This window comes from Enhydra lutris, unplaced genomic scaffold (genome assembly GCF_002288905.1).
Source record: "Enhydra lutris kenyoni isolate GAN:26980312 unplaced genomic scaffold, ASM228890v2 scaffoldscaffold11, whole genome shotgun sequence".
In the NCBI taxonomy this organism is placed as follows: Eukaryota; Metazoa; Chordata; class Mammalia; order Carnivora; family Mustelidae; genus Enhydra; species Enhydra lutris.
Genome location: NW_019154095.1, coordinates 10,896,626 through 10,968,714, shown reverse-complemented (window position 1 = coordinate 10,968,714; position 72,089 = coordinate 10,896,626).

Below are 72,089 nucleotides of genomic sequence, written 5' to 3'. Positions count from 1 at the left end.
AAAATGGCAGTTTAGAAATAGCTAAGAACAAATCAGTGATATTTAATATATACTTAAACATATTAACCAGATTGCAACACAAAATGACACATATATAGAAAACATGTGAGTTGATTTTCTGCTCAAGGATTTACAGAGGGGGTGGGGATATGCATCTGACCATATAAAAGTCAAGCAAACTGTAAATTCATAACCAGTCATGAATCCACAGGGAACTATAAGACAACCAAATCATCTCCTATGCCTGAGGAGAGAGAGGTACACTGTGCAGAGATGGGATCTGAGCCCTTGCTTTCCTTGAGCAGACACAGTGAAATGCAAGTACAAAGAACTAGTTGGAATGGGTGACCCATTGCTGGAGGCTGAGTCGATGAGAGCAGAATGCCGAGAACGGAAAGATTCTGAGGACCACAGACACCAGGAGAGTAGTTTATAGACTTTTGAAGAATTGTTTCCCACTAATCCTACCTAACACACATACAGACTCCTGGGAAGAGTATCTGGAAAGCTTTGCTGGTGGCACAAGTCTTGGGCAGGGTAGGCATAGCCACAGTGGGAGGCTCACAAAACTCCAAGCTATGTTTTCTGTCTTCATGTATTAGTTCACTCAGGCTGCAATAACAAAATACCCTTGGCTGGGTGGCTTCAGCGATGTACATGGACTTTCTCACAGTTCTGGAGGCTGGAGTCCAGGACTAAGCTGTGGTTGACACAACAGTATTCATTCTGAAGCCTTCCTCCTAGACTTGCAGATGGCCGACTTCTCGCTGTCCTCACATGGCCACTCCTCTGAGCAAGCATACAGAATTCACTGGTATTTCTTCCTCCTATAAAGACATCAGTCCTGTAGGATTAAGGCTTCACTCTTGCAACCCTGTGGTCCTCATTCCAAACACAGTAACCCTGGGGCTTAGGGCTTCAAGCTGGGGATAGACTCAAGACACAATTTAGTCTGTAAAACTCTCCTGTGAAACAAAAGTCTTAATGGGTGGGAGAAGAGGCAAGAAACACTGCCACTTTTAGGGCACAGTGAAAGCTGATCATGGCTAAGTGAAGTGAACAGAATAAAACTGTCCATCACTAGAGGTAGGGCTGGATCCCTGCTGGGGATCCATGCTGGGACCAGAACTACCATGTGGAGGAAGGGAGGAACACCTGAGAAGGTCATATCCCTAGGATGAGGGGCCTGTCTTAATCAGGCTTAACCAGTGGCTTAATCAGAGCAACACCTAATACTTTCCAAACCTCCACTACTGAGTTAATAGACTTTCAGTAAATGGAACAATGGAATAGTGCTGTGATATCTGTGAGGGGCTGACTCTCCCTGAGGTTCAGTGCAGAAGGAGGACCAAAATGTGAGCTTACAGGAACACGAAGAAACAACATTTAGTAACCCAGCCTTCACACTAAATACATAGTATCACTAAAGGGGTTTGAAAACTGTAGTATACTGGGGGTGATCCTAGTGACAACAAACCTGGCGCCAAGTTCATCTGTTGACTAGATTAACACAAACCACCATATTGCAAGCCTCGCAGGAAGAAAGGCGTGCCAATTTCTAAGAATAAAAATTGGGTGTTTCAGTCTGTGTTGTCTTACAGGACAGAATCAGCTTTCAGAAAACATTATGAAGCACAAGAAAAGACGATCAAAGGCAGTGCACCTCCAAAAGAGAAAACAACCGATGGAATCAAGTGGAAATATGACACAGATGTTGGCACCATAGGATAGGAAATTTAAGATGCTATAATTAATGTGTAAAGACCTTAATGGAAAAAAGCATGCGAAATCATTTGAGTCATTTCAACAGAGGTGCAAACTACAAGAATGAAATGGAACATTAGAAATGATAACATAGTGAAAGGGATAAAGGAGTCACAGTAAAATAAAGACAGATGATATAAAGGAGGGAAGAATCAGTGAACTTGAAAATAAGTTGTAGAAATTATCTTGACACCTAATAGAAACAAGTAATGAAAAAGGCAGAACAACCAAGTATATGAGACAAATAATCTAATAAATGATCTAATTACACATTATGGGAATTCAAGAAGCAGAAGACAGAATGGGGAAAAACAAAACAAAACAAAAACCCTGAAAAAATCGCTAGAAAATAGCAAAAAGATTGAAGATTTCAATCCAAACCTTTCAATAATAACCTTAAATGTGAATGATCTAAATGCAAATTCACACCTGAGACTGTTCAGTGAGATTAAAAAAAGCAAGACCCAAGTATCTGTTGTTTATAAGAAACTCACTTTAAGGGGTGCCTGGGTGGCTCACTGGGTTAAGCCTCTGCCTTCAGCTCAGGTCATGATCCCAGAGTCCCGGGATCGAGCCCCACATCAGGCTCTCTGCTCAGCAGGGAGCCTGCTTCCTCCTCTTTCTGTGCCTGCCTCTCTGCCTACTTGTGATCTCTGTCTGTCAAATAAATAAATAAAAACAAAACAAAACAAAAAAGAAAATCACTGTAAGTATAAAGACAAACGTTAGTTCAAAGTGAAAGGATGGAAAAGGATCCATGACACAAATATTAATAAAAAGAAAATTTGGCTATTTAGTATTGGATAAGTGAAATTTCAAAATAAGGGATATTATCACTGATAAAGAAGGACATTACATAATGAGATGCAGATCAATTCTCCAATAAAACATAAACATTCTAAATTTGTATTCATCTAACAACAAAGCTTCAAAATATATGAGACAAAGACTAACAGCACTGAAAGGATAAACAGACAACTCCATAATTACGATGAGAGAATTCAGACTCCTCTCTCAATCATTGATAAAACAAGGAGGCAGAAACTTAGTATGGATATTAGAAGACCTGAACAACACTGTTAACAAATTGTCCTAATTGATATTTATAGAACACTCATTAATGGTAGAAAATACATATTTTTCAAACACATGGAACATTCAACAAGTGTGACTGTATTCTAGTCCATAAAGTAAACTCTATAAACTATAAACTATACATATGTGTGTGTGTGTGTGTACATAAAAATAAAACTATATTATTGGATCATAAAGGAAATACACTAGTAATGAATAGAAAGATAATGGAAACTTCCAAATAATTTGGAAAAAATAAAACATTCTAAATAACCCATGTGTTAAAGATAAAGGAAAAATTAATTTAAAATATTTTTACTAAATTAAAATTAAAATATAATATACCAATTTATCAGATAAAGTTAAAGCAGTGCTTGGAAAGAAGTTTTTTAGCATTCACCACTAAAATTAAAAAATGAAAAAGATCTTTCTTAAATCAGTGTTCTAAGCTTGCACCTTAAGAAACTAAAAAAAAAAGAACAAATTAAAAGAGAAAATAAAAACACTAATGAAATGAAAAATAGAAAGCAATAGAAAAAAATTGCAACGGAATGTTGACACTGAAAATATCAATTAATTCAACCTCTAGTCAGACTTACCAGGAAAATGATAGAAGAAACATCATGAATGAAGGAGAAGACATCAGCATATATTCTTCAGATACTAATTGAATGATGAAGGAATCCACAAACAATTCTAAGTCCATACATTCAAAACTTTAGTTGAAAAAGACTAGTTCATTGAACCACACAAACCACCAAAACTTCCACAAGAAGATTTATGTGAAAAGTTCCAAACCTATTGAAGAAACAGAACTCTTACTCAAATACCTTCCAAAAAAGAAAACTCCAGATGTGTTCTCTCATAAATTCTACCAAACATTTAAGAAGAAAAATACCAATTCTACAAAATGTTTTCAAGAGGAGAAAACACTTTCAACTTAGTTCATGAGGCGAGTATTGCATTAACAAAATCAGACATTAAAAAAAATTTAATAGTAGACTAATATCCCTCATGAATTAGATGAAAAATTGTCATCAGATGGCGGAGAAGTAGCAGCTGAGACTACTTCGGGTAGCGGGAGATCAGCTAGATAGCTTATCTAAAGATTGCAAACACCTACAAATCCAACGGGAGATCGAAGAGAAGAAGAACAGCGACTCTAGAAACAGAAAATCAACCACTTTCTGAAAGGTAGGACGCGCGGAGAAGTGAATCCAAAGCGACGGGAAGATAGACTGCGGGGGGAGGGGCCGGCTCCCGGCAAGCGGCGGAGCAATGGAGCACAAAATCGGGACTTTTAAAAGTCAGTTCCGCTGAGGGACATCGCTCCAGAGGCTTAACCAGGGTGAAGCCCACGCAGGGTCAGCGCGGCCTCAGGGCCCGCAGGGTCACAGAAGGATCGGGGGTGTCTGAGTGTCGCAGAGCTTACAGGTATTAGAACAGGGAAGCCGGCTACAGAGACAGAGCCGAGGAGTGAGCTCTCAGCTCGGGGTTACCTTGAACCGGTCTCAGGCTCGGTCAGCTCGGAGCGCGGCCGGAGGCAGGGTGACGGGAGTAATTGGGCGCTGTTCTCTGAGGGCGCACTGAGGAGTGGGGCCCCGGGCTCTCGGCTCCTCCGGGCTGGACACCGGGAGGCCGCCATCTTCATTCCCGCCCTCCGGAACTCTACAGAAAGCGCTCAGGGAACAAAAGCTCCCGAAAGCAAACCCGAGCGGATTAGTCAGCCCGGCCCCGGGGAAGGGCGGTGCAACTCCGCCTGGGGCAAAGACACTTGAGAATCACTACAACAGGCCCCTCCCCCAGAAGATCAACAAGAAGCCCAGCCAGGACCAAGTTCACCTACCAAGGAGTGCAGGTTCAATACCAAGGAGAGCAGCGGAATTCCAGAGGAGGAGAAAGCAAAGCACGGAACTCATGGCTTTCTCCCCATGGTTCTTTAGCCTTGCAGTTAATTTAATTTTTTTTCTTTTTCATTTTTTTTTCTCTTCTTCTGCTAAATTTTTTTAACTTTTACCCTTTTCTTTTTTAACGTTTTATAACTAGTTTATCTAATATATATGCATTTTTTTCCTTTTTATATTTTTTTCTTTATTGGTTTTCTTTTTTAAATTGTTTCTTTTTTTTTTTTTTTTTTCTTTCTGAGCCTCTTTTACCCCCTTTCTCCCCCCTCACGATTTGGGATCTCTTCTGATTTGGCTAAAGCATATTTTCCTGGGGTTGTTGCCACCCTTCTAGTATTTTACTTGCTCCTTCATACACTCTTATCTGGACAAAATGACAAGGCGGAAAATTCACCACAAAAAAAAGAACAAGAGGCAGTACCAAAGGCTAGGGACCTAATCAATACAGACATTGGTAATATGTCAGATCTAGAGTTCAGAATGACGATTCTCAAGGTTCTAGCTGGGCTCGAAAAAGACATGGAAGATATTAGAGAAACCCTCTCGGGAGAGATAAAAGCCCTTTCTGGAGAAATAAAAGAATTAAAATCTAACCAAGTTGAAATCAAAAAAGCTATTAATGAGGTACATTCAAAAATGGATGCTCTCACTGCTAGGATAAATGAGGCAGAAGAAAGAATTAGCGATATAGAAGACCAAATGACAGAGAATAAAGAAGCTGAGCAAAAGAGGGACAAACAGCTACTGGACCACGAGGGGAGAATTCGAGAGATAAGTGACACCATAAGACGAAACAACATTAGAATAATTGGGATTCCAGAAAAAGAGGAAACGGAGAGGGGAGCAGAAGGTATATTGGAGAGAATTATTGGAGAGAATTTCCCCAATACGGCAAAGGGAACAAGCATCAAAATCCAGGAGTTTCAGAGAACCCCCCTCAAAATCAATAAGAATAGATCCACACCCCATCACCTAATAGTAAAATTTACAAGTCTTAGTGACAAAGAGAAGATCCTGAAAGCAGCCCGGGAAAAGAAATCTGTAACATACAATGGTAAAAATATTAGATTGGCAGCAGACTTATCCACAGAGACCTGGCAGGCCAGAAAGAGCTGGCATGATATATTCAGAGTACTAAAAGAGAAAAACATGCAGCCAAGAATACTATATCCAGCTAGGCTATCATTGAAAATAGAAGGAGAGATTAAAAGCTTCCAGGACAAACAAAAACTGAAAGAATTTGCAAATACCAAACCAGCTCTACAGGAAATATTGAAAGGGGTCCTCTAAGCAAAGAGAGACCCTAAAAGTAGTAGATCAGAAAGGAACAGAGACAATATACAAGAACAGTCACCTTACAGGCAATACAATGGCACTAAATTCCTATCTCTCAATACTTACCCTGAATGTTAATGGGCTAAATGCCCCAATCAAAAGACACACGGTATCAGAATGGATAAAAAAACAAAACCCATCTATGTGTTGCCTATGAGAAACTCATTTTAGACCCGAAGACACCTCCAGATTTAAAGTGAGGGGGTGGAAAAGAATTTACCATGCTAATGGACATCAGAAGAAAGCAGGAGTGGCAATCCTTATATCAGATCAATTAGATTTTAAGCCAAAGACTATAATAAGAGATGAGGAAGGACACTATATCATACTCAAAGGAACTGTCCAACAAGAAGATCTAACAATTTTAAATATCTATGCCCCTAACGTGGGAGCAGCCAACTATATGAACCAATTAATAACAAAATCAAAGAAACACATCGACAATAATACAATAATAGTAGGGGACTTTAACACTCCCCTCACTGAAATGGACAGATCATCCAAGCAAAAGATCAACAAGGAAATCAAGGCCTTAAATGACACACTGGACCAGATGGACATCACAGATATATTCAGAACATTTCATCCCAAAGCAACAGAATACACATTCTTCTCTAGTGCACATGGAACATTCTCCAGAATAGATCACATTCTTGGTCCTAAATCAGGTCTCAACCGTTATCAAAAGATTGGAATCATTCGCTGCATATTTTTAGACCACAATGCTCTGAAGCTAGAACTCAATCACAAGAGGAAATTTGGAAAGAACCGAAATACATGGAGACTAAACAGCATCCTTCTAAAGAATGAATGGGTCAACCAGGAAATTAAAGAAGAATTGAGAAAATTCATGGAAACAAATGATAATGAAAACACAATGGTTCAGAATCTGTGGGACACGACAAAGGCAGTCCTGAGAGGAAAATATATAGTGGTACAAGCCTTTCTCAAGAAACAAGAAAGGTCTCAGGTACACAACCTAACCCTACACCTAAAGGAGCTGGAGAAAGAACAAGAAAGAAAGCCTAAACCCAGCAGGAGAAGAGAAATCATAAAGATCAGAGCAGAAATCAATGAAATAGAAACCAAAAAACAATAGAACAAATCAACGAAACTAGGAGCTGTTTCTTTGAAAGAATTAATAAGATCGATAAACCCCTGGCCAGACTACTCAAAAAGAAAAGAGAAAGGACCCAAATAAATAAAATCATGAATGAAAGAGGAGAGATCACAACTAACACCAAAGAAATACAGACAATTATAAGAATGTACTATGAGCAACTCTACGCCAACAAATTTGACAATTTGGAAGAAATGGATGCATTCCTAGAGACATATAAACTACCACAACTGAACCAGGAAGAAATAGAAAGCCTCAACAGACCCATAACCAGTAAGGAGATTGAAACAGTCATCAAAAATCTCCAAACAAACAGAAGCCCAGGGCCAGATGGCTTCCCGGGGGAATTCTACCAAACATTTAAAGAAGAACTAATTCCTATTCTCCTGAAACTGTTCCAAAAAATAGAAATGGAAGGAAAACTTCCAAACTCATTTTCTGAGGCCAGCATCACCTTGATCCCAAAACCAGACAAGGATCCCATCAAAAAAGAGAAATACAGACCAATATCCTTGATGAACACAGATGCAAAAATTCTCGCCAAAATACTAGCCAATAGGATTCAACAGTACATTAAAAGGATTATTCACCACGACCAAGTGGGATTTATTCCAGGGCTGCAAGGTTGGTTCAACATCCGCAAATCAATCAATGTGATACAACACATTAATAAAAGAAAGAACAAGAACCATATGATACTCTCCATAGATGCTGAAAAAGCATTTGACAAAGTAGAGCATCCCTTCCTCATCAAAACTCTTCAAAGCGTAGGGATAGAGGGCACATACCTCAATATTATCAAAGCCATCTATGAAAAACCCACCGCAAATATCATTCTCAATGGAGAAAAATTGAAAGCTTTTCCGCTAAGGTCAGGAACACGGCAGGGATGTCCGTTATCACCACTGCTATTCAACATAGTACTAGAAGTCCTAGCCTCAGCAATCAGACAACAAAAGGAAATTAAAGGCATCCAAATCAGAAAGAAGAAGTCAAACTATCACTCTTCACAGATGATATGATACTATATGTGGAAAACCCAAAAGACTCCACTCCAAAACTGCTAGAACTTGTACAGGAATTCAGTAAAGTGTCAGGATATAAAATCAATGCACAGAAATCAGTTGCATTTCTCTACATCAACAACAAGACAGAAGAAAGAGAAATTAAGGAGTCAATCCCATTTACAATTGCACCCAAAACTATAAGATACCTAGGAATAAACCTAACCAAGAGACTAAGAATCTATACACAGAAAACTATAAAGTACTCATGAAAGAAATTGAGGAAGACACAAAGAAATGGAAAAATGTTCCATGCTCCTGGATTGGAAGAATAAATATTGTGAAAATGTCTATGCTACCTAAAGCAATCTACACATTTAATGCAATTCCTATCAAAGTACCATCCATTTTTTTCAAAGAAATGGAGCAAATAATCCTAAAATTTATACGGAACCAGAAAAGACCTCAAATAGCCAAAGGAATATTGAAAAAGAAAGCCAAAGTTGGTGGCATCACAATTCCGGGCTTCAAGCTCTATTACAAAGCTGTCATCATCAAGACAGCATGGTACTGGCACAAAAACAGACACATAGATCAATGGAACAGAATAGAGAGCCCAGAAATAGACCCTCAACTCTATGGTCAACTAATCTTCGACAAAGCAGGAAAGAATGTCCAATGGAAAAAAGACAGCCTCTTCAATAAATGGTGTTGGGAAAATTGGACAGCCACATGCAGAAAATGAAATTGGATCATTTCCTTACACCACACACGAAAATAGACTCAAAATGGAGGAAGGACCTCAATGTGAGAAAGGAATCCATCAAAATCCTTGAGGAGAACACAGGCAGCAACCTCTTCGACCTCAGCCACAGCAACAACTTCCTAGGAACATCGCCAAAGGCAAGGGAAGCAAGGGCAAAAATGAACTATTGGGATTTCATCAAGATCAAAAGCTTTGCACAGCAAAGGAAACAGTTAACAAAACCAAAAGACAACTGACAGAATGGGAGAAGATATTTGCAAATGACATATCAGATAAAGGGCTAGTGTCCAAAATCTATAAAGAACTTAGCAAACTCAACACCCAAAGAACAAATAATCCAATCAAAAACTGGGCAGAGGACATGAACAGACATTTCTGCAAAGAAGACATCCAGATGGCCAACAGACACATGAAAAAGTGCTCCATATCACTCGGCATCAGGGAAATACAAATGAAAACCACAATGAGATATCACCGCACACCAGTCAGAATGGCTAAAATTAACAAGTCAGGAAATGACAGATGCTGGCGAGGATGCAGAGAAAGGGGAACCCTCCTACACTGTTGGTGGGAATGCAAGCTGGTGCAACCACTCTGGAAAACAGCATGGAGGTTCCTCAAAATGTTGAAAATAGAACTACCCTATGACCCAGCAATTGCACTGCTGGGTATTTACCCTAAAAATACAAACGTAGTGATCCGAAGGGGCACGTGCACCCGAATGTTTATAGCAGCAATGTCTACAATAGCCAAACTATGGAAAGAACCTAGATGTCCATCAACAGACGAATGGATAAAGAAGATGTGGTATATATACACAATGGAATACTATGCAGCCATCAAAAGAAATGAAATCTTGCCATTTGCGACGACGTGGATGGAACTAGAGGGTATCATGCTTAGCGAAATAAGTCAATCGGAGAAAGACAACTATCATATGATCTCCCTGATATGAGGGAGAGGAGATGCAACATGGGGGGTTAAGGGGGTAGGAGAAGAGTAAATGAAACAAGATGGGATTGGGAGGGAGACAAACTATAAGTGACTCTTAATCTCACAAAACAAACTGAGGGTTGATGGGGAGGGGGGTTGGGGGGTGTGGGTTATGGACATTGGGGAGGGTATGTGCTATGGTGAGTGCTGTGAAGTGTGTAAACCTGGCGATTCACAGACCTGTACCCCTGGGGATAAAAATATATTATATGTTTATAAAAAATAAAATTAAAATAAAAAATAAATAAAAAAAATTGTCATCAAAATGTTAGCAAATTGAATCCAGCGATACATACAAAGAATGATTCATCGCAGTCTAATGGGTTCGTCCCAGGAAAGCAAGGTTGGTTCAACATGGAATATCAAATAATGTAATTTACCATAGTAATAGATGAATAAAAAAAAGTAACATATGATACTGCCAAGAACACAGAAAAATCATCTGAGAAAATTCAGCATCCATTCAGGCAACCAGCAATAGAAATCAATCTCCATCATTTGAAAAAAAAACATCTATCAAAAGCTTACTTAAATATTCCCTGCAGTATGCAGACTCTGATAGCTCTGCTCAAATAGTTTTTCCTTCATTTTATCTTTGAAGTTGACTTCCTAGGAACCACTCTTGGATCAAGGTCATTTAGTGGTCAGCTACTGATAGGTTAGAGATTGTGTTTAAACTCTCTGAACCAGAAAGGTATTCACTAATTATGCTGCATCTGAGTGTGCCTTAGAGATTACATTTCCTGTTCAAGCTCTCAGCTTCCTTTAATTGCTCTATTGTTTCTATAGTCTCTGGGACATATATTGATCCACAGTCTGACCCAGATATAGTCAGTCCTCTTCACAGGGGCAAAATGGTCTTAAGATTCCCCTGAACAGGCTTTCTCCACTATAGAACAGAAACCAATGTGTTTTGTGGGGCGGGACAGGAAAGTTACTCTCCACTGGCTGCTCTATCCAGATCCTCCTATGGAACAGGCACTTGTGTTGTAGAGGGATGCCTCAGTCTGCCACAAACTGTAATAATTAGGAGTAATAATTAGGGTTTAAGGACAAAGTAGTAGAGTGATGTCAGAGAAAGTGTCAGAGTAAAAAACAGTTTAAGGCCACCCTCTGTAAAAATAGTGACAAATGTAACAAAAAACTACCCCCCAAATTTTTTTGTTGGGGAGGAGGCTGGTAAACCTAGAACCCAACCAAAAGCTTGTAGCCATCTGGTAAATCATTCATTTAAAAAACTAATAAGCAAGCAAACAAACCATTCCCTCCCCCTGCCAAATCTCAGCTGATTTTCTGTGAGAGCAAAAATTGTGGTGTCTTAATTTACCCTATTCCTGTCCTCTGTTCTCCATTTCAGTAGAAGACTTAAAAATAATAATTTGCATTTCTCTGGTCCCTGCCCCTGAGGGAGCAGGACAGACTTTATTGATGAAGAATTTTTATGTGATTTGTCTGGAGACTCCCTGGAAGAACAGCTCAAATTGTGTGTCTTTAACTCTCCTGATTGGGAAATCACAGAGTGCTTAAAGCCACTGTTCTGGGGAACATTGTCAAAATATTTACAGAAAATGTTCTGGTGTCACCTGGCTAAAGCAACAGATAACAACAGGGGCAAAGAATAGACCAACTAAATGTCTGGGAAGAAAGGGCTTTGAAAAAACTCTGACTTATACCTGGGCATCAGGGAGGTCATGTGTTCTCAGTGTTTACCCACGTTGTGATATATTGCTCTCTTTTTTTTGTTTTTAAGGTAGACTAGAGTTCCGTCATATGTGTCTACCACATTTTTCTTTATGCACAAAGAAATAATTCAGTTTGTTTCTACATCTTGGCTGTTATGAATCATGCTGAAATAAATATAAGAATGCTTGTATCTCTTCAAGATCATGATATCAGTTCATTAGGATAAATACCCAGAAGTGGGATTGCTGGATCATATGGTGGCTCTATTTTAAATTTTTGGATGAATTTCTAAGCTATTTTCAATAGTAGTTATACCCTTTGCATCTCTACCAATAGTATACAGGGTCCCAATTTCTCCACATCCTTGCTAACTGTTGATATTTTTTTAAAAATTTTTATTTTTTAAAAAATTACTATCCTGACAGGTGTGAGGTCATCTCTCATTGTGGTCTTGATTTGCATTTCCTTGATTATTATTGATGTCCCCTTTCCTCACCTCAATTTAACATTGCAGGGGAACTTCTACCCAGTGCACCTGGTAAAGAAAAAAATACATAAAAGACATGAAGATTGTAAAGGAATCACTAAAACTAAAAAAATATTAGCAGAAAACATGGCTTTATACATAAAACCCCCAAAGAATACACATGCATGTATACATGATTAAAGCTGATAAGTGAGTTCAGCCAACTTGCAGGATACACAACGAAGATTGAAAAATCAGTTGTATTTGCACACAGTGACCAATCTGAAAAATGATATTAAGAATACAATTCTCTCTGGAATAGCATTTTATTTTATTTTATTTTTTATAAAGATTTTATTTATTTATTTGACAGAGATCACAAGTAGTTAGAGAGGCAGGCAGAGAGAGAGGAAGGGAAGCACGCTCCCCACTGAACAGATAGCCCGACACGGGGCTCGATCCCAGGACCCCGGAATCATGACCCGAGCTGAAAGCAGAGGCTTTAACCCACTGAGCCACCCAGGTGCCCCTGTAATAGCATTTTAAAAACTAAAATACTTAGGTATAAATTTAACTAAGCAAATGAAGACTTCTAGATTCAGAACTACAAAACATTGTGGAAAGAAACTGAAGGGCAAAATAAATGGAAAGAGATCTTGTGGTCATGGATTTGAAGACTCAGTACTGCTAATATTCCCTAAAGTGATCTGCAGATCCAATACAATCTCTATGAAAATTTTGACTTTTATTTTACAAAAATGGAAAAGCTGATTCTAAAATTCAAATAAAAATGCCAAAGATGTGAATAGCCAATATAATCTTGCAAAAGGAGAACAAAATTGGAGGACTCACACTTCCTAAATTCAAAGCTTACTGTAAAAGTACAGTGATCCAAATGGTGTGGTATTGACATAGGATAAACATACAGATCAATGGTATATAATTGTGAGTTCCAAATTAAATCCGTAAATTATGAAATTTGATTTTCAACAAGCATGCTATCACCATGTAGACAGGGAAAATCATCTTTTCCACAAATGGTGCTAGAACAACTGGTTCTCTACGTGCAAAAGAATGAATTTTGATCCCTACCAAACATGAAAGTTAAATCAAAACGGGTCAAAGAAGGTGCCTGTCTGGCTCAGTTGGAAGAGCATGTGACTCCTGATCTCAGGGTCATGAGTTTGAGCCCCATGTTGGGGTGTAGAGATTGTTTAAATAAACATTTTTTTTAAATGGGTCAAAGAACTAAATGTAAGAGAGTTAATATTACAAAAGTTCTAGAAACAAACATAGGTGGACATCTTTGTGACCTTGGATTTGGTAATACTTCATTCTACATAACACCAAAAGCACAAACAACAAAAGGAAAAAATGATAAATTAAACTTCACAGAAAGTAAGAACTTGAAAATTTGATAAGCTTCATAAAAAGTAAAAGTTTTGTGCATCAAAGAACACTATCAAGAAAACGAATGAAAACCCCAAATGGGAGAAAATATTTGCATATCCTATATATGATAAAGGGTTAGGATCCGCAATATAGGAAGAACTCTCTTAGCTGGAGAATAAAAAGATAAATAAGCCAATTTAAAAATAGGTGAAGTAGTGGCTCCTGGGTGGCTCAGTGGGTTAAAGCCTCTGCCTTTGGCTCAGGTCATGATCCCAGGGTCCTGGAAATGAGCCCCGCATCGGACTCGGGCTCTCTGCTCAGCGGGGAGCCTGCTTCCTCCTCTCTCTCTGCCTGCCTCTCTGCCTACTTGTGATCTCTGTCTGTCAAATAAATAAATAAAATCTTTAAAATAAATAAAAAAATAAAAATAAGTGAAGTATTTGAATAAACATTCCTTCAAAGATGATGTATGAACGGCCAATAAGTACATGAAAGATACTCAACATACTCATTCATTATGGAAATGTAAAAATCAAGCCACAGTGAGATACAATCATGTACTCACTAGGCTGGCTATAATTACATATATGTAATTATATATATATTTTCTACATCCTATAGAACTTGTTTTATATATATTTAATTTATATACTTATATAAAGTTTATATTTATATATATTATATAATAGTATGTATTTATTTCACTGCTTGTGAAAATGTAAAGTGCTACAATCTGTGCAGAACAGGTTGGCAGTTCTTCAAATTATTAAGCATAGAGATTTCATATGACCCCATCATCGTACTTCTATGTATATACCCAAGAGAAATGAAAATATATAGACATTTCAAACGTACACAAATGGATATAGCAGCATTATTCATAATAACCAAAAAGTGGGAATAGCTCAAATGTCCATCAATTGATGGAGAGATAAACAGAGGTGGTATAGTCATATAATGGAACATTAATCAGCAAAAAAAAAAAAAAAAAAAAGTTTTGATACATGCTACAACATGGATGGGTATTGAAAACAGGACGCTAACTAAAGAAGCCAGAAACAAAAGACCATTTATTGCATGATTCCATTTATATGAAATGTCCAGAATAAGCAAAACTGGGATAGAAAGTAGATTTTAAAAAATTAAATTAAAAGTAGATTAAATGTTGAAGGAGGAATTAGGTTTGACTACTAGCAGGAATTCCTTTTAGGGGTTAATTAAATGTTCTAGAATTAAGTAGTGATGATGGTTGCAAAATACTGTGAATACACTAAAAACCACTGAATCACTCAACAATGATTAAAATGAATTTTACAATATGTGAATTTTGTCTTAATAAATAAAATAGGAAATAAACAATGTAGTACATTTGCCTCAAACATTAGAACTCATAAAGGATATGTAGTTCCAAACATACTGTTTCATGCCTCTGTGCCTTTACATAATCTATTCTTTCTTCCCATAATTTGTTCCCTTAAATTTTGTTTAATTACTGAATCACCAATTAATTTTCAAGATTGAGTTCCAAAAAATATGTTATTTGAGACACAGTTATCATTGGTCATTTTTTTTAAAGCTATGACTCAACCTTGTACAAATTTCTTTACTACAACTGCCCACATTATTTGTGTGTTTTTCAATGTGTCTGTCTGTCTTTAACTTTTTAAGGGCACATAAACCATTAAGCAAGCTTTATGTCTTCAGAAATTTTGTAGTCATGTAATATTCTTACATACCAATCAATCAATCAGTATTGATTACTTTTGTAAGTACAATTTTAAAATTATTTTAGAAATTACTGAAAAACATTGTCCCAAATTAATTTAAATATAAATAATTTTTAAATTTAGAACTTATACCTTAAATTGCAGCAATTTTCTGCGTTGTTTTTCCTCTTTCTATATCTGTAAAATATAAGATAATGTGCTTAAAGATGTTTGACTCAGGAAGGCATTCTTTGACCTCAATGGTAAATACAAATCACTCTTTTTTTTTTTTTTCAGCCTAATTCTCCTCAAAAGATCTCCAAAAAAGTAAAAATGTAAGAAAACTAAACCCAAGCACACAAACTGTGGAATGTCTCTCTTCATCAGACAATAAGAATTAGCCGAGAGAAAAAGCCTGGAGAACAAATGACAGGTACCCAGCAAATATGCAAATAAAAGTGGCTGCAGTGGGGACATATTCTAAGTGCTTGCTAAAGTGGCCTATGTATTTTCTATGTAGAGGGAGTTTAATATACATTGATTTTTTTTTTTCTTGAAAGGTTCTTAATGAGTCATTGACTCCTATTGTTGCAGAATGGTTTTGTTTGAAGGTTGACAGCACAGGGTTAAGGACAGATTTGAAGGCACTACTTTTCATTGCTGATTTCATCACGTAAATGATTTTCTTGAAGTTCTTAATTAAACAAAAGTTTATTTTCTGGCATTTAATATTGCAACAATTGTTATTTTCTATTTTCCTATCACCTTTCCATGGTTCTTATGAAAGCAATTTGCGTGATGATTCTCAAACACTGAAGATGAAGGTTAAAGCTACTTTTCAAATCTCAAAGTCTATTCTGAAACCTTCATCCTTTCAAATATGCGAAACTTATTTTTCACGTTCAATGATGACATTGTTTAATAACTTCTTCATATTGTTTCATTATGGAAGAAGCTTAATTAGTAAGTTCTGTTTTCAGGCAGTGATGTTACAAAACTTCACATACAAGTTTGTTGTTTGGAACTTAGAACGCATTCTTTCATTTGATTAAAATAAGTTGTATGGAATCATAATTAGATCCTTGGGTTAATTTCTCCAAAGTTTATTTATGTTTGTATGAAATTAGATCCTTAACTTGGCTAATTTTTTTTACAATACTGGTAGCAAAATAAATACATATCGTGAAATTAAATAAAAATGAAAATTTCTTATCTTGGCTTTGTGTATTACTGGGGAAAAGAATAGAATATTTATGGAGTATAAGAGAGATTTCTAAGAAATTCATAGTTTATAATAAAAAAAACTGACAATGGTGATGACATCAGTTCTTGTGCCGGATTTAACAACACCAAAGAAATCATTTTCACCAAGATACATTTTGTCTTGTTTATTATTTTTACTTATTATTTTCCATGCAGATTGACAAGTTACAAAAATAAAAATATTCCTTTTCTTCTGGACAAGTTTTAAAGTCAGGAAGAGCGGATTACATATTAAAACTTATATTTTATATAAATAAAGTATTTGATGAAGAAATCTGGGGTCTTACTCATTTCTTCGTGTTACGAGAAGCCGTTACATTCTGATCCTTTTTCATTCCCTGTGCCTCCTCGTCAGTTTTTAAATTCAAATTGAAATATTGGATTATTTGTTGTTGCCATTGAACAGAGTCTGATTGAGTTGATATATCAATCATTGTTCTTTGTTGCCGGTGACACAGAAAAGTAGTCTAATAAGTAATGACAGATAGCCCACGTAATCTCTGGGAAGGCCCACAGCAGGTCTGAATGCTGTACCACCTGGAGTAAGACCCCAGAGCACACTGGCTGCAGAACCCATGTGACTCACACAGCCCAATTTGCCACCGTGAGAACTAAATGTCCCCATTCCCATAGCTAGTGCCACATCCCTGCTGTATAGCCCAGAGAATGGATTGGGTTCATCTTATTGCTGAAGCACAAAGTCACTCCCCATACCCTAACAACAAAGGAGACTGGAACAAGGAGCGTCTGGCATTTACGATCTGTGGCAGAGACTAATGATAAGGGAAATTCTCCCAAACATAGGAAGAATGTATAAAGTGGAGTGTCACCAAAAGAAATGACACATGGCCTATTTGAGGTACCAAATTTATTTGAATAAATGTTCATTTAAATATCCTTTTTATCAAGGAAAGACATTTTCTGATCATTTAATTGCTCTTACTCTTAAAATGTTTTAATTTGCGCACACAACTTATATTCAAATGATATATATGAAGTAGGTAATTGGAACCATCACAAATCAGAATGTTTATATTAATAGGACTAATAACTAATATGCACTTAGAATTATGCTATAATTGATATGTAATTGTAGATACCAGAACACAGTTATACAGATAATACAAGAGGTAAAAGTTTGCCTTCGATAATCTCACTTTAGGGTAAGGGGGATGACAGCAGTAAAGGAAAGCTTTTAGCTCAAATTTAATCCTCCATGGGTCTAATGAGCTAAAAATGTGTACTCAAAAATACATGTGAAGTCAGAACCTCCTACCTGTGTATGTAAAGTTATATGTAGAGATAACAAAGTTAAGGGTCTTGGGATGAGATCATCCATTTAGTTTGAGTCTTAAATCCTGTCCTTGTAAGAGAAAGGAGAGGGAGAACTGACAGGAACACGGAAGAAAGCCATGTGAAGATGGAGGCCCAGTTTGGAGGCACACTACCAGAAACTGGCACAGCCAAGCCTTCTCCCTTACAACCATTCAGGGACTGTGGCTATGCCAACACCTGGATTTCAAACTTCTGGTCTCCAGAATTATGAGAAAATGAATTTCTGTAGTTTCAAGTCACCAAGTTGTGTCAGTTTGTTGTGGCAGGACTGGGGAATTAATCCAAGGGGATAAAATAGATTTCCTACTGGCCTTTGTGTGGATGTAAGAAGAAAACTTTTCTTACTGGCTACTCACATAAACACATGATTAATAGTTTAGGTTACTCAGGATGGGCCAGTAATTTGAGTTGTTCTTGCAAGTTTATCATTTTACATTTATATACAATTCTACTTTCTATAAATCTTTAAAAGTTTTGTGTAGTTTCATAATAGTAAATACCCCATTTTAAAAAATTATTTTTATTAACACATAATATATATTAACATATAATGTATATTAACATATAATGTATTATTTGACCCAGGGGTACAGGTCTGTGATTCATCAGGCTTACACATATCACAGCACTCACCATAGCACATACCCTCCCCAATGCGCATAACCCAGCCATCCTGTCCCTCCCACCTCCCCTTCCCTCCAGCAACCCTCAGTTTGTTTCCTGAGATTAAGAGTCTCTTATGGTTTGTCTGCCTCCCCAGTCCCATCTTGTTTCATTTTTTCCCTCCCTCCCCTCCCATGACCTCTTGCCCTGCCTCTCAAATTTCTCATATCAGAGAGATCATGTGATAATTGTCTTTCTCTGATTGACTTATTTTGCTCAGCATAATACCCTCTAGTTCCAACCATGTCATTGCAAATGGCAAGATTTCAGGGTTTTTGATGGCTGCATAGTATTCCATTGTGTATATATACACAATGGAATACTTTATATATATATATATGTATATATATATACACACACACACACACATATATCTTCTTTATATATATATATTTATATATATACTTTATATATATAAAGTATTTTATCATACATATTATATTTTACATATAATATATAATATACACATCTTCTTTATCTATTCATCTGTTGATGGACATCTAGGTTCTTTCCATAGTTTGGCTATTGTGGACATTGTTGCTATAAACATTCGGGGGCACATGCCCCTGTGGATCATTGCATTTGTATCTTTAGGGTAAATACCCAGTAGTGCAATTTCTGGGTTGTAGGGTAGCTCTATTTTCAACTTTTTGAGAAACCTCCATGCTGTTTTCCAGAGTGGCTGCACCAGCTTGCTTTCCCACCAATAGTTTAGGAGGATTTCCCTTTCTCTGCATCCTCACCAACATCTGTCATTACCTGACTTGTTAATTTAGCCATTCTGACTGGTGTGAGGTGGTATCTCACTATGGTTTTGATTTATATTTCTGGGATGCTGAGTGATATTGAGCACTTTTTCATGTGTCTGTTGGCCATTTGGATGTCTTCTTTGCAGAAACATCTGTTCATGTCTTCTGCCCAGTTTTTGATTGGATTATTTGTTCTTTGGGTGTTGAGTTTGATAAATTCTTTAGATTTTGGATACTAGCCCTTTATCTGATATATCATTTGCAAATATCTTCTCCCATTCTGTTGGCTGTCTTTTGATTTTGTTGACTGTTTCTTTTGCTGTGCAGAAGCTTTTGATTTTGATGAAGTCCCAATAGTTCATTTTTGCCCTTGCTTTCCTTGCTTTTGGTGATGTTTCTAAGAAGAAGTTGCTGTGGCTGAGGTCAAAGAGGTTGCTGCCTGTGTCCTCCTCAAGGATTTTGATGGATTCTTGTCTAACATTGAGGTCTTTCATCCATTTTGAGTCCACTTTTGTGTGTGGTGTAAGGAAATAGTCCAATTTCATTCTTCTGCATGTGGCTGTCCAATTTTCCTAACACCATTTGTTGAAGAGACTGTCTTTTTTCTATTGGACATTCTTTCCAGCTTTGTCGAAGATTAGTTGACCATAGAGATGAAGATCCATTTCTGGGCCCTCTATTCTGTTCCATTGACCTAAGTGTCTGTTTTTGTGCCAGTACCATACTGCTTGATGATTACAGCTTTGCAATATAGCTTGAAGTCTGGAATTGTGATGCCACCAACTTTGATTTTCTTTTTCAACGTTATTCTGACTATTCAGGGTCTTTTCTGGTTCCATATAAATTTTAGGATTATGTGTTCCATTTCTTTGAAAAAAGTTGATGGTATTTTGATAGGGATTGCATTAAATGTGTAGATTGCTTTAGGTAGCATAGACATTTTCACAATATTTGTTCTTCCAATCCATGAGCATGGAACAGTTTTCCATTTCTTTGTGTATGCCTCAATTACTTTCATGAGTACTTTATAGTTTTCTGAGTACAGATTCTTTGCCTCTTTGGTTAGGTTTATTCCTAGGTATCTTATGGTTTTGGGTGCAATTGTAAATGGGATGGACTCCTTAATTTCTCCTTCTGTCTTCCTGTTGGTGTGTAGAAATGCAATTGATTTCTATGCATTGATTTTATATCCTGACATTTTACTGAATTTCTGTATGAGTTCTAGCAGTTTTGTAGTGGAGTCTTTTGGGTTTTCCACTTAAAGTATCATATCACCTGCAAAGAGTGAGAGTTTGACCTCTTTGCTGATTTGGATGCCTTTTACTTCTTTGCGTTGTCTGATTGCTGAGGCTAGGACTTCTAGTAATATGTTGAATAGCAGTGGTGATAGTGGACAGCCCTGCTGTGTTCCTGACCTTAAGGGAAAAGCTCTCAGTTTTCCCCCATTGAGAATGATATTCACTGTGGGTTTTTCACAGATGGCTTTTATTACATTAAGGTATGTAGCCTCTATTCTTATACTGTGAAGAGTTTTCATCAAGAAAGGATGCTGTACTTTGTCAAATGCTTTTTCAGCATCTATTGAGAGTATCATATGGTTCTTGTTCTTTTTTTCATTAATGTATTGTATCACATTGATTGATTTGCAGATGTTGAACCAACCTTGCAGCCCAGTTCTATCTCTGGTGCATGGCCCCATTTGGAGTCTCCAAACCCAGCAAATTCCTGCCGCATTCTCCCGTGCCACTCCTCCCGGAGGAGGAAGGAAGGGGTCTCCCTGGATCTGCCACTTGTGGAGTCCCTGCTTGAAAAGCAGTGGCCTGATTGAGCCTCAGATCATGGTTTAAGGTAACCCAGAGCTGAGAGCTCACTCCTCGGCTCCGTCTCTGCAGCTGGCTTCCCTGTTCTGATACCTGGGAGCTCTGCCACACGCAGACACCCCTGGTCTTTCTGTGACCCCAAGTGTCCTGAGACCACACTGTCCCCACGAGGGCTCCACCGCTTAGCCTCTAGAGTGATGTCCCTCAGTGGAGTCGACTTCTGAAAGTTCTGATTTTGTGCTCTGCTGCTCTACCACTTGCCAGTAAGTGGCTGACAGAGGTTTCCTCCCACCCCCCCATGATATGGTCTCTCTTCCCATATGTTACCTCAGATTCACTTCTCCACACATCCTGCCTTCAAGAAACTGGTTGCTTTTCTGTTCCTAGAATTGCTGCTATTCTTCTCGTCAATCTTCTGTTGAGTTTGTAAGTGTTCAGAATGGTATGATAACTATTGAGCTGAGCTCCCAGGACCAATGATATTTAGGTCTCCTGCTCCTCTCCCATCTTGCTCCTCCCCTTCAATACATTTATTTCTATGAAAAATCACGTTGTAATTTTATAAACATACAACATTTTTCATTTAACATTGAAAAGTAAATATGGAACGTAAAGAATTTATATGTGTCAATTTGTAATTACACATATAGCAAACAAAAATAAGGATGAGTAAAAGTAACAATAAGAGAGAAACCCATGATCATGATAGCATAGAAACGGTCTTAAACCCTTTGACTTTTAGATTCAGTGACATTAAAGTTACATTCCCTCTGTTGGTCGGGTTGTATTTTTAGGTTAGCCTGGGGGAGAGAGACCAAAGATTTAAATGCACTCAGGACATACATATTCTTTCAACTGTGTTAAATGCTGTCCTGAGTAGGAATATCAGAAACAAAAGGGATTAGAACAACCCTAAGAAATATTGTAAGGAAAGCACCAGAAGGACATGAAAATTACACAATGGAGTAAGAAAAGAAAATTGTGAAAGACTAATACTCACATTCCTAGCTTGGCTGATTGGAAGAATGACAAGGTGATTGGCAGGAATGGTAATATAAAGAAACTGAGAAAGACCATTTGAACTCTTACTGAATGACTCCTTTTGACAGACCCTACTATGGAATAGCAAAGCATTAAGCAAGTTTAAATGTCTCTCCCCCTGGCTGGTATGATAGCATGCCTAAAATGAGTCAGTAATGCCAGTTCTCATTCAAATTGATGATACAGGTATCTGGATGAAATGATTTATGAGATATCCAGAGACAGCATCTCTGCCAGCACCACCACCCCCACACCTCCCCCAAAATACTCCCTTTTCATCTTAGGAGGTGCAGAGACTCTTGTAGAGTGAGAGGAGATATTCTTTCTTATTTTGGACTTTAATTTCAATCGCTTATAAAAGGGGAAGACTGGAAGATTTGGAAGTACACATTATGTGACAAAACTATTTTCCCCTTGCCTCCCACATTATATTTTTCATTGCCAAGATAAAATTCTTTAAGTTTTGTTTTGAGAAGAGTAGGGTCTGTAGAGAAAGCTAGATTTTCAGCATGGTTGGATGGGGGTGGGGTTGCCATATTTTTATAGTTGGAGAGAGAATATAGTTTTTGGAATATTGTGAGAACACGACAGCCAAGAACACTTATTATCTAGTTCTTGTTGGGTCCTGGGAGGTAAGGCAAAAATAGTGTGCCTGTTCAAGCAGCTAGGGGACAAAGAGGAGACTAATGTACCTACCCCAAAAATTCTCCACCTACCAACAGGTGAGAGAACACCCAAAGCTTTCTTTACCCCAAGAAAGCAGAAATTAGATGAAAGAGTTGAAGATGGTTAACTATAGGAAATCCCAGAGTTGATGAATTCTCCCTAATTCAAGATTCTGTTTTAATTTCATTTTCTCTAAGCAAACGTCTTTAACCAGAAATGAGACTAGGGTGTACTAAGTCCTCTGAGCTCTTGTGGTTCCTTGTACATTGTATTATAGATATTCCATATTATTTACCTTATGACAATGAAAATCTCTGAGAAGTAGAGTTTGAGTTCTTCAGCAAAATAATCCTAATATATGCAATTCATCAAATAATCAGTACAGATCATGGTATTCTACATTGTCTGAAGTAGTAAATATTCATTTCTGAGATAAACCAGTGATAACCTCTTTTTATGTGCCTCTATCTCCCTTCCTACAATCCACAACCTTTCCATTTGGTTTTCATTGCCATGTCTCCCTTAACACAAATAAGGCCTATTATAATAGCTTTGGATTTTTTTTCCCCTTGTTTCTAGCCTTTTCTGCTTCAGTATTTGCTTACAAGTTAAACATATAAACTTTCCAAAATCATAATAGTCTTAAATTTCTCCATGTTAACTAAGTAATCACTCTCTCAAGCACAGCCCAGGATATTTGCACCAACAAGCCCACTTCACTCTATTACTCCATGGCTGCCTTCACAATCCATGGATGAAAAACAAGGTTCCTTCCAGAAACTTCACTATCACTCAATCTTCCTCCCCATCTAAGAATATTTCCTCTCTCTTCAATATGTAACCATTCTTTAAGATGTAGTATCCTTTACATTTCACTTATGAGTCACTTCCTAAATGCTCTCAAACAGGGTTTCCCAACCTTGGCAGAATGGCTCGTTGGGCTGGAAATTTCTATGCTGGGTGAAGGGGCTGTTCTGTTCATTGTAGGATATTTCACATCATTCTTGGTCTCTACTCACTAAATACCAGTCGCTTCTCCACATCTCACGTTCTGATGACCAAAATTGTTTCCAGACATTGCTAAATGTTCTCTGTGGGATAAAACTGTCCCAAGTAGGGAATCACTGCTTGAATAACAAATATAACAATAATTTTTTGAAACTAAAAAAAAAAAAAAAAAATCCTACCTTTGTATAGCTCTGAACATTTTACAATGTACCTTTTATTATAGACACAAGTTAGAATAATACAAGATATTATTTATCGTATAGGTAATCTCATTTGTCGCTTACCACAGTACCACAGTATCATGCATTATGAGGTCCTTACAGATGAGGAACTCAAGGACATGAAATCAGTAGATGGTTATTTTACTGCTCTTTCTTCCATTCAATGGTATATGATGTCTATATGAATCACTTCTGAATTAATCACAGCCTACTTTGGGAGAGATCTTGTTAGTAAAGTCTTAGATTATAATTTTGTTCTTGGTGGTTTTTGCTTCCTTGTTTCAATAGATTGCTAGCAACTTGAAGGAACTAATCATTCTATTCATTGCATAGAAACTATTGGATGTCTCAGCAAAATCGTTATCTACTCCACTTACCTAATATTAAAGAAAGAAATCGTTTTCTGTCAACACCTACCACAGTCCCTCACATACATTAACTGCCCTGTCAACATTTAATGAAATATATAAAAAGTACTAATGAGCATCCTTAGGCACACATGTAAATTAAACATCTTTCTTTATTGACAGCTGTTTTTTAGTTATTCTGTCATGGAGAACATTCTCTCCTGCTTCTCTGTCCTCAGTGCCTTCTTGATCAATCTGTGAATTAAAGGATGCATTCAGAACTCTCTGCTAAAACTTCCCATCACTCCTGATTACACTGAGTTCTATCGTTCATAAAGATCTATTTTTATCTAAAATTCATCAAAACTTTAATTTCCTCAGAATAGCTAAGCCTGGAGACTTGAACAGAGTAAATGATCAGATACTATGATGAGGTTACTGCTGAGTTAATTATTTAATGGTTTCAAGGGCATTTGAAATGTGAAAGAGAACCTATTTTGAACCAAGGTAAGAAATTTGGTTCCTCCATTTCTTCAAGGTAGCTTTAGGAAAAAAATATTTTATAAGGAAAAATCAGATTACATAAAAAGAAAAATGTTACTCAACTGGATCACTTTGAGATAGAATCACTGAAAAAAAGTAGATAAAAAGGATGAGAGAAATGGATTAGTAATAGAGATGATTTTGAATTTTAAGAGACAGTGACCACAAAAACAATGGTACTAAATAAAATATGCTTGTAAAAATTAATTTATTTTAAAATGAACACATTCAAATTACTTTTTAAGCTGCATCAAGAGTATTTTACATCTGATCGATAGACGCATGTGAGTAATAGACATTGAAAAGAGAGTTCCCAAACACATGATCCTGTCAAAACCTCTACTATGTGATATAAATATAATAAAATGTATGAGCAGAGGGAAATAAAAATGAAAAAAATAATAATTTCCCATTGCTTAAAGGATTTTGCTTCTGCAAGAAAGAATAAAGAATTAAGTGAGCTAATGTGTGCTTATGGGAATTCATTAGGAACAATTGAAAATTAAAAGTTAAAAAGTCTATTTCTATCAAAAATGTTTCTGAATCTATTCAATTTCTGACAGAAGAGGACTTTAATTATTATGTTGTGTCACTCACAGGGATGAGAGTATTTTCCAAGATGATTGATTGCAGCTGGATGTGAGAGCAATTCTCATTTTCCCCATTTCAGACTCCATGCTAAATCTAGGAAACAGACACAATAGTTTGTAACAGAATATTCATCAACATAGACTGACTTACAGAGTTTGATGAGGGATCAGGGGATTTATTCAACTTTCATCTTACTGAAGGAAATGTTCTTGAATATGTCATTTGTAGAAAATTAACCTATGGTGATTGCACTGAAATATTTTAAAGATTCTGTGACCATTTTTTTTTTAAATTTCCATAGATAGAAAGTGAGGATTGTCAGAGTGAATAAAGGAGTTGATGGAGTTGTAGGGATTATGTGAGATAACTAAGGGTGAGGAAAACAGTCATGGAAAGTTTTCTAGTAAGTCAGACTTGTGAAAATTCATGACATGAAAAAGAACATTTGAGAATGGGTTTCCCACAGAATGGGTTTCTTGATATTATATTCTACATTTAAAAAAAATCCAATCTTTTTTTCCTGGTAATAAAAATATTAGCATGATTTTAAATGAATAACCTTGGGCACTTGAGTAGTATTTCTTACTCTGTCTGAAGTATTTAGTACTAAATATACTAGAGCATCGCCATGTTCCTTATGGGAAAGTTCAAATACTTGAAAAAACTGATTCGTATTTTTGAAATCCCAATGGCTAGGATATGGTTAAAAACTCGTTTTTTAGTGATAATGATGAAAAATGCATGCCCCAACTTTTCTTATCACTGAGGTCATTTCCCAAAAGCACTATTGCTTAACTAATTTACAATTTTGCTAAACCCTAAAGAATAAGTCACGCCAAATAATCTTTAACTGATGAGTTGAGCAAGATAGGCTGATTGGTCTTTTACAACCCTAATTTCTATAATTCCATAAATTCAATATAGTGTATCAAAACTCTCAAAGGTAATGCAGTGGTGAATCAATACAAATGAACTATAATGAAAATGGAGCGTTTCCTTTATCGTGTATTTAAGAGAAGACTTTCTGAGGTGATTGTGCTAAGGATATGTAAGGTTATTCAATGTAGCTAATGCCTCCCTTCCTTATGGCAAAAGCTTGAGTGGCACAACTGTATTTCCCCATCTCCATACAGTACATTTTTAATTGGTTTTCTGGATGGTGCCCAGAAATGCTGAGCACTTTAAAGAGGTTTTTCAAGAGCATTACAAAGAGGCTATATCTATAGCTCTTGAAGTTAACAGTTTGTAATTTTGAGGTCAAAATTGTATGCATTTTAAAGTATACACTCCTCATCTGCAAACCAGGGCTCATGATGAGAACAGGAAGTCAATTTTCTCCTTTCTGCATATGTCAAGAATGAATATTGCCTTGATCTAAATATTTGGAGATTCAAATAGATGACTTTAATTTATAATGCATATCTTATAAGCCTGCTCTAGTTTGCTTAGATGGTTACTTGTAAATTAAAACAAACAAGAAGTAGCAAAAAATAAACAAATGTTCTGATAGAATCTATAGCAAAACTTTGGTGAATATTTTTCTCCTAAAACTTATGTGCTAAGACAGTCTTATAACAAGAACCAAAAGTAGTTTAATCATGTTTCTGTGTATTTGCTAAAAAATGTTTCACAAGTTTAATCAAGCAAATGTTAAAAAAAAGTATTTGCCGAATTTATAGAATATCCTCTTGCTCTTTATACTTGTGAAATGAAATACTATGAGTCTTGAAAACAAGAACTAGCAAAGTAGCGGGAAATTTGGATGAGTTTAATATATATATTATGAAATGAATGAAGAAATTAATAAATAAAGATTAATATATAAATGAGAAAAATATATAAAGCTTTATATAATGCATATGTCATGAATTTCTTTGATATAACTCATTACTATATACAGATGTATTAAGCATGGATTATATTTATAGACAAGAATATTTTCTGTAAGACTTCCTTACTACTGTAACATCTTGATGAAATGGCCATTAAATAATAAAGTTATAACTGACTTGGAGGTAGGTTCTGGGCACAACAATGGGTTACAGTTCATTTCAATCACCTACTAGCCGTGTTTCCGTGGGTAAGTTAATCAGACCAAGTTTCCACCCCTTTACTTGTCAAAGAGGAATGAGATTTTCTGCCTTCCTCCATTTTTGTGCAGCTTCACTTACGTCTAGAACATATATTTAAAAAAAAATGTTATCTCATTCTAGAGGAAGTCCAAAAATGTTGAAATCATTATCATCCTCGTGTTACTTCATTTACCTCCAAATTTTGTGTTTTCGTTCCTTCCTCCGCAGGTGAAAGGAGTTTGAGAGCTTAATGGGAGGAAGGCGCCCAGTAAGGTTGCTGGGAGGCACATCAGCCCCGGTGCTGGGCTGCCCCCTGAGGGCGGGCGTCGGAGCCTGGGGCCCGGGGAGGAGCTTTGACACTGCCCCGCCCCTCCTTCACTGGATGCTGGTTATAATCATCCCGTTCTCTCCCAGTCGACGGTGGCACAGGCGCAGGAGGTTGGCAGGACCCAGTGTGTCCCAGAAGAAGCCACATCGCTGCTGAGGGGCGCCGGCAGGTGAGAAGGTGGTCTCAGCCAGAGGGAGCAGGGTGGGGGGAGCAGGGTGGGAGAGGCGGAGGTCCCCAAGACGAGGTCCAAGACGTTGCTATCATTATCATTGCATTATCGTTTAGTTTATTTCTAAACTTTGTGTTTTAAGCAACAGAACGCTTTTTTCCCTTACTACTTATTGGGCATTATAAATTTTATATTTAGGAAAGCCTATTTTTTTCTTCCAGTGTGGCATTATGTAAGTTTATATCTATCTACTTGCTCACTATTGCATTAAAATATAGTTTTAAATCCAGAAGTATTTCATATTAAATTAATGGTATTAATCAAAGATTAATATTATAGATATCTATATAACATAGATATATAATAGAGTATATAGATATATAATATAGATTAAAATATTTGTTTAACATTTTTTATTTTGAGAAGACAAATATATCTTGTAACTAATTTGTAGGACTATTCCATAAATAAAATACTTTGAGACTTCCTAAGAGGAATACATATTAGTATATTATTTTAGGATAAGATATATAATTTTTTTGTTTCGTCCAGATCATAATCTGTATTCTTAATATGCATTCCTTCTAAAGTTATGAATTTTCTTGTTGCTACTTTGCTAAACAGAGATATTCAGGCCAGTATTGTGCATGAAGAGCATATAAGCCTCTGCTCTGGTAGTTGTTTACCACTTCAAAATCTAGGTGGGAAAACCCAAAGCCAGGGCGTTTCTGACTTTTGTTTAATTCCTTAACGGAGAGGAACATGTTGCCAACTAAGTTCAATGAACTCGATTCCAAAGCCCACTACTGGTGTTCATGAATGACCTACATTTGATTTTTACTCCAAAAGTCAGGGTTGGTTCAAATGGTCCTTTGATAAATTCTGTAATAATTTATATTCGATAACAAAGAATATACTCTTTTAAACTTCCTCAGATTTTTTTTTAAATTTATTTGAGAGAGAACGCACCTGTGAGCTCGCACAGGAGCAGGGGGGAGGAGCAGAGGGAGAGGTGGAGCAGGCTCCCTGCTGAGCTGAGAGCCTGATGTGGGGCTCAGTCTCAGGACCCCAAGATCATGACCTGAGCCGAAGGCAGATGCCTAATCGACTGAGCCACCCGGGTGCCCCAATCTTTTAAACTTCTTATAGAAGTTTGATTTCAGTGATTTGCTAGCATAATTGTATATTAGTCACATGCTTGCATCTAAAAGTAGAACAAATAATAAAAGTATATTAGGAGCACCTGGGTGGCTCAGTGGGTTAAATCCTCTGCCTTTGGCTCAGGTCATGATCTCAGGACCCTGGGATTGAGCCCCATATCGGGCTCTCTGCTCCATGAGGAGCCTGCTTCCCATCCCCCCCTCCTGCCTACTTGTGATCTGTCAAATAAATAAATAAAATTTTTTTTTAAAAAAGTATATTACAAAGAGTGGTTCCCCTATTAAACCCAATTATTTAAATATTTATTCAACATTTACTTGGAAAGAGGTTAAGCGATGCAAAAGGGACAGGCAAAGTAAGACCACTGCAGTCAGCCCTCTCTCAATATTGTGCCCCTAGAAATTCTCCTTTTGTCATAAACTTGCATATGCCACTCAACCACAATAAAACTTTGCACTTTGCTGTACGCATTATTTAGAAGGCTTTTCAGCATGCCGTAGATGGCTGAGCAAAATGTTTGCCCCATTTATTTTTATTTAGCAGCCGAATTTAAGCAGTATAGTATATTTTAAAAAGCTTATAACATTGCCTGACACATAGGAAGCAGACGTGTGATGTAATCTGATAAATTCAGTTCTCTACATTTTCAGTAATATTTAGAATCCCAGAGAAACAGTACTATTTGTAGATTGACATTCCAGGAGCCTGCCCAGGTCATCTGCTGTCTAGCCCTTCTCTGCCTGGATTTATCTTAAAAAAGCAAAAGATAATATGTGTTTCTATATGCAGGTGACCCTAGTTTAGGTTGACAAATTGGAAGTCATGATGAAAATGTCTTAAGTAATGTTACCTAATTTTACAGAAGAGGCAAACATTTTTTCCCTCATTTTAAACTGACAAATGTTAAACAAATTGCCCAAATTTCTATGTAGCTGTTTATTAGTATAGAAATGGGATTAGAATCCAAGTATGTCTGAAACCACAGCCACAGTCTTATTTCAGTAGAATATACTGTTTCCAGCTGACTGTAAGAAATAGCAGATATCGTCATCTAAATCTTGCCAAGAAAGAAACTATTCTAGACAAATGCCATTTCTCAAAATACAGAACTGGTTTATAGCTAAAAACCCTACACAGCAACCTATCATATTCAGTTAACTAAAGTTGAACTTTTCTCCCATTCAACTTACCCTTAAAAGTACACCAGAATTACCTTGGTTAATGTTGGATGTTCTATGGGTGTACTCTTTTTTACATGGCCTTCGTGCATATTTGCTGAGACCTATTTTAAAATTATTTAGATATAAAGCATTTTCACAGTGATCTATTACCTAGTCTTACCTGTTCAAATATGAGATAATGTAGATCCTAAATTATTTATTGAGGAAAATCTTGAACCTAACTGTAAGTGTTCTTATGTGATTATGATTTATTATTTTTAAAAAGATTTTATTTATTTATTTGAGAGAGAGAGAGAGAGCAGCACCAGGAGGGAGAGAGAAAGAATCCAAAGTAGACTCCACACTGAACATAAGGCTCCATCCCACAACCTTGAGACCATGAACTGAGCCAAAACAAAGAGTCAGACACTTGATATTTACTAAGTCCTTATGTGTCTGGGACTGTGCTAGATTCTGAGTATATGTAGGTGAATAAAATAATGTTATTCTCCACAGAAAGCTTATATAGAAGAGAGGAGGCAATAATATATAAGTAACACTTGAATATGAATTATGATTTTGGTAAACAATGGGAGGAAAATAATGATATACCAATAACTTAGAAAAACCAAGAAGTTGCACCAACCTATAAAAGAGTTCAAGTAACAGAGCCCTGAGAAAGATACATGTAGGCCATGGAACGGTGAGAGAAAGCCACCTATATCAAGAACCATCAGAAGAGTATTCCAAGTAGAAGTAATATCTAGAATTACTTTGAGAATTCTCTTTGGAATACTCTGAGATGGGAAACTCCTTCTGGCAAGTGAAAGAAGCTCAGTGTGACTGGGGTAGAGCCGACAAAGGAAAGAGTCCCACGGCAAGACTAGCTAATGTCCAGATCTATGGGGACTTATCTAAGGGATGTACTTACTCTCCTAACACAGGTTTAGAGCATCCACTGAGAGCCCGATGTTCTTAGAACTGGGGTAAAATAGATAAAATTGACATGGCCCAGATCACATGAGGCTGGTCTAATGGGAAAGATAAATACCAATTAAGTAATCTTGTAGTCAGTATAAAATGGTAATGTTAGAATTTCTCTAAGAGATTGATGATTGGTGCTATGAAAGCTATTGAAGAGGAGCGCCTGGGTGGCTCAGTGGGTTAAGCTGCTGCCTTTGGCTCAGGTCATGATATCAGGGTCCTGGGATCTAGTCCCGCATCGGGCTCTCTGCTCAGCAGGGAGCCTGCTTCCCTCTCTCTCTCTCTCTGCCTGCCTCTCTGTCTACTTGTGATCTCTCTCTGTCAAATAAATAAATAAAATCTTAAAAAAAAAAAAAAGAAGAGGGTCTTCCTTTAAAAAAAAAAAAAAAAATGAAGAAAGCTATTGAAGAGACCTTACCCTGTGACAGAGATCAAAAAGGCTTCTCAGAGGAAGTGGAGCTTGAGTTGAGAGCTAAGTGACGAGTAGCCAGAAGAAAAGAGGACAGCATGGTAAATAATCTTTGGGGGAAAACTACCCCTTTTTATGTATGTGGACAATAATGAGAGCAAAGCCAAGAACAGATGTGGATGATAAATTATGAAACTATCACCATAGTCCAGGTGAAAAATTATAACTAGGATGCTGGCAAGGAAGTATAGAGACTGGGTAATTTGGAGATATGTTGAGGATGGAAAAAGTCTGACTTACTGATTCATGTGGGATGTACACCAGAGAGGAGAAAACATGGCTACTCCTTAGGTTCCTGATTAAACCACACAGTGGAGAATGCTACTATTTACTGCAGTGGAGGAGGATCTGAAGACATCGCTAAGGAGAGGAATCAGGAGTTATTTTGTGGACATGTTAACTTTGATGTCAATGTTTCAATGTGAGACTTCCAAGAAGAAATACAACCAACCAACTGTTGGTTATATAAATGAAGAGTGCAGTAGTGTGCCGTGTCTAGCAGTCGTTAGCATGAGGATGTTAGAGATCTGGAGGTTGTGTGGGTTTGTATTGAGGCAAACACTTTCAGTGGGCTTTGAAATTTTTAGAAAATACCATCATTCAAGTTATTGGGACTCTACAGTTGTCTTAACTGGCAGCGTAAATATTCATGTTACCAGTATATAAGGGGTGTAATCCTGAACATTGTGTTAGTCCATAATGTCCAAAATATTGGTTGTGAAAAATGTTTATGAAAATAAGAAAGATGAGGAGCGCCTGGGTGGCTCAGTGGGTTAAAGCCTCTGCCTTTGGCTCAAGTCATGATCTCAGGGTTCTGGGATCGAGCCCCACATTGGGGTCTCTGCTCAGCAGGGAGCCTGCTTCCCCCCTTCTCTCTCTCTCTGCCTGCCTCTCTGCCTACTTGTGATCTCTGTCAAATAAATAAATAAAATCTTAAAAAAAAATAAGAAAGCTGAAAAATCTTCCAGCTTTTGAAAGCATGTAACACAAAACCTGTCTCCTGTATCTAACCGAGATTTCATGGCTGCCGGGTGAATTTATATCTCTTTCATGCTCCTAGAAACCTTTATTTTAGCTTGGCTGTGTTTTTAATACAAGAGATATTTAATACAAGAAATTTCCTATTTTGCCTCTTTATTATTATCCTTATTACTTCCTTTTCCTATTTATTAGATGCATATATTCTGTGGACTGTGTGAAACAACCAGGAATCACAACTGAATTGAGCGTGCTTGGGGTTTTTGTTTATTTCCGTTTTGTTTTGCAACCTTGTCCAACTTAATAAGTAGTGTTGAAATACATTTCTAGGCCCATGATGGGGCTGCTCCTGCCGGGGGTGCCGTGTCCGCAAACTGAAACTCAGATAACTTCCATGTCCCTGTAATGTCCCAGAAACACAGTATAAACAGTCAGCCTGTTCCCAAACACCAAGCCTCCTCCGGGTCTTCTCAACAAACAAAGTGACTATGGGACCCCAGCCTATCAGCTGTTTTGTTTGTCTCTTCTTTCCTTGCATTAGTCTTTATCCCATAAAACCTTCTTGTCTTCCACCCCATTTTGCAGTTCGCAAGAAAAACAGTAACAAAAACGGTATACTTCAAGCAGTGTTAAATTTTGATTATGTCTCCTAAATTGTCTTCTTTAATCATTTTTTTAAACAGCGTTTGACAACCAGGAATGAAATTCAGGGCTGACTGCCAATGGCCTGTAGGAGGAGATGCACAGGTGAAGCGCCTGCTGAGTCTTTAAAGTTCTGGTTCCCAGAAAGGTTTTGGGGCCCTAGAAAGGTTCTGGAGTTTATTAAATTCCTGGAGAGTTGCCAGGAATTGGGAGTCGGCAATAGGTGGCACCATGAGGGGACTCAGAAGGAAATTCCAGTGTCCAAAAGTGGTGATGGTCATGAGGAGACTCACAATGCCATAAGGTAAGTCCACAGCATAAATCATGGAGGGACATGGAGAAATAATTAACACAGGAAACTGAGACCGTTTTGACCACCAAAATCAAAATCTAAGTGGGCAACCTGGCGATTCACAGACCGTACCCCTGGGGATAAAAATACATTATATGTTTATAAAAAAAATAAAATTTAATAAAAAAAAATCTAAGTGGGCAAAAGCCAGACCATTAAAAGCCATCAAGGTGTCTACCACTATGAAGAAATCTTGTGAAAGGAATAATAAATCTTTTACAAATGGGAATCTTGGAAGCCAAAGCTGTCAAACTGGTGGTTGGAGAGCTTTAAAGCTGTTAGAGTGCTCACCACCTAGCTCTAAGATTTCTTGTGCTAGGATGCATTGGTCATGGAACAGCTAGATTGACACCACACCCCCTGCCAACCTCAAGAAAATTTATGTGAGACAAGGTTCACTGGAAAACACTGTAAGATCCTCAGCAGCACATCCTTCCTAGGTATTAATTCCAGTCAGAGGAACCCAACTCTTAGCTAGAGGAATGGGGTCCTCAAGTTTCAGAGAACTGAGTGTGCCCTGCCACTTTCCGGCATAACAACTTATTTTATGTCTGAGAATCATCATCCTGGAGATTGTGAATATTTATAGAAATGGCAAAATCTTACTAAAACAACCTAGAATTACAATGGCCATTATGGGGAACATTCCAGAGAGACAAGCTCTTTATTTAAGAAATGTCCTTGGGACGCCTGGGTAGCTCAGTGGTTAAGAAATGTCCTTGACCACAAGGGCTCCCAAATCAACAAAAAGAATGGGTTGTTTTAACTGGCATGTAGAAGACTTCCAAAAGCTCCAAAATTTCAAAATAATTTCATTGAAATATTTATTGCAAAAGGTTAATAAAAAATTAAAGACACAAGAGGTAGTACTTAAGACAAAGACAGTAAGACGGATGTGACTCCCACTACTCCCCTCTCTCCACATTTACCAGAGTACTCAGAGCCTGTTAATCCTTTGAACGCCTTCCGATCTAAGTAGACTGCAATATGGTAAACAAAAGTCCCCCAAGTTAGTGGTCTTATAGATGCTCCCACACTATCTCTGAAGAGCCCCAGGATGGGCCCCTCCAAGGGTTGATGGGATGATTGATGGGAATCATAGTGAATCTGATAAAATGTTACCACTCATTCGCTTAAGCAGCCAAGGGGAAACTGAAATTAAAATTCATGGAAAAAACACCAAATTCTGGTAAATATGCGAGCTCTATTCTCTGTGATAAACTCCACTTGCTCAAAGTTGATGAGATCCTGGGAAAACTGGTAGAAACTGGCCAAGGGTGAGGATTTACCAGAGTGAGCTCTTCTGGATTATTCTAGTGCCTGGCCCAGGCAAATAAAATTTCAATTTGTCTCCAGAGGAAAATAAAATTTTAACTTGTCCCTTCATTTCTGAGTTTAGACCTATTGTTTATTGATCTTTTTTCGCCCAGGGACAGCCATCATCTCCTTGTCTGTCTCCTTTCCCATCCTGAGAATTTAGCAGCTGTCAGGCTGGGGTCCTCTCAGATATGGCCAGACAGAAGTGATGGTTGCCCTCCATTTGCATGAAGCTTGGATCCTACCTACTGTGGCAGGCTCTCTGGGGAATGACTTTGTCTTTGTTTCTTTTGCTTGACTTTGGGACTAACTCTGGATCATGCAGTGGTAGGAGGTTTTGCACCCTCTTTAGAGATGCCTCTTGTGTCCAGGCTTTGTTCAACTTTGCCACGAATATTTTACTGTTCAGCACTGCTAAAACCTGACAAGATATTTCAAAGGAATGTTTTGTTTTGCTTTGCTTTGCTTTGTTTTTTTAAAGTTAGCTCTGTGGGTTGAAGTTGGCCATATTGGAAGGTGATATTCAGAGCCTGTTCAGAATTTTTTTATGCCTTCTCTCCCCAAATAAATGAAACTGTATACTCAGAGGGAAAGACAAACTGCTCTACATCTAGAACATAGGGACCTTTGATTTCTATCTTAGCCGAGGGTCTTTTCCTTGATACACAGGAGCAAAGGGAAGATAGTATAGTTGGATTGCTGAGTTGGCACCTTGATATTGGTCCCGTTTCAACCCAGTTCTTTGAGGAATGAAAAACAACTGTCCTATAAATTGAGGACAGCTCTTCAGAAGGGAAGAAAACAAATGAACAAACAAACAAAAAACCCAAAACTGGGGGAAAGGCTATTTGGAAACTCGGCAAAATTGTATCATTTTGTCTTCTTTAATAATTTTGTAGCAGTGTGGAGTGTAAATATTTGGAGAAAGTAGTCAACAGACACCTCAAAAGGCAAAACTGACAGTGAAGTGGTTTAAATACATTAATGAACAAGTAAGGGCAGAAATCTAGGTATTTGCCCTAACTTGCCTAGAGTGGACCTTGAATAGCCTGCTCAACTGCCCTCCCTCAGCCTCTCTTCCTATTTCCAGGTGACATCCTTGCATTCTGGAACCCATTTTCCAGATGAGTCTCTTACCCCACAGCTAAAATCCCAGAGGAGTGTCTACACTCTCAAGGCAGTGTGGATCTCCTCCTCTTCCATCCCCTCTTTGATCTATTCCTTGGCCAGCCCCAAGACTGGCAGTGATCAATAGTTCCCTGATTAGACCTCAGAGTTGGCCTCACTTTTTTTGTTTGTTCCATAATAATTTCTGGATTTACACATTAATGCTATAGCACAGTTAGCACAGGTATTTAAATCAAATTATGAATAAAAATAGCACTTTTTTTTAACCCCCTTGGAGATCTCAATGGACCAATATATGGACTAAATGATTCGTGATATATTTATTCCTGCAGCTGTCCTACGGATTGTTCTTCGGTTAAGCTCACTCATCCAGCAGGACCCAATCTCAGCCACAAGAATGCAGCCCCCAGCCTTCATTACCAGCTACCTGGGCTTTGCTGTGATTAGCCATCGCTGGAGAATGTGGTAAGTCTATGGACTTTCTTCCTCTAAAATGCCTTCATCTATAGTTGAGAGTGAGGGTTTTATCTCTCTCCGGTTCCACTCTCAAGGACAAATCTTGGAGGCTTCCCTTTCTTATCATCACTGATTTTCAGGTATTAAAAAAAAAAAAAACACCACCACCACCCAAGTAACAAGAGAATACCACACTGTATTCCCAGTTCAACCCCCTCCTTTCAACCTCAGGAATCTGTTTCCAAAGAACACAGTGAGCTGTGAGAGCTGGCAATAGCAAGCACAGCTAAAATAGCTCCTTTGCATGGTGAGATTCCTATCCATAGAGGATAGGAATTCCTATCCATGAGGATGCCTGCAAGCAGAGATACAAACCCTATACATACTGTGTTTTTTGCTATATGTACACTCCTATGATAAAGCTTAATTCATAAATTAGGCACCTTGAGAGATCAATGACTAACAATAAAAAGAAACAATGTTAACAATATACAATAGTAAAAGTTGTGTGAATGTGGTCTCTCTCTCAAAATATCTGATTGTCCCCCCCCCCCCCTTTCTTATGATGTGAGATGATGGTGCACCATCATGTTGCGATGAAATGAGTTGAATGATGTAGACATTGTGACATAGCTCTGGGTGACTGTTGACCTTTTGATGATTCCTCAGAAGGAAGGTCATCTACTCCTGACCTGGGGCTGACGGGATTGCTGGAGTCTCTGGGCTGCACTATTATGCTGAGCCCACGTGGACTGGGAGGCTCCGGGGAGGACTGTACATCCACAGTGGTCCCACCAGGGCTGCTCTTTCCTGACTTCCCATGCCCCCTACCCTTCAGCCTCCCGATACCTCAAGTGTTAGCCCCACCCTGCTCCGTTCCTTCTCTAGCCTTGCTGGTTATGGCCCAAAGGTTCTATTATTTCTGCCTATGTAGTTGTGCAATATTTTATTATAATCTACTATTTGGGGCTTCCTTTTTGGCTTTACAAATTCAGTTTGGAAGACATAGAAACCAAAAAGGAACACGAATTCACTAACTTTTTTTTTTTTTTTTTATCTCTATGCTTCCTCCAAATCAACCTAGTTCTCCTCAAGGCAATGGGATGTATCATATTGGCTAAGAAAAAGCTGGGTACTAATAAAAGTCCTAGCGATGGGTGAAATAGATGAAGGGGATTCAGAGAACACTTATCTTGATGAGTGATGTGTGCAATTGTTGAATCATTGTTGTACACCTGAAACCAATAGAACACCATATACTATACTAACTGCATTGGAATTTAGAAAAAATAAGTATTACCATTTAGAGTTGCTATGTTGCTATACAGATATTATTCACTGTTTACCAGTTGAATAAGCTTTCATTATGAGGATGCATGTGACAAGTACCTCTTAAACCTAAGACTTCGTATTAGAAACTTCATGCTACTTTTGTGATTTTAGTCCACTGAATCAACACCATTTGGCTACTGGAACGTTCAGGGCAAAAGGTATGGTCTATCTGTAATAGTAAAGGCAGAAATGACATTCAAAAGAGGAATGTTTAATACAGCCTGTGACATGAGGACCCTGTAGGGGGTGCCTGGCTCTATCGATCTCACTTTAGAAAGTGGAATTACTTTATACTACTTTGTTCTAGCTCTTAGTCTCCATACTCAGAGGAAGTAAAAAATCCCACTTGGTATTCAAATATAGTATCTAAATATCTATTACATTGATGACTGGTAAATGTTGATTCATTCTGCAAATATACCAAAAACTAACATCTCTTCTGCTTTGGGACTTTCAACCTATTTCAACAGTTTGTTGTATCCTAGGTCCATGACCCTTGCTTTAATAAATTCCTTGTTGAAAGGTTGTTAGCAATTTGTAGGTCTTGAATCCTGTTATTAAAATACCTTCCAAAATGGTTGATGTCCATTTGTAGTTTTACTGATCAACTGGAAGTTTGCTTTTTTTGCTGTGACACAATACAAGGTTTTAGTAATTTTTAATTATTTCTTATCTGGTAGATGTAAAAGTTACATTCTTTAAAGTATTGCTTTTTCTTTTTAATTAGGCAAGCTGAAAGTCTCCCCATGCTTAATCACATCGTACATTTGACCTTTCAAAATAAAAAAATCAAGACCAAATAAAATATAAACTTTTAAATCTACTATATAGATTTGGCTTCAGACAAAGGCAATAAACATTTTTACATCTCTAATTATAGATACCGACATAAAATCTTTGTATCTTATGTCTTCCCCTAGTGTAAAAAGTGAACTAATACATTATTGTTAAGGTATTCATATAGAAATTTTTAAAAGAATCTTCAATTTCTTAGCATATTTTGTTTCTTAAATGTTAAGGCTGTGCTTACCATGGACTAAGAATATTGCTATCTTTTAAAAGAGGATTGATCCCATTTAGATCTGTTGAAAATATTTAGAATTGTCACGGATTGGGGCATCTGGGTGGCTCAGTGGGTCAAAGCCTCTGCCTTTGGCTCAGGTCATGATCTCAGGGTCCTCTGGGATCGAGCCCCTCATCAGGGCTCTCTGCTCAGCAGGGAGCCTGTTTCTTCCTGTCTCTCTGCCTGCTTCTCTGCCTGCTTGTGATCTCTCTCTCTCTGTAAAATAAATAAATAAAATCTTAAAAAAAAAAGAATTGTCATGGATCCAGTTGAATAAATAAAAATTAGTGACAGTGATTTGCAGGAGATTAGATTAGAATTGAGTGAATAGACCCTTGTATTTCTATGGCCTTTCATCTTGAAAAAGGGAGAGAACAGACCCTTGAGAAACAGGTGTATTTGACTGTGTTGCAGTGGGAATCCATTACTGAGAATGGAGCCCAAGGCAAAGATGATGTCATGAGAAAGCAAGGGGGAAAAGACACTTTCATTCCACCTTTGGGTAGGTCAATTAGCCACCTTGCATGCTTGTCTTTCGTTCTGTGGCCTCAGTCATTGTGTGGGTTCAAGTCTTACTTTTGTCTCTTTCTTATAATTGCATGATTTCATTTGGATCGTATCTTATGGGTTGTACTTGGCAAGAATCATCGGTTAATGAGCGTGCCAAAGAACGTCCTGAGTTTTTTTCCAAGTAGATAATCTACAGAATTCTGTGTGTAAATAAAAGCTTGAGAGCATAGGAGAGGCAGAAAGCCCAGGTAGTGAGTAGACTAAGGGTAAAAAAATCCTGCTAGAGGGAGAGATTTAACACAGTGACAATCCATGTGACCTATTTATTGAGTGCCTCTTTTTAAAAAACATAATCTGTGTAATTTATCCAGCTTCACCAGAAAAAGTGAAGCATTCAAAAGTTAAAAATTTAAAGCTCATGTCTACATAAACTTAGAAACCAGCAGGTTACACAGTTTACAGAAATAATTATTTTAATCACCACTTCCATTTCCATTTGTAACATAATTTTCAATACTAAAACTATTTTTGAAAACCAATTCCATATTTAGTGACATTTTATTCTTAACTACACGGATATCTTGTAATGGTTATTCTGAAACTATTTTCTTACCTTCTAAATTTTATTTGTATCCCCCAAATTAATATTTTTGGCACTTTCATGACATTTTGAGTGTGCCCAGAGTGACAAAATATTTGTCACCCAGTATGCACATTGCAAGCTGAGGCTAAACAAAGGGAAGCTCTGTATTCCTGTCTCAGCTTTCATACTGTGAACAAGTGTCCTCTTCATAGTCTATTTAGTGCTACTTTTTTCACATTTATTTGCTTTTTGTTGGTGATTTCACTGTGAAATGTCTCAAAGCATAGTGCTGAAGTGTTATCCAGTGTTCCAAAGTGCAAGACAGCCATGATGGGCCTTCCGGAGATAATACACGTTAGATGAGCTTTATTTAGGCATGAGTTATAGTGCTGTTGGCCATGTGCTTAATTGTTAAAAAATCAACAATAATATTAAAATGGGTCTCTCTACACAAAAATGTATGTAAAACAATGTTATATACTGACCAGTTGATAAAAATGTAATGAACAGAGGCATTCAGGAAACTGACCCTGTAATTCCCCTAAGACTAATGGTCTAGGATTCTCTAATTCAGTGTTCATAGCAACTTTTTAGAGCATAATTTCTGTGAATAACAAGAATCAACCATATTTGGGTGCATTAGTTTGCTGGAGCTGCCATAACAATAATGCTATAGGCTTGGCTGGATTAAACAACAGAAATTTATTTTCTCACAGTCTCACAGGCCTTTGGAAGGCCAAAGTCCAAGCTCAAGATGTCAGCAGGTGTGGTTTCTTCTGAAGCCTAGCTCCTTGCCTTGCATTTGGCCACTGTCTTCCTATTGTGTCCTCACATGGTCTTTCTCCTGTGTGCATGCATCTCCGGTGTCTTTGTGTGTCCAAATTTCCTCTTATAGGGATACTCATCAAACGAGAAAAGGGTCCACTCTAATGGTCTCATTTTAACTCAATCACTTCTTTAAAGGCCCTCTTTCAAAATACAGTCACATTTTGGGGTACTGGGTGTTCAGGCTTCAACATATGAATATAGGAGGGCACATAATTAAGCTCATAGAGGTGAATATTCAGCAACAGACAATTGTTCACAAAGGTTTTATTGTTCTTTTCTGTTTTAGAAAGTTCTGGTATTATTTTATTATTGATAATTATTTCGAAGAAATTATTATTTTTTTTTTAAAAATTCCTGTTCTTGACTACCTATCTACAAGTGTCTTTCAGTCGCCACATTCTGAGAATAGAAGTCTGGGTTGTAATTCTCATTTTTACTTATGTTTCTATGGAAAATACAAAATTGGAATATTTAAGGTATATTTTATTTCTAACTAAGTCTTGCATAATTTCTCCTTGGGTAACATTCATATATTCAAGACCTGGGTATGGGTAATGAAGACAATGTTAAAAAAAATAATAATACTCTTTGATCCTTGACTTGCATCATATTTCTAGGCTCTCACTTGACCTAACTCCTTTTTAATAAAATCTCTCACAGATTTCACAGTAGCTTATATGTTCTGTTCCAGGCATTTTAGTTTCCCACATACATTAAAAATTTTTACGCAACCTTCTGAGCTTAACTTCAGCTCAAGGTGGTACTCTGAGTTGTTGAGTTTGACATCATTTCCGTTTAACTCTTCTTGCCAACTACTATTATGATTTTAAAATTAATAGTTGGAATCTTGAACAGAGTGGACTTTCTTCTATTTTTTCCCCCAGAATCCCTAGGGTTACAATTATATTTGACTTGTACTTATTGATTTTTTTATAGTGCTTTATCTTAAGAAGTTCAAGTTCATAGTTCTCAAATTTTTAGAAGTGCACAAGTTATATCACAGATTATTGAGCCTACAATTTCTTTCTCTACAAAGCTTATTCCCTGGATGATGCCCAAACACTTTGACTTTTTCCTATTAAGAACCAAATTCACTTTCCCTTAGGATATGCCACAAGGATTTGCTTATTTAATCTCTGCATCAAATTTCAATCTATGTCAACTCAATTATTTAATTTTATCTCTTCAGGAAATTCTTACATTTTAACATACAAATAGGGTGAGCACCAATATATGTTAGATATGCATTCAAAAGAGCTCCTGGTCCATTCTGATATTAACATGCTCAGTGTCCTAATGTGGGCACATTAAAGCCCCACCCACGACATTTACTGTGTTTATACTCCCTGTGAAAAGAAACTGTGCCGTTTATTGTTTTTCTGTTACTAAAGAAATTATTTCAGTGTCTTTGGATAATTAAGACATTCTCTGGTAAACATTTAATATGGCTTTAAAGTTTAATGATTTTTAATTGTCTTTGAATTAATAATTTCTAGATCATCTTATAGTGACTTAGCTTTAGATTGTATTTCTTTCCTAATGTAAAATAATTCTTCTTATTCTATAAACCTTGGTTAAGTTAGGCGTTATCCAGTTTTCTGTTTAAGTTTATAATCAAGGAAATAAGCTATGTACTTAATACAGTAAAGTGCTTTGAAAATGTGAAATGATCCCCAATTCACTTCTAAATCCTTTTAAAATATATTAAATGCCAATGAGTGAGAAATACACAACTCTATAAATTTTAAATTATAAACATCAGTCTTTATAATATTGTGATAAACCCAGAATTTTCTTTTATATAAAAGATTATAAAAATGCTTATTGCATAGTCAGTAAATATTAAATAATATTTGGAAAGACCTCTGTAATAATTCTTTTGCTTTATAATCAGTGTCCTCAGTCTTTCCCTTTTTTAAAAAAAAATTATGGGAACTATTAACACTTTGAAGTTAAAACAATCTTTCTGTACCTAATCAGTAATACTATAATAATAATACTTTTTATAATACTATAACTACATATATTAATAATGTAATATTCAGAGACTTTGCATGTATTATATCAGCTAATTAACACTCAAAATCCAGTAAAATCCATAAAAGCCATTTTATAAACCATAATGTGGCTAAAAAAATTTAATCTTTACTGCAAGCTACATATTTGACTGTGTGACATCAGGATTTTTGGTAAGGTTCAGTATTATAAGAAGGACCTCTGTGAATAATCATGACCTTTCTGGCATTTTCAGAGTAACAGGAGATAGAAATATTTCACCAGTCTTATTACTTGGATTTTATTCCCACTTGGCCCAGTAAGACCAACTGAGGAGGATATGGATGTAGTCTCCTGATTCATAACTTGACAAGCAGCATACAAGTGGTTGCATACCCAACATTTTCTCAATAACATGACCAACTGTTTTTAGAACTATTCTTCTCAAATCACCAACTAGATAAGCACACTACTATCTACTCCAAATTCTGGGAGCTACAGACATTCTATCAGTAGTAGGAAGATAGTCATTTCAGGAATCTGGGCATAAACATTAATGTTCCTTCCTATGATCCTTGCAAATACCTTGTTTTTTGATGTTAAAATTAGGTGGTATCGATATGATTTCACTCATATGTGGAATTTAAGAAACAAAATAGATGAACATATTGGAACGGGGGAAGAAAGGAGAGAGGGAAATAAACCATAAGAGACTATTAACTATAGAGGACAAACAGGGTTCATGGAGAGAGGTGGGTGGGGAGTGGGCTACAAGGGTGATGGGGATTAAGGAGGGTACTTGTGATGCGTGCTGGCTGTTGTGTGGAAGTAGCGAACCACTGAATTCTACTCTTGAAACCAATGTTGCACTCTATGTTAACTAAAATTTAAATAAAAATAAAAAAAATAGATGGTATTGGCACTAGTTTAAGGGTTTTTTCCTTTGACTTTTTTGTTATCAGTTTAGTTATCTTTCTTTTTTTTTAAGATTTTATTTATTTATTTGAGAGAACACAAGCAGAGGGAGGCATGGAGGGAGAGACAGATAATCTCCTGCAGGCTTCCAGCTGAGCCATGAGCCTAATGCAGGGCTCTAGCTCACCACCCTGAGATCATGACCTGAGCCAAAACCCTTAACCAACTGAGCCACCCAGGCTTCCTCAGTTATCTTTTTTCTTAAGTTTTTATCAATCTAACTTGTCTTTCTCTATTTAAGAATTAGTGCCAACTATTTTACTAAGCTTATCACTAAGAATATCTTTCCACTGAGAAAAACTACATCTTTATACTAGATTATATCCTTGATGTAAAAGTCAGTATTTCTCTTTATGTATTCAATCTCATCAACAATCCCTAATATGTTAACCTAACTTGAAACCTTGGACGAAAATTTATACTATGTGAATTAACTAATCTGGAGAGATAGCCCCTGTTATTCTGACATTAACATATAAGAACATTGTGATAGTCAAGCAGATTCTGTAAATATTTCACCTTAATCTTATAATTGTTAACCTAACCTTTATTATAACTTATGATAGCTAGAGTGTTGTTCACTAGTTGCAGCTAACTATCAAAATACATCAAAATACAGAATTCAAGACCTGGAATTGTATTAGATATGGCATTTGTCTTATTAAATGGTAATATCAGTCTTATAAAGTTATAAGTTAAATGTATAGATGATAATAAATAAAGTGTCCTCAATAATCAATGATTAAATGATTACCCAGTTTAAATTTATAAAATTTATGTTAGAGGAAGTTTATGTAATTTCCTCTACACTATTGTAAAAATAGTTTGCCTGAGATCCTACTTTGCATACTTAGTATTTAATTCTATGAAAGAGTTTATTTTTAAATGACATAATAAAGTGGAGCAAATATTTTAGGATGAATATGAAAAGTGACATTAGTTCCTCTCTACCCCCTGCCAGTGATTCAGATACCCATGAATCCAATTATTTAAGCTGCCCTGAGGAAAAGGAAGCCTTTGAATAACTTAGAGTGATTTCTTTGCTTCAGAAAACACTCCTTTACTCTTCTAAATACTTAAATCATTCTATGCCTTTAACCTTTAAAATCTTATAAAGCAGAATTATCTCAGGTTTCAAGATTCTTTGATTTTATACATTCATAGAAAAGATGTGTCAATGCCCACTACTATAGAAAGTCTGGGCATTGATTTAGAAGGTTAAATAGCTTTTTTTCTGAGAGCTTAGAGGTAAAATGTTTTAACATTTATGGTCTTTGCAAAAATAGGATATTGAAGTGACTGTTAATGATTCCATGACATCCTGGGTAAAGGGAATCAGAGTGCACTTTTCAATTTCACTGTATTTGACCTATTTTGTTTAAATGCCATTTAAACACTTTACCACTTAAACACATGTTTGCTCAAGAACCAAAGATCAACTTTTCAAAATTTTATTAATTTTATTATAGATAAAAGAAATCTAATATTTATGTAGAATTAGTAATCTAGTTTCCTCCATGTAAAATGAGGATAATACTAGTAGGTCTCATGGAGCTGTGACACTTAAATGCATTACTAAAATGAAAACTACTCAGGACATTGTAGGCTCACAGTAAGTTCTGTGCAGGGTTAACTTTTATCATCATCATTGTCATTAATATGTCTCTCTTGCATTATGAAACTTGTCACACAGAATGAGAATGGAGTACAGAATGCTCATCTGATGTTGGTTATGGCACCTGTCCCTGGCTCCTTCCCACCACTGCCTCCTTTTCATCGTTGTCCCATTTGTCATTGTCTAATGAGGTTAAAAATTAGGAAAAAAAATGTTTGAGGTGAGCTATGAGATTCCTGTTTCTGTGTGTTTACCCTGTTTATCTTTTCCCTCCGAACTCCACTGGCCTTTTAGTTATGTCTGGAAGGCATCTAATATGTCTGTATTTCCAGAGAATCCAATCCATCACAGTCTCTGAGATGGGCTCTCTCGTGTCTGTCCTTCACAGATGCATTTGGGGACTAGCTTTGATGAGATCAATATTTCTTCTCTTTTGACAATCACCAATTTGAGAAAAGTCTGAAGATACATGGGAATAAGTGTATACTGAATTGTCAAACATACAAACTTGTCAATCAAATTTTTCGGGGCATTTATTTCTACGGCTTGCCAATGAGAATTTCTTTCTCATCCTTGATAAGCTTCCTCTATTGATACCCTCAGATGAAGTTATAAATTACGCTAGGTAGTCTTCATTGTTCATCTGGTTGTTTATTCACTCATTCATTTACTCATGCATTCATTCATTAAATATTCGTTAAGTGCAGACACTGAGGAGAAAGTGATGTATGACTTGATCTCATGGTTTACCTCATGTGGAAAAAATAGGGCAGAAATAAACGTGAAATTAGGAAGTAAGTATTATTAAAAGTATAAGATCTTATGAGGTAGTATAATGGGAAAAATCTAATGTGAAAGAGAAGCCAGAGATTGCTGCTCCGAGGTGATAATTTAAGTTGGAACCACAGTATTGGGTAGAAGTTAGCAGAACACAGATGGATGAGACAGTGACCCTTGACTGAGGAATAGAAGGTGTGAAGGGTTTCCATGCAGAGAAGTTCTAACTGTTGGTTACCAGATAAAAAGCTAGTGTGTGATAAAAATGAATAAGCAGGAGAAAGTTGGTTGATGAAACTGGAGAAGTAGGCTGTGATCAGCTCCAAGCCTGATAGCACGTGACCTTGTTTCTTCTTTCATGGGCACAAAAGAATCTATCAGGCATGGGATCCTTCAACTTCCTTTCACACATACAAATCCACATGCAACATTTCTTTCCTTCCGACCTCAAAGGACAAAGGCACCTCTCTCCTCTCATCAAGACTGTGTCATTCTCTGTACTTCTTTCAAGATTTTTTTATTTCCTCAGGGTTGCCTCTTTAACATGCTTTTTCCTCTAAACCTCTCTACCTTTAAAGAAGTAAACGAAACAGCTTGTGGAGGACCAGTCTCTTTGAAACAGTTTGCATTTGAGACATCCCAAATGCCAGAATATCGGGCTGACATTTTCAAGGTGCTAAGAGATCCAAAGCAGTGCTAAACTAGTTAACCATAACTACAACCAATAATGTTCTGGAGTTGGCTCTTGCCAAAGCCAACTGTTGTTGTGCCCATGTCCTCTCTTTTAAACTCTGCCTTCGGTGATGTCCTGTCCACAGCTTGAAATAGGCTGTGGTAGAAATATGTACTGGGAGGGTAGAACAGAGATTACCCAATGAGTTGCTTCCACCCCCAACACCACCTCTGCCAAAGAGAGAGGAGTTGTTAAACATTTCCTAGTAGATGACTGATTATACTAGAGCACTTTCCCAAAATTGTAACTTATAGAACGAAGGGAAGCATCCCAGGCATTACCTTATTCAATTAACTTTACACTTGAATCATATTCTCTTATATATTTGTAACGTGAAGCTTATTTTATTGAAATTTTACTTTATATTTCAGTATCCCTATTATGAGATGTATCTAGTTGTACCATAATGTATATTTTACAACATGAACTTCTAGTTCAGTGTCCTAATGACAGACATTGCTATAACAATATAACTTATGTATGTATGAAGTCACATATAATATATAGTGACACACTTAAAGAAGGCTACTTCAGAAAATGTGTGAGTATAAAAATAACTGAGAAACGTGGACCTTGGTTTTTGTCCGCATTACCTATCATGCTAATATTCTCCCTTCTTTCTCTGTTAAACTTCTTGAAACTTCATCTATTGTGATGATCATTATATACTTAAAAACTATTTATTTCTTAATGCACCATAATCAGGCTTTTCCCTACTTGTAGAACTTGCATTAACTCTGAACTTCTGATGTCAAAATCTAGCTCTATTGTCACTCTCCCTATTCCTTTCAGCTGACTCATTCAAGTATTCCCAGTGCCAACCAATGAAGATGTTGAAACCATTGATACACCATCTTACAATAATCCATAAGATGCCTTTGGTTTCTTTTAATACTTCTTTTACCTCAGCATCTCCTACTCTTTGCACAACCCACCAACACATACACACACATACACAAACTATCAAAACAAAATCATATCAGGATACTTGGGTGGCTCAGTAGGTTAAGCCTCTGCCTTCAGCTCAGGTCATGATCTCAGGGCCTGGGATCGAGCCCCGCATCAGGCTCTCTGCTCAGCGGGGAGCCTGCTCCCTCCCACCCACCCCTCCCCGCCCCCGCCTGCCTCTCTGCCTACTTGTAATCTCTGTCTGTCAAATAAATAAATAAATAAATAAATAATCTTTTAAAAATCATATCAATCATATCTCCAGCATGCCTCTAGTGCCACGTGCCTATCAATATTTTTCATTCTTCCTTAAATACACAGGAAGCCTATGCTTCCCAGAAACTTACCCCAGTACTTTTCTATGAGATCATAAGACTGAATTCTGACCAACTGAATATAAGTAGAAGTGAAGCACCTTTTCCAACTGTGACTTCTTCAATGTCTCAAACTTTATCCCTGGTATCTGATAGAAGAGAAGTACTCTCAAGTTGTTACAGCTTCCAAATGAAAACTCCCCCAAATTTTTAATTATAATGTATATGAGAACCCTATGATCTCTATCTGAACAAACTAAGAAATAAACTTTTATTATACTGAGACACTAAAATTTGGGTACTGTTTAACATAGCAGCTAATGTTTGCCCTGATATAGAAGTTGGTCCCTTGAGAATATATTTTATTTACTTTAGTAAAGGTAAGAAATCTAAATCATATAACATTGGCTTAACTGTATGGTGGTTGGCAAGAGGGACACTCACACAAAAGACTGAAAAAATGGTAACGGTCTACAGAAAAATGTTTGATAAATCTGCCATCTCTGGAACATATGCCATATTGGCCAGCATCTCTAGGGTAGAGGTAGGAAGACAGGTCTTCAAGGTGTGTTTATTGGTTGGTTGTTATTGACTTTGTTTGAACAGAAAGAGATGAACTCAAGGTATAGTGGGCCAGTCTGCAAGCAGAAATGAAAGGATTCAGAAATTCAGAGCTTTGCAAGGTTGGAAAAGATGACAGGTAATAAATCCTAAAAAGTAGGAGTTGTGATTTAAAAGGGATTTTCATGGCCAGGGCCCAGGAAAATATTTCAGTAAAAAAGAAAAAAAAGAAAAGAAAAAAAAGCAATTTAGGCCAAAGGTCAGGTTCAGAGTAAGGTCTTTCTTCCTATTCTTCATATAGTCTCAGAATAGTCTCCATTAACTGCAGAGAGAACTCAAAGAGCGAGGGAGCAAAATAAAGCAGTTAAGAACAATGTCTGGGAAAGAACCTTGTAAGTGATTACTGGCACATAGCACTGGCTGAAATGGAATAAATCAGATGCCGACTCCATTTCTAAAGAAATTATATTGACAAATGGATCATGGTCCTGAACTCAGAAAACTTTTTTTGACTATTCAAGGCTAAAAACAATCCTCATTACCTACCCTCCTGCCTTGTCCAAGCAGGACCTGGGTTCTGAAAGTTATGAAGACCTTAAAGAGGGTGTATTCTCCAACACTCATTTCAGGTGTGGCCATTAACAATAACAAAAATAAACTAAAATTACAGAAGGTAAGGGAAAGGCTACTGAGGAAATGACCAAAGGAGTTTGCTTCTCATATTCTGGATATATTCTGGATATATTCAGGGACATATCCTGCATCCACTATAGGAAGGAACTCTCATAGGAGACCCATGTAGAAGATTTGCCTAGGACATTCACTTTGGACTTTTTTGGGAGGAAAAAAAAAACAAACATACAAACAAACAAAAAAATCCAGACCATGGTTGTATTAACCACAGACGTTTGTGGGGTGTGTGTGTGTGCACGCATTTTACAGCATTATAGTAGCTGATGTGATGTACTATTCAGATCCCTTCTTCCATACTCTCTTCAGTCACTTGCTCTCCCATCTTCTAGGAGTATTTGCTGATACCTGTAGTACATCTCTTTCTATGAATTAATTCCTACCCAAGGAACCTGCCTTACCCCAAGGTTAAGGCCCCTGCACAGATAGCCTTATTAAATGACTAGTCAGTTAAGGGTCCAAGTACCAATCCCATTGTCTCTATTTGGACAACTCCAAAGCATCATCCACCTTAGAACACCCATGAAACTGGCTGTGACCTCTGCGGCAACTGCATCTAAACTGCTTCCTCTGCCCCATCCTGCTTTCTTAATTTCCTTACAGTGTCGCTCCCAAGTGCGCTTCTACAAAAATGCCTGAGTAGAAATCTTTATGTCAGAGTCTCCTTCCAGGGAACCTGACTTAAGACAAGAGCTCATAATTTTTACTTTAACTTACCCTTAGTTTCTTGTTTGTTAAACACATATCTCAACTCTACTGACATCTTGCTGTGGTCACTACCACCACCCAAATCCAAGCTACCATTTTCTCTTGGAGAAATACACAGCCTTTTTACTGGAATTCATCATCATCATCATCATCATCATCTTCCCCCCACCCCTTCACTCTTATGCCTTTTAAAACATTCCTTCAGAAGTGATAATTTAATGTAAGTCATATTATGGGGTTGCTTCCACTTAAGACCCATCAAAGTTTTAAATTTTACCTGGAATAAAATCCACTCCTTTTCATGGTCCAAGAAACTTGGCCTGATATGGCCCAAGCCTGTCTCTTCAACCTTTTATCTTCTACTCCTCTGTCTTCTTCATTATGCTCTAACTACCTTGAATTTTAGATTCTCAAGCACATCATGCCTTTCCCACCTTAAGGAATTTTCACCTGCTACTTGCTCAGCAAGAGGGTCTCTTCCTTCCCACCATATTTCCTTTGAATCTCATCAGGGGAACCATCTATGAGAACCCAACCTAAATGGTGTTCCCTTCTCTGATTTTCTCTCTCAGTCCTTTGCTTATTTAATCCGTTGATTTGTATTTTATTTTATTGTTTTATTCATTGTCTCCTTTAATTCATTTTAAAAAATGTATATATCTGTACATTTGTATCTGTATCTGTACAAATTTACATGTAATGTATACATTTTTAAATGTATATATACATTTTATGTGTATATATATATATATACTGAGGCAAGGTAGCAATATGTCTTCATCACTAGTATATTCTCAGCACCCAACACAATGACTATATTAGTCACTCAATAAAGCTATTGCATGAAAAATACTTGAATGAAACTGGTAAAAGTCATAGTTTACCCCCTAGTTTGCAAATCTAATGTTCAAATTTCAATATTTTTCATGTATAAATTTCTTAGATACTTTTTCAAAATTCCTTTCTTCTTGGCTTATTTGACATCACTATATTATGACTGTATATTTTGGATGACTCCCTTCCATTTTACTTTGTGAACTCCTTATTTGTTGCCCAAGATATAATTTTAACACCTCTGGTCTTTTTCTCATCTCATAACCACAGAAGTTCACTTATACTAATATCTTTAATCCTACTTATCCCTGTGCTTCTAGATATCACCTGTGTGGCAGAGACTAATGGCTTACCCACTCATTAGGAAGTTCAAGTCATGTTTTCTTTGCCTTTATTTATTTTAGAGTCTGGAAAGCCAAAATACTCAACATCCCGGTCTCTTATTGCTGGAGAAGGGGCATTTATCATGATTTTATGTAATGGGGTATAAACAGAAATCCCTGGGGAAGGAGTCTATCTCTGTCTTTCTCTTACAGGTGCACATGCACAGAGGAAAAGCAGTTTAGTTTTTGTCCTTTGTTCTTCTCCCTTCTTCTTTCCTGGAACAAGCACAGTCCCTGAATTTATAGCAACTAGTCTTATGATATGAGTAAAAAATACTCTCCTCTTTGTACCGGTGCAACATGAAGATTAAAGAAGCTTGGGTCCTCGGTAGCATTGCTGGACACCATGTCTATGTTGGGAATGACAGTCTCAAGACTTTACATAATCTGATGACCTCTGCTTGTTTATACCACTCAAGTGATGGTTTTCTGTTACTCATAACTGCATGAAATACTAACATTCTCTCTCTTAAGGTACACATGAGTATATTTATCGTGTATGTGGCATTTCACGTGCACCTAAGGACCAAGATATTTAATACTGAACTTTCTATAATTGAATACCCTATTTCCTTTCTTGACATGAGTATCTTCATTACTGCTACTGGTTTCCTGAATATAGTTATAAATACAATACCTTTCTAGACAGGAAATTTCCCTTATTCCCCATATGTAATAAATAGTTAGGTCCTCCTGAATATATCTGTAATTAGTTCCTTCTTCCCACCCACCTGGCATTGTCCTTTTTCAAGATCTCAACCTGTGTCACATTAACATTGAATGTGTCTCTTACCTTAGTACTTCATATATGCTACATTCTAATCTATCATCTGCACATCTCCATCTTTTTATAAAACACAAATTTTGCTTGTATTTATATATAGTATTATACCTTTCATTATAGCTCACACTTTATTAGAATAACTTAACCTGACATTTAATGACTTTAATGATCCATGTTTAGCTAGTCCTAAATTCATCATCTCTCACTTTATTCCTTCCATATAATCATACATATAAGTCAACTCTTTCTTTTTCCTGAAATCTAGCATGTCTCCATGTTTTCTTTTTCATGTACTTTTTCTCACTGCATTTGGGTTCTCCTTACTTTGCTTTCTGATTAGACCATCATTCATTATTAATTTCTCAAGAATTGCTGTAGCTTTTCTATAACAATAATTGTGCCCATCTGTCCCCCGGGGCAGACACAGTTGCCTCCTCCTCTGCATCATCACTGTGCCTCCAGTTGTCAATATTGGTTTCCTTACCCCTGCCTCATTCTGTATGTCCACGTGAGGAATAGAGGAATAGAACTGCCAGGAGATATATATACTAAGAGACTTATTAAAATGAATTGGCTTATATGATGATTGGAACTAGCCAGATACACTGAAATCCTTAAGGCAGGCTAACAGGAAGGGTATGCTGATACTCTTGACATAGCTGAAGCTAAAGCCACTGTCTATAGGCAGAGTTCCACCTTTTCTGGGAAGCCTCAACTCTGCTCTTAAGTCCTTACAACTGATTGAATCAGGACCACCCACAATCTCTAGGATAGTCTTCCATACTAAAGTCAACTCATTATGGACCTGAGTCACATCTATGAAATACCTTCACAGCAAAACCTATTCCGTTTCATTGAATGACTGGCTTCAGTAGGCCACCTGAAGTGACATATAAAATGGTCTATCACACTTCTTAAGGACTGATACAATATCTTTTCATCTTTATAAATATAACTTTGTCATATTGCCAGGGTTTGTCTATAATAGAACTTCCTTGCTGAACAGAAGCTAGAAATTTGATTAAAATTTATTTGACAATGCCCCTTTTCATACGCAGCCATTCCTCTTACTTATATAAGTACCAAACTGTATCTTAGAAAAGAAAAAAAAAAAGAGACCTGACCATGACTGAAATTCAGAAATATACACAAACCATGATACATTTGGTGGCTCCAACACAAGTCTCTGTCCCCAGATTTAACTCATTATAAGGAAGAAAAAATATAGGGCATTAATCCAAACTCAATTTCAAGATGTAAGAATCAGAAACATCTTTTCATTTTGGACACAATGAGATGCCTGGTAATAAAACTCATCATGGTCCACTCACCCTCCCTGCTTGTGTATGCTTATGCAAGGAGATAATGTCCTCTGTATTTAAAGAGATACAGTATCTGGCATCTGTTTCTCTACCCACTCTCAGTTTAACAGAGAAAGAGATATTATGTCCTGCTTCCCTCAAGAGCATTCTTACTAATGTGGTTAAACAGTCTCCTGTAGTAGAGATACAGTCTAGTGCAAAATCTTCCTAGAATATAAGTAGGTGAATGTGTATTCTGGAGATTTAAAATTGCCAGAGATAGAAACAATGTCCTAAGTGACACCTGAGCTGAGATGGGAAGGAAGAAGTATTAGTTGAGAATGACTGTTTTAGGCAGATGTTTTAGATGGTCCCCAGTCATGGAGTTAAGAACACACCTAGAAATGACAAAGATATGGAAAGAGTTGGGTGTGAATAGATATTGAGAACAAACAGAAGAGTGATAGAATGCTGTGTGTAGATGAACAAAGACAAATCCTGTCAAACCTTCTTCAAAACACTGGACTTCTAAAGCCAGTGGAAAGTAGAAAACTTCTTTTTGATTTTCGGCAGAAGTATAAAATCAGATTGTGTTTTAAATAGAATATTCTTGTTACATTGTGGAAAATAGATTGTGTAAAGGAAGATACTAGAAACTATTGAAATATTAAAAAACAGTTCTTAAATGGTGGTTAGGACTAGGCAGAAGGAAAGTGTAAGTGGTATTTAAGAGGTAATGTCAATGAGTCTGTGGGAATGTGAGTAAAAAAGTCTTTTATTTTGGGCTGGAACATTTTTAGGACAATGGTACAATTTAATGATATACTATTTAAGGAATCAAGAAGATACTAGTTTTGAAAATGTTGCTGTATTTGAAGTATTTGCATCCATCCGCAGATGCCAGTAATAGCTGGATATAGTGATCTACAGTTTAGCAAAGGAACCTGAGTTTGAAATACTGATTTGAAATATTTGTGTCCAGATCCTCAGAAAGGAGAAAAGTGGATTGATGTCCTCAGATGAAAAACAGGTAGGGCAGAGGTGGAGAGAAGAGAGGAGAAAGTAAGATGGAGATAAGACTCAAGATGGAGACATAGGAGCTCATCATGACGGATGAGTTAGATAAGCACATACTGGCAAAGAAGACTGAGAAAAATAAGCATGGAAGTTTGGGGAGAACTGTCATGGGCTATCATGGAAGAAAATAGTGTCTTCAAGAGTGGAGTGAACAAATAGGTCAACTGTTAAAGCATATAAATGGTGAAGTACCTTGATTCAGTAATGTGGAAGTTAATTGTGGTTGATTGTGGTAAATTGTGACTTTTGTCACTCATTATTGTATCCCTTGGGAACAGAAACACTTGACCCTATCCCTCCCAACAGGATAAACTAGAAAAAGCACTTATATTACTCTAAGGATGGTAGCAGGAGATCCCATAGATGCTTGTGAGTGGAAATTTGGTGATGCAGTCAGGCCTGGGACTTCAGTGAGGATGTTAATAATTTCTTAATATAAGCATATACGGAAATTTTTATTAAGTGTTTACATAGGGGTAGTCATAAAATAATGGACTTCTTACAACTAAAAGTATGGGGTTTTGGAACATGATGTTTCATGAATAACATAATTAAATTGCACAAATAATAAAGTCTAGGTTATCAGACACATAGTAGATGCTCAGTAAATGATTGCTGAGAGAAAGATTTATTAATTGATCCATTATAGGACACTTAATCCATATTCTTTCCATATACTTTTAAAGATCTACTTATTTATTTTAGAGTGTGTGTGTGTGTGTGTGTGTGTGTGTGTGTGTGAGTCAGGGAAGGGGCAGAGGAAAAGAATCTTCAAGCAAACTTCCTGCTGAGTGCAGAGCCTGATGTAGGATTGGATCTCATGACCCAAGAGATCATGACTTGAGTCCAAACCAGGAGTCAGATACTTAACCAACTGAGCCAACCAGGTACCTCTATTCTTTCCATATTTCACTCAGAGAACAGAAAAAATAGAGAAAAAAAGGGATCAGAATATATTAAAGAAAATTGCAGGAGAAGTGAAAATTTCAAATCCAGACAACCATAGTTTTGTTTGGAGTAATGTGACAACAGTGGCTCTTCAGTGTCGGAAAAGCTGATTCAGAGACACCCAATATTGTTTGTTTACTTATAAAATTGGAAATGAGGCTGATATCAGAATTTATTAGTCAGGGCATGTCATCTTCTTGTCCCATTATCTTTTGTTTCGGACATTGCTGGCTTCTGTATTCTATATACTTGATTTTATCTATTCAGGTACATAAGAGTTAATATTAAGAGTGCCATTTTGGCCCCAAATGATAATTAGTATAATCTGTTCTGTATGAAAGCTGAGTTGGCAGGACTTGGAGTTTAATAACGCCCGTGGTATGAAGTCAACAGTTTGTCATTGTGGCTCACATATGCACAGATGGACACTCAGTCCTCATTTTGGGATTTGTTTTTCCAGAAGAATCCATGGAGATTATACTTCTTGTATTTGGGTATTCATATTAACAATAAAAGCTAGTGACTGAAACGTTGCATGTCAACATTTATATATATGTGTGTGTGTACACACACACATATATATACACCCCATTTTCTTATTTATCATTATGAAACTCTACCTAATATACTATTTTTATATTTCCTGTCTTTAACTTCATATTTAGGGATGGGCAGAGAAACACAAGCAAAGGGCTAAAACTGTAACCAATAATAAGATCACCTTAAATATATATTATTTATATACCTCTATCATCCTACTCTGATACAATTTGAAGCACATTAGTGTATTTTTAGTACATAGTTTATTGTATATTTTGTAGATATGTTTATATAATTGGCAAATTTTACAGTTGCATAAACATACAACTATATAGGTATGGTACATACAAAAATTATCTTTACAAATATTATAGTGGAGATGTTTATGTTAAGAGGCTCCATATTACCATTTTTAAAAAGGCAACTACATAATAATATCTCTAATATATGCTGTCTTTAATATAGCCAACTAAGGATGTTATCAGGTATATGAATTATATGAATAAAATTGAAACATCTGTTTTATAAAGCTTCTCTCAGGGGCAAGCTAAAGGGAGATGCTAGGAGAGGAAGGTTATATTTCCAGGAAATGTAATTGACCATATAATAGTGGGCTATAGCTCATGTAATTCATGAATTTGGTATTAATATTCTATGGATATATTTCCACTAGCATATGTCAAATATATATATATATATATATATGTATTTACACTCACAGTTATGGATAATGTACATTAAGTACTCTCTCCTCTGTCTTTTTTATTTTTTTTAATTAAAGGCAGTGTTGTTGTTTTTTTTTTTAAGATTTTATTCACTTATTTGACAGAGAGAGACACAGCAAGAGAGGGAACACAAGCAGGGGGAGTGGGAGGAGAAGCAGGGTTCCCGCAGAGCAGGGAGCCCGACGTGGGACTCGATACCAAGACCCTGGGATCATGACCTGAGCCGAAGGCAGACTCTTAATGACTGAGCCACCCAGGTGCCCCTCCTTCTCTGTCTTTAAAAAAAAAAAAAAACCTAGGCACCATGGTGGGCGTGGAGCCCAACACAAGTCTTGAACTCATGACCTTGAGATCAAGACCAGAGCTGAAATCAAGAGTCATACACTTAACTGACTCAGTCACCCAGTTGTCCCTCTTTCTTTGCCTTTTTATGCATTTATACTCGAGTGGGCGTTTGTACGTGAGCATATCTTAGTAAGTTTTGTGAAATAGAGCTTCATTACATAAGATCTCCTGCATCTGGCTTCTTTCTAATAGACCTCAGAATTTCATAATGTAGTCCTGGAATGACAGAAGTCAGATATGTCATTTAGACCACTGCTCTCTCTCTCGACACGAAGACATAAGTTATAATCAGTAGAAGAAAAATTAATTAGAACAACTATTAAAAGTTGGTCCATATTTATCGCATATTGTAAGAGTTCTTTGGGCTAGAAAAGTAAATAAGACAGATTGGCTTCAGGTTAAGCTAATTTTCTTTCAAAGGTCTAAGTCAGAGATGGAAGGAAGATACAGAAGGGGAAGAGGGAAAGGAGAGCTTGAAGCAGGAGGAGGGAAAAAAAGGAGAGGGAAGACAGAATGAGAGAAGAGAAGTAGGTAGGGGGATAGTGAGAAAGCAGAAGGAAGGGAGTGAGGAGGGAAAACAGAGGATGAGCAAAGAGCAAGACTGACAGAGAGAGACACAGACTCTCAATCTGTTTCCAGTCCTCCCCTTCACAGTACTGTTTGTAGCTAATGTTTCGGAAAGTTTGTGCAAGCTAATGAAGGACTTACCTTACACATTGTAAGGAATACCTTTTGGGCTCTGGAGTGCTGTCGCAATATTGTTTGTGTAGTATGAACTGTACCCCTGAAAATTGTGGTTTATCTCCAGATGACCCTTCAGAAAATATTGGGATAGCAAATCATATGTTGAGAACTAGTGATAATCTTCTATCATTTGGGGGGACCCAGGAAACCGACAAGATAGGTATGAAGTTCTGCACCTAAATGGGAGGCATAAGAACACTTCCCTGTACAGATGTCTGACAGCTGGAAACACTAGCCACCTTTTTCATATTATTTTATATGCCACAGTTATACCAAATGGAGTTATACCAAAAACTGAAGTAAACTTCCTAATTAAAAGTACCTTCCAGAACACTCTCTATCTCAGAATTCCACAAGGTGCAATGACTTTTCTGAATAGAGCGAGCCCAGGAAAAACTGTTGGTGTTAGCATAAAATTATTACATATCTCCATGCTTTGTTCCACTTAAATAAGCATGAGTCAAAAGGAAGATTGGGTCTTTTCGGTTCTTGCACCCATGTCCCTTTGTTCTCTAGGAAAATGCGGCATCTAAGAAAAGAGGACTAAGAAGTCTTTTAAAATAACCCTCTGCCCTTTAGTTCTAAAAATCTATGCATTGTGAAACAGGAAGTTCTGGTAAGCCATATCTTTAAATCACATACTGAAGCCAAGAAAAAGAGGGGGTGTACCCTCTTCAGTGTTCTCCCTTTGTTCTGCACATTTTCACCTCTCCTTGCAGATCTGCAGAGAAACTGGTCCAAGTTCCTGTGGACATCTCTTCTAGAGAAGGACTCTGGTGAAGGCAGTTAGGGGGATGCTGTGGACCCCCCACTCCACAGTTGGACTTGAGGCTGTAAATGGTACCCATCATGTCTCTCTTGCACTGCGCTTTCTAAATTCACCCTACCTTCAACAATCAGCTGATCTTGGTTGCTTAACTCTAGTATGGCCAGAACTCATTCCAGAGGGGTCTGAGCTCTGGTCAATCACGCCCTTCTAATGCCAGGTTGTCCCACAGCTGTATTTGGTCGAAGGAGTAAGAAGGGTACCCACGTGAACCACATGAGTTCCAAACATAGGTCTTTTTCCTCTTACGTGGTAAAAGCCTCCCTACTTCCCCCTAATCAGAATCAATTACTCTGCCATAGTGATTACTCTTCTTCTCACTTGCTAATTCCTAGGCAGAAAGACTCTAAAATGCTCAATGAGACATGCGTGCTGTGAATTAGTTTATTTAGGAGGAGTGTTTGGCTATTTTCCAATTGTTTTTCAGTTATTCATTTCCAATTTGATTCCATTATGTTTGTAGAACAAACTATATGATTTAAATAACTTTCAACTTGTTGAGTCTTGTTTTATGGTACGGGGATATGGTTAGTTCTCAGGAATGGTGGAAGTTCTGACTCTCGCTTGAATCTCTTCTATCACCACTGCAGCAGGGATGAATGGGTTGGGTTCCTTATAGGTTGGGGTGAAAGTCCAGATTCCTCATGTGGTTTTTATGGAAACAGTGGGATGGGGGTGAGGATGGATATTGTAATTAGTAAGTCCTAGCTCCCTACTGGAGCTTCTCTGACACCAGTCTGAAGGGTGTTATTTGTCTTTGTTATAGTCTTAAGAAGGTCAAAGTCTAGGCTTTGCTGGCATGGGTAGAAGTAAGCCTACAATTTTTAATATGGTATCTGGCTACAGCTCTTATCTACAGGTTTTCTGTATTTGTAGCTTGTCCACTTCCTTGTTCTTTGGCTAGACAGTGGGCTTTTCTTGTGGATAATTTTGTCTGCTGTCATTGGTACTTCTGGGTTGCTGGTTTCTGCAGCTCTAGGTCAGGGTTATTATAAGGCAAGAAGAAAATCCAGAGAACTCATCATCAAGTCAAGTTCTGAGGTTTCTAGTGGATCTGCCTTTTTTTTTTTTTTTGTCAACCATTCAGAGTCTCCTTCTGTTTTGTATGCAATATGTAGGGTTTTTAGTTGTCCTTAGCAAGACAAATGATGAAATTGTGTCTATCCCTATTTTCCAGAAGTAAAAGTCCTATTATGAAATTTTACATTGCTTTGTCTAGAGGTAAAAGGAAACAGGTAAAATTAATTTCATTGGCACAATTTATTCAATGTGATATACCCAAAATAGTATGTTAACATGTAATATTATAAAGATTATTAAGATCCTTTTTTCTTATTAAATATTCAAAATTTAGAGTTTATTTCATACTTACAGCAGATCTCAATTCAAGCTAGCCACATTTCAAGTCCTCAATAACCATCTGAGACTAGCAGTGGCCATATTGGCCAATAGAGTTCTATTCCAACACATTTGGAAATGTTTGTGAAAGAATTATTTTGTTAAGAAAAATATAGTTCAATTTAAGCTTGGCCTCAAATGAACTGCAAAGTCTAGGGGTGCTCTCCTATCTGTTTCAGGTTTGATTAGGAGAAGTGGTCAGAAAGTTGGGGTGACAGGACTCCAAGTAATAGAGGTCATGCATTGGCACTTAAGTGACAGCAGTTCTGGGGATTAAGCCCGCAGAAAGTTGTGGAAATACTCAATTGAACACAGCACCATTGGGGGAAAGAATGTAGATACAGGAGGCTGAGGGCAGCTTGCTGATAAAATGTCATAATTCCCTGCCGCAGCCAGTGTCCTGAGTGTTTTACCTGTGTAGGCACACAGGGTCCCCACTTGGAAGGGCCCCACACTTGGAGACGATTTGTATGCTGTAGGCTTGGTAACACACATATGCTCAAAGGATGGCAGAGAAACCTTAGGAAGATGCAAGACATGACACCAGGGAAGGGGTCTAATTTCGGCGGTCAGGTATATGCCCGCACATACCCTCCAAAGTAAAAACTCAAATTCCAGTAAAGAAGGAAGAACAATGTCTGGTTTTTGTTTTGTTTTGTTTTGTTTTGTTTTATTCTCAAGGCACTAGAAGGAGAGAGACATTTTTAGAGAACTATTTTTAAATCTAATTTTAGGTGTTTGGATCAAAGTAAAACATTGACCATTTGGTAAAAAACCAAAATAATTTTAAAAAAATCATTATATGCTCATGCCCATTCATCAGGTACCTTGTGCAAAATAAACAAAAAGGGGCACGCTAAAAGCAGTAAGGATGTGGCAGTATCAAATTATTTATTAATTGAGGATATATCTTGTTTGCAGGATCAGAAATATGAATTATCAAGTTTTTTTTTTTCCAGTATCTAATACTGTCTGCTCCTAGAGCATACCAATTTTTCTTTCAGCTTCCATTTCCAACTGTGCGGATGTGTCTGTTTCATTGATTTGCTGCCCATCACATCTGAATCTTATCTGACTCATTGGCAAACTATCATTCACAACAGACTTTCATTAATTAAATGGTGTATAAATTGCACTGTAGAACCATTCTGCCCTGCCACCTGCAAATTAATAAGATTGTTTTCTCTGTCCTGAACCCTTCTTTGTTTTTCCTTGGCCATGGCAGCATCAGGCTCCTAAAGAAGGACACGTTTCCCAGTGCACTGGGATATTATGGCCAAGAGAAGCAGAACACAAAAGGAGTCATGGGGGAGTTTGTTCATTTACTCTTAAAAATAGTTTAAACTTTGGCCTGTAGTCCTGAGAATAATACCTTTGTCATAAATTTGAAAATTTGGCTAAGATATATTTTACATTTGATCCTTCTTGCTCAAGTGTAATTTGTCCTTCATCTGAGATAATGTAGTCTTTATTTTTTATTTCTTTCCTACCTTGTTCAAGTTCCCCTGCCTTTTTTTTTTTTTTCCCTGCTGCTTATGTTTTGTTTTGTTTTGTTTGTTTTGCTTGGTCCATTTCAGTCCTAGTTTTGGCACATCTGATTTTATTTGTGTATTCATTGTTTATCTCCATGTGCTTATTTAAAGACATTTAATTCAGTGATGTAATTAACAGAATGTGATGTTAACTTTCTTTTTCTCTTGTTTTATTTATTTATTTATTTATTTTTTAAAGATTTTATTTATTTATTTGACAGAGAGATCACAAGTAGGCAGAGAGGCAGGCAGAGAGAGAGGAGGAAGCAGGCTTCCTGCTGAGCAGAGAGCCCGATGTGGGGCTCGATCCCAGGACTCTGAGATCATGACCTGAGCCGAAGGCAGCGGCTTAACCCACTGAGCCACCCAGGCGCCCTCTTGTTTTATTTTTATTACTTCTGAGGTGTGTACAGGTTTATCAGTGAATATGTTGTGGTTTATACTTCCTGCTTTTTTTCTTCTTACAGTAGTACTGTGTTGTTGTTGTTGTTAACTTTTTTCCCCCTTCTATTTCCACATTTTATGGTAGACAGCATGCTCTTTTCTGTGATGAGGTGATGTTTAGTTTCCGTAATAGATGAAGTTGGTTGTGGTGGCGAGAGGAAGAGCAGGACTTCTGGAGATCTGAGCTTATCTTTGATTTCTGCAGATTTCTTAATTTCCTCGTTTCTTCTTTTCTTTCACTTCCGTGCCTTCAAGGAACATCCTTCTCTGCTGATCTGCTTGGGCCTCAGAAGCTGGGCTACATCAAGGCCGTCAGTCACTCCCTCTCATTGCCCAGCCCAGCACCTGTAATCAGTATGGTGAACTTTGTGTCCTGGGACTGTCTGGACCATCTTCATGCTTAGTGTTGAACTTTCAGGGGGTTACTTGTTGCTTTGTGCTTTTCCTATGTGATCTTTTCCCCTTCTTCCATCGCCCAGCTCTTACACACTCATAAGTTCTGCAGTGTCAGTGAGAGCTCTTTGGGATTTAGGATTTATTTCATGGCTCATAGGTAGTTGGGATTTTGTGATGCTCTCTGGCTTCTAATAATCCTAAAGACTGAGGGATGTATGGTTTTGCTTGTAGTCCCTGTTGAATTTATGGTCTTTTGGGGTAGATGAGTCAAGAAATTTGGATTCAAGCACTTATCACAATCCTCTATCACTGAAGCTCCCTGTTTTCATATCATCTTGCTAAATATGTTCACCTTGTAGGAAGGTGCCTTTTTCTGTTTTAATTCTGTGCAATTTTGGCCTGAGAATCTTCTTATTTATTTATTTGAACTCTTTACATGCTTAAAATACTGATTCTTGTCTTATTTTTTTCAGTTGCTATGACTGTGTTTCAATAGTCTGCGTCCTTTTCTGTTTACATTGTCTATGTTATGATTCACTCATTAATTATTAAATAGTAGTTGACCTAGTGGTGATGTTTTGGAATCTAAATTTTGGCAAGGTAACTGTGGTAAAAATGTAAAGTTTAGGTTCCATCGGGCACACATTACAGAGTTAGAAAGCACTAATATTTCTGATTGTGTTGCTTGAGTATATATTCTTATGTTTCAGAATCTAGTGTAATTGTAAAACAGCCCTTTTTGGACTTCACCTTTGAGTTGAGAATCTGTTATTGGTTAAAAGGTATATTCCTAGGGATTCCATTTACCTTTGATTCTTCTTTTGTTATACAATGTAGCCTTAGTATTTTACACAAGGAAAATGACATAATTTTGTTATATTTATTATGTTTTCTTTGTGTTCTAATTTTGAGACTCATTTTTTCCAAAAAATGTGATTATTTGACAAAGTGGTATTCTTTGAAATTAGCACATATATATTAAGTAAATCTTGTTATTTTTATACCATTTATTTACTCAATATTATTACGCAAGGTGCAAATTCTGCATGCTCTAAGTTATATTAGGGTTTAGATAAGTGAAACATTTGCTGACTTCTTTTATCCACTCAACGGATACTTATTGAGCATCCCTATGACACAGGAGGGTTGAAAGTACAAGCTCAATTAAAATGAGACTAACATGCCTAGGACCTCATGCTCCTCACAGACTAGTGTATAAAACAGCCTTCTATTTTTACCAACTGTGGTAATGCTTTCTTAAGAGAATGGAACAGGGAAATCTCTTGAGGCTTCCTGGAAGACCAGCTACTTATGCTGTTATTCGATACCTGTGAGCAATGAACGCAGTGTTGATTGGTGAACATTGTAGGTTGAGATCACAGCAAAAACACCACTGTGGGCTGTGGGAAGGAATAGAAAGACCTGTAGAACAGAATAAAGAAAACTTGGAGGAAAATATTGGTAAATAAGCCTGGAGAAGTACTTACGGGTTAGATCACACAATTTTGTTGTTGTTTTTGTTCCACACACAAAAAGTCTTTTTTTTGTTAGTGTTCATGTTAAGGAGTTTGGGCTCCATCACAAAAGAAATGGAAGCTGCTTAAAGTTTTTAAGCAAAAAAGTGGTTTAATATTTTAATATTTTAATTTCAAAAAAAGATTGTTCTTAATATAAAACACTTTCTCAACAACCTCATGTGCTTGCACAAAAGATGCAAACATGGGCTGAGTGTGGATAATAACATCATTTAGAAATATCAAATATGAAAATAAATAAGTGAGCAAAGTCCAGAAAATCAGTTGGTAGTGTGTCTGTGAGAATGCTCCATAGCAGAAGTCATGGGAAAAGATGACTTAAACTTAATGAAATGGCTGGAGAGATAAGAAAAGTGAACAAGTAAACACTCCTTAAGAAGTAAATAAAATACATTTCAGTGGATTGGATAACAATAGGAGTTTAATCCTAGCTCTGGGAAAATACCTTGACTAGAATGAGAATAGCTCCAGGGAAGGATATGATAAGGAACCTAATATTTAATTCCCTAAAAAATCTCAGGGAGGAATAGGTTAGATGAGTAGAAGTGTTAGGAACATTTGGACCTTGAATGCTTAGAGAAGACTATTTCCAGAAGAAAAGCTTAATCATAACAAATACTTTAGGATCAATTATAGAAATTTGAATATGGACAAATAGATTTTAAGGGATTAATACTAATTATGGCAAATGTTGAATTATTGTCTTGGTTTTGTATGGATTTGTGTGTGAGTGTGTCTGAAGAATCATGCTGAAGTATGTAGGTATGGAATATCTCAGTATGTGTACTTTAAAATATTTCAGAACATTGTAAAATAAAATGAGTTAAATTAAGGGTATAATCCTTTGTACCATGTACTGTTGTGAATTTGAGTTGGGTGATGCTTGAACAGTGTTTACTGCTTTTAACAGAGATAAAGATCTCCTTTGGTGGACTGGTGAGAGAGAAGAGGAAGATAATAGGGTAGGGTGACAAATTAAAAGTAACTGAAAACAGCAAGTAGTCCAACTCTCAATAAAGTTTTAGATAGTCCAGGAGAGGAAGAAAATTATTTATTTATTTATTCATTCATTCACTGTATATTCAGTTTTTAAAAAATCAAGCATCTTTAAAAGGTGATGGAAAGGATCCAACTGGAAAGAGAATAATTACTAATGTAGCCAGTTTGTTGACGAATGTGTTGGGAGATAAACATGAAATAAGTTTATTTTGCCCAGATACCACATTTTACTAGACCATGAGGAATCTAGATTTCCCACTGGGTTGTAGGTTGCTTAATGACAGCTTGCTCAGATTCCATAAATGTCCTGCCATTTTCAACTGTTACTAAGTCTCAGTGTCATTCATTTTCAAAAGTCCAATCACAGTAAACCTCTACCAAAAGGAACTTCCATCTTTATGGTCTAGTATTTACCTAAGCTTAGGAGGCCCACAGGAACACAACCCACATTTTTCTCATATTTAGGGAAGTCTGAAAAGGAAGCTGTGCCATGTTCTGACTATCTGACAGTACCTTCCCGAGATTAACTTGGGCATGCTTTGCTTCATTGGTGACACCAGGGTGACCATGGGCATCTGGCAGTTGTGCAAGTTCCCAGAATGAAACTTATAGTTCCTATTCTAGCAGGGCCACATCCAACTTCCAGTGCTTCTCTCTGAATTCCCTTTAGTTTGTTTCAGGGAAGAGTGAGCCTCTCCCTATTGCCCCAGAAGAAAAAGCTGCAGTGGCCTCTTTCCAGGGGGAGAGAAGGGATGAGGGGGAGAGTTGGTAGAAATGCATCAGTTCAGCAAGCCCTGGTGGGGATTTTTGGTCCAACCAGTTTAGGAGCAAACTAGAAACTTTCTTTATGGTAAGCTCTCAATGTCTTTCATTTCTCAATCCTGGTCCTCTTTACTATACCCAATGGTGTGCTGTTGAACCAGAATTGAGCAGAGTTGGGTGGGGTAGGGATGAAGGGAGAACTTTTAGCATTTGTGGATTTTTTTGTGGGGTAAGTATGCCACCATGCCCTATTTCAAGCTGTCAGTGTGATGTCACTGAACAGAGAGTTGGGAGAAAGGTACACAATTGGCTTTCAGGGGAAAGCCACCATTGCCTACAGCTTGGGGCAGCAAGAAATTTGCTGAGTAGTATTACATGCACAATAAACAGTTGCTCCAATGAATAAACCAGGATGTTAAATACATATTTAACGATACCAATACTGTTCTTGTGCATGGGCTGAGATTTTAACATTTTTTTAAAAGATTTTATTTATTTATTTGACAGAGAGAGATCACAAGTAGGCAGAGAGGCAGGCAGAGAGAGAAAGAGAGAGGAGGAACAGGCTCCCCGCTGAGCAGAGACCCCAATGCGGGACTCGATCCCAGGACCCTGAGATCATGACCTGAGCCGAAGGCAGAGGCTTAACCCACTGAGCCACCCAGGTGCCCCGATTTTAACATTTTTAATTGGAAGTTCTTTACATACAGCTGAAATTTTTTTTTGAAAATGGAATAACAAAAGAAATATTCGCTCAAGTGTCTTTTCTTACAAGTAAAGCAAAAGAATTCTATATTTAACTTGGTAGTAGTTTAACATATTATTTGGGTACTGATGGCCTAAAACGATTGGTTTATATATGTTATGTATATGTGTATATTCAAAAAACCTTATTGAGGTATAATTCATTTAGGGTCTCCTGGTATATTCAGAAGTTGTGCATCTATCATCATAATTAGTTTTAGAAAATTTTCATTATCTCCCAAAGAAACCCTGTTTTCCCTAGCAACCACTCCCAGGCTCTTCCTTAGCTAGCCCTAGGTAACCACTGACCTACTTATATCTCTATAAACTTGCCTGTTCTGGACATTTCATTTAAACGAAATCATGCCAGGAGGTCCTTTACGACTGGCTTTTTTCACCTGTCATGCTTTAAAGGTTCATCCATGTTGTCACATGTATCAGTACTCCACTCCTTTTTCATGGCTGAATAATATTCTACCATATGGCTAGTGCACATTAATTTATCCATATCCATTTTTTCTGAACTTATTAGCTAATAGACATGTGTTTTGTTGTTACTTTCAGCTATTGAGTAATATGCTCTGAATATTTGTGTACATTTTTTTATGTGGATATGTTTTCATTTCTTTTTTGGTCTATACCCAGGAATAGAATTTCTGGATCCCATGATAACTCTGTGCTTAGCTGTCTGAGGAACTTCTAGAATGTTTTCCAAAGCAGCTGCACTGTTTTCCATTGCTGTCAGCAGTGTGTGAGGGCTCCGATGTATCCATGACCTTGCTGACACATGTTGTTATCAATCTTTTTGATTATAGCTTCCCTAGTGCTATAAAGTTGTATCTCACTATTGTTTTGATTTGCATTTCCCTGGCTAGTGAGTGTGTGTATGATTTATATGAATGTATAAATGTGTGCATATTATATATGCCTTGCTCTTCAGGCCATCTTCATTTCGCTTCTCCTTTTTCACAGGTCTCCACATTACCCTGTTTTTGCCCCCAACACCTGCACCTGTACATCCCGGCTACCACCCTTCATATGTTTAGGTACAAATACATATCACATACATTTTTCTACATATTACTTTCTTCACTAAATGATTCCTAATAAGAATCTCTCCAAATCAGCTGAGATTGAATAAACTCATCATTTTTAGTCTCTTCATGATGTTCCATTGTTCACATTTACCATAACTTTCTCAGTCATTGTCTTATCCATGGATATTAGGAAGATTTTTAGTTATTTTTCATTTGAGCTCAGCTATAATCATTATCCTTGTATGTATGTCTTACATACCAAGGTCTTCATTTCTGTGGGTTGGGTTCCAGGATCGCATAGCTAAATCCCAGGGTCTGTGTGTTTTTAATTATCCTAGATAATGCCTGTTCTCTTTCCAAGCTCATAGCACTGCATATTCCCACAGCAAGATATGAAGACATCATTTCCTCATATTCTAACAGCAAAATCCACCAAAGGAACTTCTCCCTTCCTGTTCTTTATTCATACATTTCCTTGCCACTGTTAGTTATTAATTTTTCCATATAAATTTTAATTTATTTTATCCAATTAAAAAAACTATTGGGATTCTAATTGAACTTGGATTACATGCCTTTATTAATTTTGGGGGAGCTGACATTTTTATTATTTTACGTCTTTTCATCAGAGAGCACATAATACTTTTCCATTTGTTCAGATATTTGGTGACCTTCAATATGTTTTATACCTTTATTCATATAGTTTCTTAGCTTTTTTATTAAATTTATTCCGAAGTACTTATATTATTTCAGCATTCTGTTGAGGTATTTTTTCACATTTTTAAGTCACTATGGAATTAAATTATATGTAATTTATAAGAGATAAGTAGATAGACATCCTACAAACAAGTATGTGCCTTGAGATGAGATATATCAGGACTGCATTGCAAGGACTGAGACAGGCTAAGGTAAATGTTGGTAGAATGACTTCTACCAATGAAGTATTTTTCTTCTTTCTCCCCATGCCAGTAGAGTAAGCTGCTCTTTACATAAATTACATGTACCTCTGATAATAATTCCACCCTATTTGAGTGGTTGTCTGCAGTCTCATTATCAAGCATCAAATGCTAAACCAAGCTTGAGAAAAATCTAAGTTCATAAAGAAGAGAAAACACTGATGGACCTAAAGTAGAAGAAATGCATATTTTTAATTTATATATACGTCTCCACAAATCCTAACTCTACATTAAATTTTAGTGAAGAGAAGTGGAATGGTTTCCATGATGGCCACTCGTTTACTCATTCATCCATCCAATCTTTTACTTATTGATCAAGTAATTATTTAGCACCTACTGTGTACAAGGAGGAAGCCCTGGCTTTCTCGAAGCACTGGTTCCAAGTGAAACCAACCTTGATGCTGATAAATGCTGATGAGAAAAATAAAGTAAGGTAGAGGAAGGGAGTGTGGAGGAAACTGGAAAGGAGGATTCAGTCTCTGATGGGGTGTCTGGAAAAGGTCTCAGGGAGGAAGCTGAGAGAATGAAAACCCAGAGGAGGTGAGGGAGGGAAGCATGCAGATTTCATGGTATTGGGGGCGGTTTTCAAGCCGAAGAAACAGCACAGGTAAATATGCAGGATATTTTGTGTGAATAGGTGTTCAAACTATTTATTACTTCCATTTGGTTTGCTGGAAGGCATTTTCATCTTTTAAAGGCATACTAGAGTGATTGCTTCCAGATGCTTTGATTCTGGCTTCCCTTGAAAGCCTTCAGTTTCTCCTCGGAGATTACATTAGGAAATTTGCTGTCAATACTTATTTATTCTAATTGTTTTGCAATTGGGTGCCTGGTGAATACTGAGTCTTTATCTTTATGGAGCTAGACTACATGTGTTTAAAAGTTGCCACAGTTTATGTCTCCAGAGGTAGAGAGAAATTCAATGTACCTTTGGCAGATTTCCTTTTGTTTGGGGAAAATCACTAATTAGGTTCCCTTAGTTACACAAATACAAAGTCAGTAGCTTCATTGTTCTTGGAGTAAAACATAATGTCACCATTGACCAGAATTTAGTAACTCAAATTAGGTTTATTAACAGAACTATGCCTCTAAAATGTTGGAAATTTATTTTCTTCCCTTAAAAGTGGATGTAAGGTGTGATGGGCTGAAAATACTATGTCTGTTACTGGTAGAAGTACATGCTTTTCATTGGAGCATTCAGTCCTTGACTTTGGGAGACCAAACCAAGACAGTCAGATTTATTGGCTTGTGTGTCCTAATGGTCTCTTCTCACAGTAGGGGATAAAAGAGTCACAGAATTGACTGAATGCGGTGCAGGGTTGCCTGGGCAAGTGACCATTTCTTGATTCATTGTGAATGTCAAAATTGTTTCAGGAAAGAGGACCTCTAGGAGGGTGAATGTAGCTATAGCATGAATATACACTTTTGACAGCTGCTGATTGGAAAAATGCCAGCTGAGTGATTAAGATTATTCAGTTCCCTCCTTGCTGTGAGTCTCCCCTGTACCTCAGCTCTGTTAAGGGCCCAGTAGCCTTTCTCGTGTGGCCACACATTGAGAGATTACCCCTCAGCAGCGTGAGGAGGTCCAGTCAGAGCATGGCTGACATTCCACAGCACCGTGAGGGGTTGTCTTTGAGAATGACGGGTGCCCCTGGCCACGTGTAAAGGAAGTGACATGCAGTGGGAAGAATATTCGCAGAGCCCTGAGTGAGAAGGAGGAGTGAGGTAACACTAAGGTCTTAAATAAATGTATGTGTTTATAAATATGACCTAAATCGCTGTTGATGTTTAACGTAATCCATTTTGTTGACATGTAGGTGACCTGGAACTTTCCAATGGATTAATACTGATCGAATTTTTAAAAGCCATAGGAGCTCATTATTTTTAATTTACAAAAGCCTCAATTATTTTAAAGATTTTGTTTATTTATTTGAGAAATCACATGAACAGGGGAGGGGCAGAGGGAGAGAAAGAAGCAGGCTCCCTGCTGAGCTGGGAACCCCAAGGGGCTGGATCCCAAGACCCCAAGATCATGACCTGAGCTGAAGGCAGACACTTAACCCAGTGACCCACCCAGGCATCCCATACAGATTTTCCATTTTTTTGTTGAGAAGATACACAACAATTTTTAAACTTCAAAATGTGTATGGTTTTTGTGACATAACATTGTTTCTAAAACTATCTGTTTTTTAAAAAATAAAAATAAAATACTATAGAATTAAACACAGAATGAAAGGGTGCGTTCATGGCTCGGTCAGTTAACTGTTTGTCTGACTTTGGCTCAGGTCATGATATCAGGACCTTGGGATCGAGTCCCATGTCGGGCACTCTGCTTTATGGGGAACCTGCTTCTCCTTATAGCCCCTGCCCCCGCACGTGATCTCTCTCTCTCAAATAAAGAAGTAAAATTTTAAAAAACAACAACAACACTGAATTAAGGACCAACAATACCAACTTAGAGTGTCTTTATTAACAACCTCAGTGGTTCTGGAATAGAGATTGGCAAACTATGGCCCATGAATCAAAGCTGGTAATCCACTTTTTTAAAAAAGATTTTATTTATGTATTTGATTGAGAGAAAGAGAGAGAGAGAGAGAAGAGGCAGGCAGAGGGAGAGGGAGAAGCAGGCTCCCTGCTGAGCAGAAAGCCCCACGCAGGGCTAGACCCCAGAACTTTGGGATCATGACCTGAACCAAAGGCAGACATTTGATCTACCGAGCCACCCAGGCACCCCAACCCATTTGCTTTTGAAAATAAAATTTTACTGAAGTACAGTTCATTTCTGTGTTGTTTATGACTGTTTTACACTATATAGGCAAAACTGTGTATTCGCTGAAAAGACCTGTATAGTTGGCAAAGCCCAAAAATATACTATCTGGCCACATAGAGGAAAAATTTGCTCATAGCTGTTCGAAAATATTTCATGGATATCTACCTGGCTGCTTCCCTGGATAAAAATTCTACCTCTTTTTTTTTTTTTTTTTTTTTTTAATGAAAGTAAAAAGAGGCATTCATTAGCAACAACTGCTTATTGACATATAGAAAATTACAGGTTATAGCAACTATTTTCACTTCTTTCCTTTTTTTTTTTTCACCCTGAGAATTGTATTTTCTGTCATACCATGTTGCTGTTTTTATACTGTCTCTTCTTATGGTTTTATCTAGGATTGTTTATTTCTGCTTCTCAAATCTTCTTCTCTAAGTCTCTTTTCAGACAGTAAAGTTTCCTGGTAACCCATTTTCCCCTGATATAAGGAGAAGTTTTTGTCTATTGCTTATTAGTGTGTTATCATAAACTGTGAATAAAAAATACAGATGCTGCTCTTCAAAGCTGTCTTCCTAGCCATGATCCCCAGATCACCTTTTCTTCTGCGGTTTGAATACAATTCAAGGAAGAGTTAAAAATTTACTTCTTCCCTTCTTCCCAGACTTCAAAGTCACTAGAGATTCTGGTATTTATCTGACTTTAAGATTCATCCT